The sequence below is a fragment of the Sinohyriopsis cumingii genome, chromosome 19 (genome assembly GCF_028554795.1).
Source record: "Sinohyriopsis cumingii isolate HCF-2022 chromosome 19, ASM2855479v2, whole genome shotgun sequence".
In the NCBI taxonomy this organism is placed as follows: domain Eukaryota; kingdom Metazoa; phylum Mollusca; class Bivalvia; order Unionida; family Unionidae; genus Sinohyriopsis; species Sinohyriopsis cumingii.
Genome location: NC_142979.1, coordinates 70,730,839 through 70,792,126, shown reverse-complemented (window position 1 = coordinate 70,792,126; position 61,288 = coordinate 70,730,839). Strand labels below are relative to the sequence as shown.

Below are 61,288 nucleotides of genomic sequence, written 5' to 3'. Positions count from 1 at the left end.
AGTATTAAGGCATAAGCTGAACACATATCTATCAACAAAACCACGAAGATCGCCCCGAATGGCAAAGCCACGTGTTTGCTTAGGCTATAATGCATATCTCTAATTGCACTGATTGATATTATTATGTGGATTCTTTTGTGACGACTTTAGACAGATGTCCCAGGTAGAACTCCGTTAACTACATGTACCCCGAAAGGGAGGTGGAAGGGGGTTTCACTTAAAGGTTACAAATCTCTATCATTCCCTGTTTATTTTGAACCAATCATATATATATTATAAGGTCGACGCGAATACTGTCACTATATTCTCTTATTGTAGCAATGATCATTCATTCGTCTTTCGACCGCTCAGTTGGCCGCTCTGCGGCAGGTCGTGAGTTCGAACACCGGCCGAGTCATACCAAGGACATAAAAATGGTACAAACAGTTGCAACGCTTGGCGCTCAGTATGAAGGGGTTAGTGTTATGACTGGTCGGCCTGGTGTCAGGTTAATGTGACTAGGTGGGACATGATGCTTCATGTCTGCGGCATGATGCCCCTGTATTAGACATCACTATAAACTGCCACACTGCAGACATCGTAGCGATGTGGCTGAAATTTATTTAAACTACGTTATAAAACCAAATCACAATCATTCGTCTTTCAATCTATTACATTTCTGGAGCATCACGTTGGTACACTTAAATTATGACCAGATTCGATACTATACATAATACGAAAATAAGACAAGCACACTAACAGGCAACACTATGGCAGCTGAACCATACTGTGTTTTTCAGTCCATATTATACGTTCAAAATCCGTTTTACACAACCAACCTAAACATCTGCATTCAGGAGTTAATGTTTATTTTTGCTACAAAAATCTTATCAAAGCTCAGCATGTTCCGGACCACCTTATTTCGTGTCCAAGAGCATTAATTGGGATTAGTTTGGTTCCCATTAAGTTTTTAAAATATTTGCTTTCATGCTAAATAATTCCAGTTTAATGAAAGCAGGAACAACATCAACATCGATGTATTTTTTTATTTTTAATAAAGTGATCAGAACTGTTAATCAGTAAATACACACAAAAAGAGCAAGTTTTTTTCTTTCACCATGACATACTCAAACAACAGTTGTTCGTATCGAACATTCAAGTTTCTATTCAGGGCTTCCATGCAGAGATGTCCTTCTAATATGTAATATGTGGACATGGTGACGATGTTGGTGTTCCTATTTTGCGAGGGTCATCCTAATCGAATAACCAGCCTTGCATAACGACGAAGGCGTGTCTTGAGTTTGAACTTTTCCTTGGCAAAATTGTACTTCTGACGAAGAACCCTAAGAACAGCCAAGATTGATGATTACATCTGGCGCCGCAGATCATTTTATGCTCGTACCGAACGTGTAAACAACACATAACCAACGATTTTCTTTGCACGGAACGCTGGAGGTTCTATGTTTGGATTTACATAATTTATATACTTAAGTGTTACATGTCAGCGCTGTGCGATTGTCTAATATATTAAATACAAAACAAAACGTATATTAATAAATATGAAAGAAGCGTAGGCGAAATTAAGAGGCACTAAAAATATCTTTTCCGCGCGTACATTTATGAGGGAGTCGTGACGAATTTACGTCCTTTACCTGGTACAGTTTATGACCGTCAGTTTTATCTCCCCTTTAAAATGTAAAACGTTTAAGTTGTTGCTGTTTTGTATGGAACCCTGTTAGGGCCAATCGCTTTATCGCTCGCATGATAGGTTATTAATGGCGGCCATTTATAACTAGTGGAGGAATACCCTGGGAAACACCGTTCAGGAAGCAACGATCCACGAGAAGTTACTCGCAAGCTCTCATGTCAACATTGCCCGAATCTGAGACTTGAATCCACGCTGACAGAGTTGATATAGAGTGATCAATAAAGGCTAGCGCTTTAGCCCACGGGGCAATCCCAGCCCCCTCGTAAATTGTATGCAGTATAAATAAAATATATGCATACTATTTATGCTGCATATTCGATATACCCTCGTGGTTTAATGTTTTCATTCGACAAACCTCGTTATTTTTCAACTAATAACTTCTACAACTGGTGGGTATATCAACAAACAGCGTACTATCTATGTATATATATATATATATATATATATATATATATATATATATATATATATATATATATATATATATATATATATATATATATATATATGCTAGTGTGTGTGTGTGTGTTTCCCATATTAACTGGTTAATATTTAAATGTTATTTTCGAACACTGATAATGTGAATAGGTGATTTTTGTTTGAAATTTCTAAACGCCACCCCATTTTTCCATTCAGGGAATTTGAAAACAATCGGTATATTTCTCTTGATTTTCTCCTTTACCCAGTCAAATTCTACAGTTACTTATCCTGGATAAACACAGAAGAAACATTATTATAGATGTAGTATAAATATAATAAATAACAACTTTACATCATCTGAACTTGCACCATCTCGAGTTAATAAATATTACAGAGAATGCAGCTCCTGTTTTCCATGAAAGGTCCGATACGGATATTTCGATTTAGTAAAAACGAATAATCTTTCATCTTTGAAAACCTAACATTCTTCATATAAGTCCCGTTACACAGTTTATGTACATAAGCGAATAAATGTGTTACCTACTTAAATATGTTGAATTTCGAGTAATTATTGGTACATTAAAATCGAATACATTGTACGTTAAAATTTTATGACAGTCAAGCCAGGTTTTATGTGAGGGTTACTTCTGCCTTTTCCCATGTCAATTTGTTAAATTTAATGGGAGAGGGAGAAGCCAGCATCTACGGCTATTTTAGAGTTGACCCGGGCATCACAAAGCTGTCCTGGGAAAGTAAACATTAAGATACCGACCATACCCGCTTAATGGGAACGCCATGTCGAATATCATTTAACAAAAGGAAGCTGGTATGTGTCTATTTCTCAGAGTCCACGCTGTCAACATCGGACGGAATAAATAAATATCTTGTGGAAAAATTAGGAACGGCTAATTTTGATCAGTCAGTTTAACTTCAGGCGTACACCCTAGAAGAAATGTTGAACTTAATGTAACGACTTTGGGCGAATTTCCTTCTTCCGAGATTTTCCTACTAGAAGAGCAAGACTCGTCTGCCTCCGGGGAAAAATTAAAGAGTTGTTCTGGTTTCGTTAAGACAAGTAAGGGGGACCAGGTGGCTATCTTGTAGGCAAAGACAAGTCTTTAGTGATAGGACATATATTTTCTTGGAGAGAATCGATTTAGCACCCGATAGACGGAATGGTCAAAATGGTGGGAAGCTAGGGGTCGATAACTCCAGACGTGATCAGTTCCGTGGAAAGTCCGAAGGGGTAGATAAGGGTACCTGGTAAGAAAGCTGAAGTTATATAATACGGCTGCAACAAACCTGGCCATATTCTCAAAGACCGCAGGAAATATCATCCCACGATAAATGCAGTGACACCAGGCACTGGTAGGAAATGTAAACCAGTAGAATGGTCGAATACAGCAACAGCTACGGTAAATGGAGAGAAGGTTACGGTATCGTATTAGCAAATCTGTAGTTATCCAGCTTTGGTGGCTAGAAAATTTGTCATATATGCTGATTATACAGGTGAGACAATGGAAGTCAGATTTGCAAATAGGACTAAAGATTCTCTCCCAGTTGTCGACCTTGATTCGCCGTATTTGAAAGGACGAATTTAAGAATTTAATTAGCGTGGTTGTCGCACGATGTAATTTTAGTATGTACGTATGTGTTGTCACAGTTTAATCCTATGCCTTGTACACCTGTACACGTGGAGTCAGCAGAGACGAAGGGTCTATGAAGCGAAGATCAGGGTCGAAGCCCCTGAACCCCACGACTTCGCCCGTATACAATTAGCCGCCTGGTGAGTTAAGGAGACTTCAAGAGGAAGACTCTACTCTTAAGAGGATACGTGGGTACGCAAAGGAGGGGTCCGTGCGGAACTCGCCAGACGTTGAGGTAGAGCTCGCCCTGAAACGGGGTGTCTTGTATCGATACGTCCGGAAAGGATCCAAGTGGTATAAGCACGTGATTGCACCTCTATCTAAGAGAGAAGAAGTGCTTAGGCTAGTACACGAGAGTCTACTTGGTAGCCACATGTGTGTGGCAACAACGAGAGATAGGTTAGTGAGGGAATTCCACTGGTCAGGTATATATGAGGATGTAAGGAGGTTTTGTCTGTCGTGTGATAAGTTACAGCGGGTTGCACCTAAGACCTAACATCGCCCAGTGCCATTAGGAACCACCCCTCTGATTGATGGACCTTTCTCGAGGTCGGCGATGGACTTGATGTGTCTGGTAAAGCTCGCGTCAGAAAGTGGTAATCATTACTTGTTAACGATTGTTAATTACGCTACCCGATATCCAGAGACCGTTGCGTTGAAAAACATTGATTCGGTTACGATGGCTTAAGCATTGTTAGGAGTTGAGTCCAGAGCTGGTAGTTCTGAAGAGATACTTACTAACAAAGAGACGCAGTTTGTTAGCCAGGTGATATAAGAAGTGAACCAGTTACTTTCCATTAGGATCCGATTAATACCCCGTATCACCCGTAGTGCAGTAGTCTAGTAGAGCATTGCAGTGGGATGTTGAAGCAAGCTGCGAAGAAGTTGTTCGAATGACTGCGATCGATACTTTTCGCATACCGTGAAGGACCACAGCTAGTCTATGATTTTCACCTTTCGAACTAGTTTTTGGGAGGACAGTGAGATGACCCATGGTTGTGTTGAAACAGTTATGAACGGAAGAAAAGGATCCGAGGAAGTACGAATCACTTATCCGTATGTTGTTGATCTCTGTACCAAGCTGGAGGAAATTTGCAACTTAGCCCATAAGAATCTCTATGACGCACGGGTACGTCAAGCCATGTACTACGACAAGAAGGACGAACGTTTGGAGTGGTTCACAAGGCGCTGTTATTGTTACCGCTGAAGCACAACAAACTTCAAGCGTCCTGGAGGGGACAGTTCGTTGTAACGGAAAAGAAGAGTGGACAGAGCTACCATATCAATGTAAGAGATAAAGAGAAGTTGTACCTCGTTAACTTTCTTAAACGCTATAGTAAAACGGAGACACCCACTGAGTTCGTGGTTGCTGTAGTTGTCACTAAAGAACCCGACGACAAGCAGTAGTGGCGGAAGTACTGCCTAGTTCTCCCTTAACGAGGAATGACACCTACGTCGACGTTATTCTTGACCTAATGTTAATGTCAGAACAACCTGAAAAGGTAGATGGCATACTCCAGGACCATTAAAGTGTCTTGACAGAAAGACCAGATAAGACGGACTTGGAGGAGTTCAGACTGAAGTTGCAGGATGTAACGCCTGTGAAACTGAAATCTTAGCCACTGCCTCATGCGAAGTTATAAACTGTACGCGACGAAATTAGAACTATGCTTGACTTAGGGGTCATTGAAACAGTCGAATCCGGATACAGTTCACCGGTTGTTTTCGTCCAGAAGAAAGCTGGCGATCGCCGTTTTTATGTGGACTATCAGAAATTAAACAGTATCACAGACTTTCACTCAAAATGTTACCAGATCCTGAGTCCATATTGCCGGAATAATCAACGTCAAACATATTTCTAAAACAAATTGTCAAAGGGATATTGGCAAAATTCCAGTTCTAGCGAAGTCCGTGCAAAACTTGTCTTTGCAACACCAGATGGGACGTACCAATGGGTAGTCATGCCGTTCGGGGTCCAGAATGCATCCAGCATTTTCACCCGAATGATGAGAAAACTGCTATAACCTTTTAGAGGTACCGGAGTTTCAAATTTCGTGGACAATTTGTTGTTACCAACATTTACTTAGGAAAAACACGTGGTCTTACTGACAAAAGTTCTGGAACGACTTCGACAGACAGGGATCACCGCCCGACCATCTAAATGTCACATAGGATTTTGGAGACTGGCTTATCTAGGGCACACACTCAGTGAAGATATACTAACCCCAGACAGTGCAGTGCTAAGTCGACCAACTTCGGAACGCCGCAATTCCAACTACTAAAACAGAAGTGCTATCTTTTATTGGACTTGCAGGTTTTTATCGCAAGTATGTTGCTAGTCCGTTGACCTACTTGACAAGTAAGAAGGCTCCGACAAAGGTTATTTGGACAGAAGCTTGTGAGCGAGCATTTCAGATATTAAAGGATAGGTTGACGTCAGACGCCATAGTGAGGCTACCGGACGTGACAAAGGGCTACATATATTATGTGCATCCCTTCATATTCATTTATGTTAAATGAAGCAAGGTGTTTTGAGTCCGAAGTTGACTGACATATGAGAGAAGGTATATATATATATATATATATATATATATATATATATATATATATATATATATATATATATATATATATATGGATGGGTGGATGGATGGATGGATGGGTGGGTGGATGGATGGATGGATGGATGGATGGATAGTGCAAGCAAATTAATTTCGATACGATTACATTCAAGAATACGTGTCTACTCAGAACTGTTTGCAGCGGCTCAAGGCGGTCTCAACACGATGGTGGCTATCGAGGATAAAATAATTAGCGCGGTCGAGTACGAGATTGTGTTGGCGGAAATAGAAAATCACCAGCAAATCGGAGTACGGGTAAAGAATCGCGTAGCAGATTTGCATACAATATAAGTCTAGTAAAAACAATTTGTCATAAGTGTTTCTTGCCGGTTCCTGCTGTGTCACTGTGTGACTCTAGTTGTTTGATTGGGCCACTTCACTTTCATTGACTATGGTAATAGTCTAATGGTTGCACAACTGCCTTGCTTGCTCAGAATCCAAAATAATGTCTGTCAGTCTGTCTGTCTGCATATCTATCTATCAAACGGGCTAATATGTTCATGGCCTGGGTTGTGGCGATGTGTTACCAGTCTTTTGATAGAACACAATAATATAATCCAAAATGTCCTTGACTGAAATCACCACAATCTAAAGAATGATTTAATCTAAGAATTTGAATGGGCACTTTGCAATTCCAGTGCCTAATTTGAACAAATAAAAATCATCCCAAATTAAATGCTGAACACAACAATAAGATTCATTCCAATTAGAAAATCAAATTAGATTGATTATTTATTCAAGTAAACAAGATTGATGTAAAAATAAGACATACTAACTGAGCCAGAATATAGGCCAGTCTCCTCTCCAAATATTAAAAATTGCCAAAAGGTTTAGTAATTCCAACTGGAAAACTAATGTATTAGACTCAGATTCAAATAAACATGTTTACTTCCAGTAATAATGGTCTCAATATTTAATCTGACCTAATAGAGAAATATACGCAATGCATGATGTTCTTTACAAAAAACATAACATACAATCATGCATAAAAACTAGCAAACAATACAAATTAAATATACATAACACGTATATCAACAAATCTTTTATTTTTATTTCTAAGGAAGTATTTTCTAACGTTGTTTTGAACGTTCTATTACAGGTACGTCTTGTTAGAGTAATTAAGAAGAATTTGGAATACTTTTATAGGATGTTTGGAACCGTATATATCTTTATATTTCACTTATCCAGACCATGCATACTTCCAGACAATATCAGCCACGTCGAAAATGTGTTTATATCGAAATTTATCCTCCCAATATGATTGAATGTAAGTAACATTTTCTCTCTTCTTGTCATCCGAATGGCTAACACAAATTTTTCTTGCTAAAATTCTTTTGCTTGTGCATTGCGTAGGTAGATTGTTCGGTTAGACATTGCTTCAATTCTATATAGTTTGTTTTAAGTTGTGTTCAATATGTTCTTACAATTGTTTAATCTTTGCGTGAATAATTGGACATTCGAAGCCATTATACAGATATAATAAATATTCATATTTATGTTGCTCTACAAATTAATCGTTCCCAATCAGATTTCTTTATGTTGTTGATTTTAATTGAAGACTTTATTAATTTCAGAAATATCTGAATCATTGTTCTGTTTTTAATTTGTGATAAAGAAATAATGTCGTCATTTTATGGTACTCTTTCTTTATTTGTTTTGAGGCTGTGATATCATTATATAACATATTTATAATGAAAAAAGCATTGATTTACACATCTCCGGTATAACAAAAGAAACTCTTCTATATTTTAGAAAGACTAAACGGTTGCATGCAACGTTTAGTACAGGGATGAGAAAAGTGAATTAATTCGTATACAAAGCAAACTAGCAAGAACTTTGAGATCGGTTTTTTTCTTCACATCCGACACAAATACAAATCCATAGATTCATTTATCTCTGCCTTAGTGTTATAGCTTTAAAATATATTTTAACTTTTACTAATCTTTTTATAATAATTGGACAAAACACAAATAGAGTTTACATAAACTACTAAATTTATCATTGTAACATAATCATTGATCTGTGAATTGGCTGTAACAAAATGTAACGTCAGCAAAAGCAAAACTAGTAATAATAATAATAATAATAATAATTAGGACTTTGTATAGCGCCGAATCTTTCGAAGCTCTACGCGATTTACAACATTAGACAACACCTATAACATAAAATAACGTATATAACGATATGATTACAAAAAACAAACACCATGAAATTAGAAAACCTAAGCCCATGCTGAAAATATTTAAAGTAGGACACATTTGGCCTTTAAGTTTGTTTTTGCAGTCGAAATATGTGAGTTTTAAGAACACTCTTCAGTGGGATCACTGCGTCTTTTTGTCTCAGCTCAGTGGGCAATTCATTCCCCGTTGCTGGGCCCTGTTATGCAAAAGAACGTTGTCCATATGACTTCGTCTTCATAATGGGAATAATGAGTCTCCGATTATCTATCAGAATAAGAGTGTACGTAACTTGCTGGTGTGTACACATGGGAAAGGTCGGATAGCAATGTTGGACTGGAGTCCGTCAGTGAAACGTAGCACAGAGAACAAATTTTGTGCTTGATACCGGATCGAATGGATAGCCAGTGTAGGGTACAGAGCAGCGGAAAGGTGTGCTCTGATCGTGATACTCTAAGAATGATCCGATCAGCTGTGTTTTGAACTTTTTGAAGTTTCTGGAGTAGATATTGAGATGAACCAGACAGAAATGAGTTACATTAGTCCAGTATCGAAAGCACTAATGAACACACGTATTTTAGCGGCATCACCTGACATACATTTGCGACTGGAGCTGATGCGTCTCAGCTCAAGGTATGCAGCCTTGACAATAGTATACGCACGAACAACTTTACAGTATTAAGTGAATTAAAGATACATTGTAAAATACTTAATGTTAGAGTCTTACCTTTCAATAGTTATAGTGCTAATCTTGTGTGACTGTTCAGATGTGCAAGCACTGAAACTCAATACACTATTTTGAATGGCAATCGTTTATAAACGAAATTTTATTTCAATTGCACAACAATGATAATGATAAGTACAAGTACACAGATGTTGATTCATATTTACATATGTTCATCGGATTTCTTTTCTGTGTGATTGGACCATTTTTATGATTGTAGAGAGAACTAGTTGTTTGTGTTATTCATCAGAGAGAACGTTGTTCAATCAGTGAAATATTAAATCTCATTTTGGCGGAATGATATAGGAATTTTAAAAGAAAAATACTCTAAAAAAATGACGTACTGATTGGAGAAAAGGGGATTTCTGATAGCTAGAAGTTATTAACGCTATGTTCAACCGTACATGTGAGAACAATTTATAAGAAGCAAAGAATCTTTAAGTACTAACCTAATATCCACAATTACTGCATGCCTTATTAATGTTTGTATTCACATATTATGAGAGGAGTGATTCCAAGGATCAACAGGCCTAGTGCTCTTTATATATATATATATATATATATATATATAAATTATAAAATAAACAACACCAACACGTAGAATGTGTGACCGGTTTCGCTTTAATGCTTCATCAGACTGAATTCAAACTGAATTCAATATCACTGCCTACGTCATTAAATATGTTGTTTCTAAGTGATCAATGAAATAAACAATGATATAAACAAGATGACGTCATAGCTTACATTTTTAACGTAATTATCTAATACTTTAACGAATAATTTACATGGAGATGTGCATATACAGCAAAGATTAATGATATCTTAATACATAAATATATATATATAAAACTGGATCTTAAAGATACATATATCTCTACTGAAAACTATATATACGATTTATTAACAAATAGAGATAAACAGTTTTAGTAATATTAGTATTATGTATAATACACGCTTATTAGAAGAAAAGAAAATAAATTACAAAAAAAAAAAAAAAAAAAAAAATTACAAAGATAAATGTAATCAACATATATACTAGTATAATCTTTATAGCTGTTAAAGTGGTTATCAGAACTCAATTTATTTAATAAAAATATGATAAAAATATGGTGTTCATTACGGTTACTATCAAGTATTTTATAAATAATTAATCAAGTATTTTATAAATAATTAATCATATTATATTGATAATTAATTACAAATTCAATTTCAATTTTTAAAGAATTAGTAAACTTATTTTTATGTTATTAGATTATACTTTTACCAATTAAGATTTTCTGCAAAGTAAAATAATATGAAATATTCATATCTAATTGTAAACAGGGGACATAATTCAGAAAAAAAAAAAAAAAAAAAAAAAAAAAAAAAAAAAAAAAAAAAATTAATAAAAAATTACTAAATGTCATATAGTGTTTTTGAATTTAGACCTTTTGGATATACCGTGTTAAGACGGTGAATCCAATAGGTTTCCTTTAGTAGACGTTCCATTTCAGAATCAGCTTTAACAATAGGTTGGAAGGAGAAATCTTGCAATGTATGGGAATTTTTGTTAAAATGTGCGGCAACATGAGATGAAAATGGTTGATCGATATAATTTTTTATATCTGATCTATGTTGGTTCATACGTTTAGATATTTGTTGACTGGTTTGTCCAACATATTGGATGCCACATTTTTTGCACGTTATCAAATAAATAACATTTGATGTTGCACAATTAATGTCACAACGCATATTAAAAGTTTCTTTCGTATTATTACTATTGAAAGAAGTATTTTCATTAATAAATGAACAGTGTGAACATCTAGGTCTATTACATTTAGTTGATGATCCTATTTTATATGATGGTTTTTCTAATTTGGAATTAGTTAGGAAATCTTTCAGATTTTTAGTCCTTTTATAAGCAAGTGTGGGTTTGCTTTCGTGTAGCGATTTAACACTTGCTTTACATGATAAGTTTAATAAATCCCAATATTTATTGATAATCTTACCTATATTAGGCAAACTTGGATTATATTCAATAACAAAAGGAATGATATCTTCATTTCTATTTTTGATTTTATATTGTAAAGATTCAAGCTGTGTAAGAGAAGATACCTTTTGGAAAGCAGTATTAATGATGTCAATAGGGTAATTTCTATTTAAAAAATGCTGACCTAGCTCTGTCAAGTATGATTTAAAAACAGCATCATCCGAAATAATTCTTCTGTATCTTTTTGCTTGACTATATGGTATCCCATATATTATTATTATCAATAAATATTGGGATTTATTAAACTTATCATGTAAAGCAAGTGTTAAATCGCTACACGAAAGCAAACCCACACTTGCTTATAAAAGGACTAAAAATCTGAAAGATTTCCTAACTAATTCCAAATTAGAAAAACCATCATATAAAATAGGATCATCAACTAAATGTAATAGACCTAGATGTTCACACTGTTCATTTATTAATGAAAATACTTCTTTCAATAGTAATAATACGAAAGAAACTTTTAATATGCGTTGTGACATTAATTGTGCAACATCAAATGTTATTTATTTGATAACGTGCAAAAAATGTGGCATCCAATATGTTGGACAAACCAGTCAACAAATATCTAAACGTATGAACCAACATAGATCAGATATAAAAAATTATATCGATCAACCATTTTCATCTCATGTTGCCGCACATTTTAACAAAAATTCCCATACATTGCAAGATTTCTCCTTCCAACCTATTGTTAAAGCTGATTCTGAAATGGAACGTCTACTAAAGGAAACCTATTGGATTCACCGTCTTAACACGGTATATCCAAAAGGTCTAAATTCAAAAACACTATATGACATTTAGTAATTTTTTATTAATTTTTTTTTTTTTTTTTTTTTTTTTTTTTTTTTTTTTTTTTCTGAATTATGTCCCCTGTTTACAATTAGATATGAATATTTCATATTATTTTACTTTGCAGAAAATCTTAATTGGTAAAAGTATAATCTAATAACATAAAAATAAGTTTACTAATTCTTTAAAAATTGAAATTGAATTTGTAATTAATTATCAATATAATATGATTAATTATTTATAAAATACTTGATTAATTATTTATAAAATACTTGATAGTAACCGTAATGAACACCATATTTTTATCATATTTTTATTAAATAAATTGAGTTCTGATAACCACTTTAACAGCTATAAAGATTATACTAGTATATATGTTGATTACATTTATCTTTGTAATTTTTTTTTTTTTTTTTTTTTTTTTTTTGTAATTTATTTTCTTTTCTTCTAATAAGCGTGTATTATACATAATACTAATATTACTAAAACTGTTTATCTCTATTTGTTAATAAATCGTATATATATATATATATATAGGGTCATACGAAATGAGAGGCATGGTCATGTAAAATTCTCGCTTGAACAAGAATAACGTTATAAGATATATTTTACACAATGGTGAATTAATTAATATTGTGGACTAAAATGAACTGAGTTCTATTCAGTGGCAGGTTATACTTGGAACTAGCCACACATTTCAGTATAAACGTAACTGAATTTAATATAATTACTCCTTGTTTATTCTGTCCCATGACTTAAAATGTTTTGCCTTGGTATGGAATAATTCTCCCAACTCCTGATATTGCACGCATAAATGGCTGATTAAATTGCATACAGACAGTTTGATTGAAACTGCTTCTCGGCATCCATGTACATTATATATTCAAGATTTGCTAATTAAACATAAATACAGGTACTATGACACACAAAACAAGCTCTATGACACTGAAAATTGAAATAAAGGAGAAATGAATTTAAGCACTGTTAATGGAGATAGACGGGCAGCAAATACCAGTCTATATTTCCATACATTAGCAATTACTGTGCTAGAAACGAAATGTGAATGATCGGTTTGCATAATCACTCGAACAGTAAACGAATGTTGGTAGTTAGAGTCTTGCTTCATCTACAACACAACATAAATCATTTAACCGAGCTCATTTGCACTCTCGCTGATTCAAACATTGATATATGACAATGATTGTATTCATTAGTGCTGAGGTGAGGTCAGTGTGCCACCAAGTTGATGACAAGGGGACGAGTCAGATTACAAAAGATTCATCGACATCCCGGTCGACTGTGTCTTAACTAAACCAAGACGGCACCCCTGCAGATGCTCATTAAGGACAATAGATACTTTGACTCCAGGTTGGCCAAAGGTTTGTAATACCGATGTGATTCCAGGTATTGTATATCTTAGCAGCTGTCGAACGCCTTTACCTGGCTTGCATGTCGGTAGAATAAATCACCACTAAGCTTATGAAGTTTGAATTCAGATAACTGTGGTTGCTGTGTTTGGTCACGAACATACCCAATAGCTTCAGTAGCAATAGCAGATGCAAGACTCTTGTTTATCCTTAGTGTTTTAATCCTTGTATGCAAGGTCTTATGGACAGGGTCTGAGCTGGTTTATTTTGTATTACCAGAGGGATGTTTAGGAATAAAGGTTTTCAATTTTAATACCACCAACTTCGAGCTGAATGCAAGTGGATAAGAGACACATTAGATACTTCATAAATGTGAATATATTATTTTTAAATGTCGCCCTTTCTCATGCTCCATGACATTTTTTTGTAACTTGTTTCATGTAAGGGTCTGATCTTTCTGTATGATTTATAAAGTAGCGTTAGAACATGCAGGTATAAGTGTGCTGAAATTCTTGAGTTGCAATTGTCTTTCATCTAAATTGTATCATTTAGCCAGTTTTGATTCGATTACATAATGCATAACACTTTGATGGGAATGACGTGGATACATTGCCCAAGCAAATACAACAAAGTAAGCAAAAAAGCAATGAAATTTCTACTACATTTTATCAGTTTTATTTGCCCGGTCATTTTTGAGAAGAATGTGATAATATGAATATGTCATAAGCACACTTGATTGTAACACCATTTGAGATAAATTTCGCTCGGCCAGTTGATCCTAATAAGTTATTTGATTCTGAAGCGCGAGACGTCCTTTATATCCTTTTTTATAGGAACCAATCTTTCTTCCCAAACCTGATTGGTCAGGAGTCAGTATCTGAGTGGCTGATACCTCTAAAATGTGACAAAGAAAAAGAAAGGTAATTATAAATAATGCAAAATACTAACATACCAGATCATTTGATACACAACTGTTATAATATAGATCAAAAATATAAAGGGTTAACATTTCCAGTCATTTAACTATTATGAATTCTTCAATATGAATGCAATTACTGTCAAGGTTCAAGCGTTTCTTAACCACGCCATGTGCTAAATCCTTTTCATGTCCAAAAGGCATCAGCCCAAGTTATTAACTTGTCTGAGAACGAAATATAAATCTCACTGCTTTTCCAGATTGTATCGTGTAATTTATGAAAGCACTGATATAGTGATCATGTTGATGAACAGAAAGCATTTGTCATGAGAATCAAGTTTCCATGACAAAAATACAAGGACTTCTGACCAGTTGACACAATCCACATCCAAATTAGTTATGAACCAACTACGAGTACTCTAAATACAGCTATGGAATAAATAATGGAATACAAAGACAGTCTTGCAAAAGGGTTTTGATTTGATTTTTTTTATATTAAAACGTCAGTGATTATGTACGTGTATTTATCAAGAACTTCTTAATGGTCTCTATTCAAGCACAAGTACTTCTTCCTGAGTATCCATATAATGATAGAAATGAGGATTTGTCTGGAAATCTCTGTTGTCCCTGCAGTGATAAATCAGAGACACATGCGTAACGTGAAAATATGTTTTATTGGTCCCATACGTCATGATATGCTCCTTCTTGAGCAAACAAAGAACAATTAAAATGCAATATAATCAGCTTCCTTGGATGGTAGCAGCCGTAAAATAATCTCATTTTTCTGATTACATATAATAATAAATTCAAATCAGTCCACTCTTACTAAAATCATAAAGACTAACAAAGTTAATTAGGTGTTTTTGTTTTCTTGGTATTTTTTATCGGGTGTCAGAAACATTAGATAACGTCACTGTCATTTAATTCTTTCAAGGAATCAAAGTCAGATGACGATGCACATTGAAATACGCTACACAAATTTAAGTGCATCTTGAAGGATCCAATAGGAGCTGTTGGTCATTAACAGTCCTTGAAGACTCATTATGTTGTCTACATTCCTGAATGGGGATCACCGATAACTCTGTCTGTCGCTAGATGGGGTACGTATACAGTTGTATATCTGGATTGGTTCTGCTTCAGATGGCTTGTACAGCAGCATATATTTTAGACCAGTAAACCTTGAGGTTAATGAAACATACGCCATCCGGAAATGCAACACATTGGTATGCTTCATATGTTTACGGACCGTACTGTTACCCACGTCTTGGATTGTGCAAATGTCAACATCTTGGAGACCGTGAGTTCTCCGTTCAAGAACACATTTCCACAGGACAAAATCTATACCACATTTTGTAAACAATACCTTTCATTTCGCTCTCTATGTCAGCAAATACAATGGTACTTCAAACGTTTGTCAGTAAAACAATATCTACCCTAAAGATGAATTGGTTTAGGTGTTTCATCAATAGCTACAATTTTGATTTAAATAATATGGAGTCTTACACAATCTGTGACTATGATAACACATAATCCATTGGCTTCCCTTTGAATATTTTGATGTTACTAAAAACACAACAACAAACCATTCTAAACTTCAACGCAGGTTACTAGTTTCCATCGCAGATATAGCAACATTTACAAGGAATTGTTTTGTACAATGAAGCTAAGTTGTCGTCACTTCTTCCTCGTTACAACCAAGTAGTACGAGGTAATCCTATATCGATTACAATACAAACACAATCTCTAAGCTTTCAATAAAATTTTCTCCGCTTATTCGGAATACATATGCCTGCATATATTATAATAATCTTGAATACATTTCTGTAAAAAGCTTAAAAATGTACAATTGTCTTTATATATGAATATCGATGTCTTCCATAGGCTTACTTGCAGAATGTTGCAATAATAATCAGTATTGAATCCCTTCACTGTGAACGTCCCTACTAAATGTGTACACTATCTTGTATCGTATAAAGGAATTACTGAGCTAAGTAATGGTGCTATAATTCAACGTGGTGTTGGTTTGTTCCCTGAAGGCAAGTGGAAAACTGTCGAGGCCGTAGGCTGCCACAGCTAATGTACAACTCATCGATATAAGAATCAGCACAGCAAGAACGTTCACAACGATGCCTATTTTCAACTGAAAACAATATATAAATAAATAAATATATATATATATATATATATATATATATATATATATATATATATATATATATATATATATATTAAAATACTTGTAAAAGGTTAGGTTACGGGGAAAGATTTTATCATAAGATTAAATCTAGTCATCTTATTTCATCTGGTAATGGAGTTATGCATATTTTCTTACATACAACAGTCTGATTGATATATCTAAACCTTATTTTTCATCTCATTTTATTCAACCACGCGTATGCTATCAAAAATGTAAACTTAAGACGTCAGAGACTAAATATATCTAATATCAATGATAGCACTGGAAAAGGGATACTAAATATTTACATATTTTCTGCTTTCTTTGGACATAACATAATTATAGGACGCAGATGAAAATGGGTCCATGTACATATGAATGTCCGCTGAACTTCTCATATTCGTTTTCAAGATTGTATAGGCTTTATTATACATTTTAGGTAATTTTGGCTATCTTCCTGCGTTAAGGATGCTAAACTAGGTCCGAATAATGACATATTCACTAGAATATTGCAGTATAATGTCTGTAGGACTTACCATGTCTTTCATTTCGAGATATCCGCTGGAGAAAACTATGGCGTTAGGAGGAGTCCCTACCGGAAGTACGTATGCAAACGAGGCTGAGACAGCAACAGGTATCATTAGATAAATTGGATTTATCTCAAGACGAAGAGCCTGAAAATAGAAATTCAAAGTTATGTATATGGTAAAATGTGTTAGTGTCTTCGTATCAGTCTATGTTTGTATATGTTTATGCGTGTGTGTGTGTGTGTGTGTGTGTGTGAGAGAGAGAGAGAGAGAGAGAATTTTGGAGCTAAGATTTTAAATCTCATATCTTTGATTTATCACCCCAGTGTGTATAATACGTGTGATAGCGTGGTATTTCTTCATCCCCAAAACAGTCACTATTTTATGAAATAAAACTGCCATAGAAACATAAGGATGTCGAATGTCTGAAAAAGAAATGGATAAGTGTGTATTGTGCTTTTGCTAAAAGCTGTACAAACCAGATCAGCAGCGATTGGCATGAATACAGTTGCTGTTGCAGAATTGCTGGTAATATTTGTGACAGCGGCGACTACAAAAGCTAGAATAAGAGAGATAACCCAAGGAGACAGTGTTCCCAATACTTCAAGTTTGGTACCGATCCAATCGGATAACCCGGATTTCTAAAAATATAAAGCAGTTGAATTTGATGTTATACACAAGCGTTTGATCTCTCCTAGGTCACATTCATCACGGTCTTGATACAAATGCTTAGGAAAAGGAGTCAGTGGATGTAAGTTACAACTGTAGTCTTTACGAGTTATTGTATAGTTCTCGATCTCCTTAAATTAACGAGTTGAAGGCTTGAAATCTGATAGCTTTGTACATCCTCAAACTGAAAATATATAATATGACTATATCAAACTAGATGTACCGTAATTGTATTATCATAACTGTTCAGTAGTTTTGCTATGTGATTTTCATACATTCCTGACAGTATAAAATTGATCACCTCTCCGGTTAAAAAGTAAAATATATCATCAACAGGCACTAACAACTCACAGAGGAGTTAATCTGCCATACCATACTGTATATGGTGTCCTTGAGTATTTTTAATAAACAGGTGTTCTATTCTTGACATTGGCAATGATAATCCCATTAATTGTGCTCTCTCTTTATATATATAAATATATATATATATATATATATATATATATATATATATATATATATATATATATATATATGTATGTATGTATGTATGTATGTATGTATGTATGTACGTACACTGCATCCATCCGCCAAAGCGAATCCGCCTCCCATTAACAGCACAACATCCCAAGCTATCGCCTCGTTTACGATTTTCCAAGTTAACAGTGGTGTGTAACCTTTCTCATTAAACAGATTCGTCTCCGATTTAGCTACTGAAAAATTGTTGGTTTTTGTTATTGATGGAAACAGATGACATGTTGTCAGTAACGAACACGAGAAAAATTATTTTCATGACCATAATACACTTGAGAGTTATTAATTAAGGGAAACAATTTTCATATTACAACCGTAGACAATAGTAACAATGCTGTGGCGATGCATGACTATTTCCAAACTAATTGAAGCCAAATTGTTAAGAAATATTACTTTCGTAAGTGTGGGTTCTGTTGAAGCAGTTGCTTGACGTTAATTTTTTGTCATTTTTTATTGATATACTAAATGTAGAATCATACAATTTGTTTCATTTATATACCAACAAATTGTACATTAGACATATTAATATTGCACATGTTTTGATTCCATACCAATACTACATCGATCGAAAATAGCCTTAATAAACATTTGTGTGCAGGCTCTTGGCATGTGTGATTTAGTTTGTCTGAATCTGATTATATTGTGTAATCATATACGTTTGTTGCCTTTGCTTTGTTTTTCTTTCTTCGTTTCTGTTTTCAAATTATAATATGTCAGTTATTTAGTATGGGTAAAATGTACCATTAGGTTTAGCCTCTCGATCATATTTCCCAAAGCAGCAGTGAAACCATCGTGGAGGGTATGCAGGAAGTACAAACATGATGACGGATACTAAAATGGCTGGAGTGGAATCCTTCACAAAACTATCGCGAAGAAACAACATACTTGAATTTCGAAAGGAAGTCAATCCCAGAGAGAGAGAGAGAGAGAGAGAGAGAGAGAGATTGAAAACTATATTGTTTATGGCCTGCCATCTTCAGACCTAATAATCCTGATTTAATTTAAGCTGGAAAAATGAAACAATTAAATATATCCGAGAAATGGCTACAAAAAGTTAATTATAACCTTTGCTATATTTTATCGTGCTATATGAATCACATGAAACTTTATTTAATTTAGGTCAAGATACCAACTTAAAAATGTTGACTTAAGGTCAAGGTACATAGCATTTTGTATACGTAATTTCAAGTGACAATCATGATATCATGAATATCAAGGACAACACACATTTGTAATCACTTCGTCAATGAAAACTGGCATTACGTCTGAATGTTCCAGAAATATGCATCCATCTGATCAAGCATTATGCTTCCAAGGAAATGACAGAAAACAGGCCATCGATAAATAGTTATTATTACTACACATACTAAATTATTACTACTCTTACTATATATGCTAAATAAGACCATAAACTTGAAGAAGCTGGTGAAGGAAGAATAAGAAGAAAATAATAATTATGATGTACCCGTTTGGAAATAAAGATCCCCATCCATCGAAGAATTGTGGGTCTCTTGTTATCCAAAGAACAGCAAGTAGAATGAAACATACGGCAACGACAACTTCTGCAAATCTTAACAGTAGATATAATAGTAATAATAATAATAATAATAATAATAATAATAATTTTGGGATCAGACAATACTATTTTTTCTCAACCTAAAGAATCACGATCATAAGATGACGGTGGTGGAACTAAAATCACGTAACGACACACCCGTAGCCGCCACACAAAATAGTTCATCGGAAAGATTTCGAATATAAATTATGTCAGATATAACTAAAATGTTATCAGATTATTAAACTGAAAGTAATTTTTCATGTTGGAGACACTAACACCGAGGTCTAATATAAATGTATTCCTCGAATAATTTACATCTACAGAAGGGACGTGATTAATAGCGGTCAACCGGTTTATTAATCTGTATGGTTTGTATGAAACAAGCACAGTATTTTTCCTTCAAATGTTTTTTTTCTTTTATGGATATCGATCTCTTAATTTAGAAGATTGCATTTTTTTTTTGTTATCAACCAGATATTGCAGTAAATTAAATATAGCATCAAAGTAAATACGCAGAAATGGCAATAATGGGGGGACTCAAGAGAGACAGAACCGGAACTACTAAAATGGAACTGTGGATCCGGTACGCACATGGGAATGTTTAGTGCTTGCTATTTCGCCCCTTTTATCTGACCATATCAGTCGTTAGCGTGTTTGAAAATGAATGAGTTAGTGGATAATGGTTGACTTGCCCAAGTCTTGTATCACAGAGGCAACATTACGTAGCGAAACAGAGTTTAACGTTGAAAGCAATGCTTACCTAGGACTGTTGCAAGGAATGCAGTAAAATGACTTGCTCTAATTATAATCACATTCAATACATATAAATGTCAGCTATTTCATTTTATCCGCACTTTGTGTCAATATTTAAAAGTTAGCGTGCATTTCGACCATTTCATTCCCATCGCATAAACTGTTAAATTAGTGGTCGAGTTTATGAGTATGCTTCTGCCGACGGTGCCTGTAAAAACAAAAGAACAGCTACGTTATTTTCAGTAGATTTACGGCAATCCTAGTGTAGGTATTAAACAAAGAAACAAAATTACGTCATGCTCCCTAAACTGGTATATTCCATCCTTAAATGTTTCTTCACTGCGTCCCACGAACGATTGTCTTTTATGCAGCATAAACATCTAGTAGGAAGAAAAAAAATTGTGCAGTTTTTAAACTGTTTAAAACATAAACAACTAAACCGATAGTTATGCCAGACTTGAAAGGAATAGTATATGCTTCTTTATAAGACATATAATGTATAGTTCTATATATCTTGCATTACTCAATTCAAACCATTGTACATGTTTTAACCAGTCAGCAATGAATTAATGATGGCACAAATATGAAAATCTGAACTACTACAATTCAACGGGACCGACAATTGAAGAATTTAAATATAATATATTAAGAAGTGTCATTGTGGACAAGTTAAACTCACGGGGTGTTCTTTCCAAACTGAAATATCCGATTTGCCAAAATGTAAAAAGTTTAATGTATACAGTTGCCTGCATTTTACAGCAAGTTACCATTTCTTTTTGATTCTGTAATTTTGACTTGGATAGCAAAACAACATACAAAAGAATATATTATGTTTATGTGTTGTGTTTGTTGACACTTGTTTGGGAATTCCAGTGAAAAATGTGTCCGCACATCTAAAAAGTGGCTTTGTCCAATTTCTCTGATTTACTATACAGTGCTTTGTTATGTGTGTCATTATATATATATATATATATATATATATATATATATATATATATATATATATATATATATATAACCAGCATTATCATTTCGGTTAGAGACTTTTAACTCATCCTCTATGAAGATTCGGACCTGGGTAAACTGCACCCATCGCACACATCACCAGAAGATAGTGTTGCAGAGTCGGTGTTATAGATATCCATGCATAGCAGACTCTGTAATATCATCTTTTGATGATGTGTCTATGGTCATGATGGTATAGGCATGTGTGCTTGCATGCAAGGTGATGGGTGCACGGGTTCGAATCCTGAATACAGTACAAATTAAAATCCTTTAATCTGCATGACAATATTATTTATTCGTATTTATAAACTTTCTGTTTGCATTAGCGAGCATTATTTTGTATATATCAGGGTTTTCGATATGTATTGGCACCAAAACCAAAGATCGATATATCCATCTATACAGGTGGATTCACAAACAAGTATGTTTATTTTCCTTCCTATTTGCATTTTTGTCTCCTTGGGAAAAGAGCGACGTACCGTTTCCTGAGGTACCAAAATTGCAGCCAAAGCCAAGTCATCAGGAACACGAGGAAAGAGGTAGGTATTCCGAAGATCAGCCAGCTGGCAAACGTTAAACCAGGGTCTATATTATAGGGTCTGTAAAATCTATTCGAAAATAAATTCTTAGAGATGAGTAGTCATAAATAATTGAGAATGAAATAAAAGATGAAACCAAGAAAGAACCATGTTATTATTGTGAAATATACCAACGTTTGGAAAAGGGCAATTCCTACTTGCCTAAATGACCATCGATAATAGTTTAAACCAAAGACAATAATAGTTCATGACATCCACGATGATAATAATTTGTAGTTATCGCAATGATGTTATAGTTTTTACTTTACAAAATATGCCAGTCACTCATTTCTTCCTATCTGCCGCGCTTTATGCTCTGGCACATCTGGGTGCCTTACAGTTTAGGAGCCTTCCAGCAGGTAAACATAACACAAACCCGATTTATACGGAATTACATACCTTAATTTCTCCTCCAGTTCGTTTGTATCAGTAGCACTAAAATCGAAAATTTATTTTAATTATAATGTGCAATGATTCAAAACTTTGCATGGCTATGTGACGCTCTCGTTACATTGTCATGTAGACTCAGCTTTATTTGTCATAGTACAATTTCGTTTTCCATGCATTTTGATTGGTTTTTAAAACGTAAAGGAAGGTCAAATTTACATTTTGCCTGCTTACTTATCAATATGTCCTTTTAAAATGATATTAGGAGGAGTACCAGTCAGTGTGGCTACACCACCAGCATTAGCTGCATACGCTATACCCAGCGCGAAGATCTTAGCTAACTCGTGAAAATCCCTTTCTTTCTCAGTTCTGCTTCTCGGTGTATATTTGGTATTTTCCTCCTCCTGATTCTGTGAAATGCTCCTGAAACATAATAAATGAAATTCTTAATATAGGTACATTGTTAAAAACATTTGAACTTCGGAACACTGAACTAAATTGCATGTATGAAAGGGAACGACATACATCTATGAAGAAACTGCGCAGTTTTGAACCATGTCTTTTGTTTGATATCGTTGTAAATATGTTCATATAGCTGTCCAAACCTCACTGTGGTGGTGCAGTCAATGAAAATGAGCCAATAATCAATATATTATATCACATTGCATGTACCTGCAAATAATGTTAAAGTTTACTAATGGGAGTGATTTCGATACCATGAAGCAGGAGGGTAGTACTTCAGATTTACATTCAAGTTAATGCCGAGAGCGGAAAGATAGTCAATAAAGTGACTTTCATGCCAGGAGCGCGAGGGAGGTAATGTTAGTGATTTAAATGCCAGAAGATGGAAGGTACTATTGCGATTTTCATTAAAGTAATAGCCAGAAGCTGGACGAAGGTGAATATAATGCCAAGAATTGGAGCATAACAATGAGAGTGACCTTAATGTAAGAGCATGCTACGTTTACTGCGATTTCATTTAAAAGTATTCATTTTCGTGATTGTTGTTGTAGTTACAATTTACAAAGTTATAAACGCAACTATAGTCGCAACTAACAGGAATCCATCTGTGAGGTTTAAAGAACTCTTGTAATATCAGAGGCATTCCAGACTGCCATTTTCTTCAAAATTGCGAAATCAAATTCACACGAAAATGCTATTGCTAGATTGATCTCTACAGTAGAAATGTATGTCCAAAATCCTTGCTCATGTTATGTATTCACACATACTAGATGGATGGGAGAGTTGTTTAATTCTAAGCAAGATTAATTCCATGCACATCGAAACCTTCAGAACAGGGCAGCTTAATATAAGATATATAAAACAGCTGATTATGCATTTTTGCCACGTTATTGAAGGGTGTATCTAATTGACGAAAATTATTTGAGACCATTATTTAGCAAACATACAGACATACCTAACTGATAAGTAAAATATATAAATTCTCCTTCTCAAATATGGCTGCTTAATAAAGGCTGATTTCAATAATATTTTGATCCACTAGAAATTGACTAGAAGGTGACTGCATAATGGCTTATCTTTATATGAATCACGAAAAGGAGACTGCACCATTCCAGTACTGTTCGTACAGTAAAATGATGTAAGGAACCTCCAAAACGTGATTGTTGAAGTCAGGTGATTGCGTAATAGATGTTACCACTAAAGAAAGCTTGTGTGTCAACTCATTTCTAAACTTTATATCCACTTACCTCAGTGGTATTCTTTCCACTGATATCCCATTGAGCTCTATCGTCATTTCCGCTTCATTGTCATCTTCGTTTCCGTCTTCACCGGAATGGTGTGCTTCCTCTATGTCTATCGGATACACAAGAATGTAATATGCATATTCAGATTCTTGACTGACCAAAGACCTTTATCGGAACTCTTTAATCATATAGGTTCAACTGTGAAAGGTGAATGAATGATGACATAACAAACAATATAAGTTTTACGACTGAATCTGGGGAAGAGAATTTCAAATATATATATATATATATATATATATATATATATATATATATACACACACACGTGGTTAGATATTACTGGATTAATGTTCTTTAGATGATATTTGTTTAGACATGACTGCGTTAATATAAGTAATATGAATATTAATTTTCACATACATTTTTTATTAATATTATATTAATATTTAATGGTTAATATTTCCTAAGCTAACCATTATGTGATAGATACATCGAACTAATGCAAAGTCTAATGCAAAGTCTAAATGTAAGTAATGGATGCCTAAGAATTATCAACTACTTCATTTATTACAATTGCAAGGTATTGTACCAGGTAGTATTGTTTAATACTGAAACCTACTGAAATACTGAAACCTATCGGATGCAAAGTCAACAGAAATGTAACGAAGGAAATTAAAGCGAAAGTGCTATTGTTTATGATTTTACTGGTGTAATTGTACTTTTACTTTTAGTAATTTAATAATGGCCATCAGATTAAAAGAAATAGGGAATGGTGCTTATTATCCTGGTTCCAGGACTCAGTTTAAAGCTATATTGAAACCAACACTTTGCAACTATTTCAAGATGAAACTCTACCACACTGAACACTATTATTTCACATACAAGTCATTAAATATCTTTGATAACTTACTATTCAAGATCTGACAGCGGTTACCATCTCATAAGACAAAACATAAAATTGACCCTGCATGATAAGCAGTATAAAAGCAAATCCTTATTTGTTTATCACTGATTAAAACGAGAAAATGAAAATGATAAAGGTTCAGACAGACAAATTAATTTAAATCATTTCACATGCGTTTCGTTTAACTGTTATATATATATATATATATATATATATATATATATATATATATATATATATATATATATATATATATATATAATCTTTATCTACTATATTATATACATTGTATGTCATTTTATAATCAAAATTACAGGATAGTGTACTTACTGTTTTATTCATTCTAATCGGTTTCTTCTCCAATTTTTGTTTGTGCAGGAAATGTTAAAATGTATCGGATTTAGATATTTATTGGCACTTTACAGACACTTTTGTACTGAGGTACCATACCCCCCTCCCTCTCTCTCTCTCTCTCTCTCTCTCTCTCTCTCTCTCTCTCTATATATATATATATATATATATATATATATATATATATATATATATATATATATACATCATATATGAGCTGCCTTTTGGAAAGATAACCAAACAGATACAAAATAATTTCTTGTCAGGGAAGAAAGTAATATTATTCGTGTTATGTGATATATGAGAATGTTGAATAATTCGACAAATTAATATAATGGTGAGGAAAACTTGAAAAGAGTTGGAACAAAGGCAATAACCGACGCACACATCACTGGAATAGATATTTTGACTCTTCTGTACAGTGCGGCATTAATTCTACTGAAATTAGCATAGGCAAAAATACAATTAAACAAATGAAATCGTTTAAATGATATTGCACTTAGAATTGTATAATGTCTGTCTCCGGTATTTTGCGATTAATGTCAACGAACTAATAATATTTACTGTAACTAATTTCTTTGTTTTACGCTCATAACCCAGGATTTAATACCTGATATGACAGCTAATGCAACTTCAACAAATGGCAAACTTGATTCAGCAGGAATGAATTTAAAAGAACACTCGATACTGTTTACGAAAGACATATAATCTGAAACATTGATATATAAGATCATATTTTTTTCTCACGTGGAACTAGGCGAATTATTCTTTAAACACTATATATGTTTTATTGACAAAAATCATACACGTAACTCATTAATGCAAATAATTACAGATCAAGATAACACCTGGCTTGAGTTATGAAGTAAACATTATAATTAAGTTCTTTGTACTGGTAAATTAGCAAACATTCAACGATGTATACCACTTCAGATCATAATAAAAGAAAATGCACAATTTTTGGTTCAGAAATAGCCTGGTCAACATTCAAAACAAGCACATTAAATCTACACTGTTTTCCTGGTTTCCATTCAGCTGAATGGATGATAAATTACATTGCAAGATTTTCAGATTATAGTGTTTTAGTGAGCGCGACAGATATAACAAATGGTGTAAATAATTAAACAATCTGACGGAAAACGAAATATGCATCTGAAACAAATATAACATCACAAGTCAACAACACACTGAAACTTTTACCAGAACACTAAAGCATAGTTTCTAATAGGCCACTGTACCATCTTGGTGGATACAAAATGCAAAAGAGGAAGCCAGCTAACACAATTGAGTTACAGTTCAGTGGGAGACTACTAAAGAATAGCTTTGTGGGTGTTAATGCGTAAGTGGACTTGTGCCATAAAATACCTGCATGGGAATGTCATGTTTGTAATGGTCTTTTATTCAAAAGATACTTAGCCGATGGAATATATATATTCGAGGAAAACGGCGAGCTACCGGTCATGAGAATGTACGAATGAACGTAGTTTGATGCTCTATCAATTTTCTTTTTAACTTTCGGGTTTTTGGAGGAAAGAAAAAAAAACAGTTCGACTCATTCTTTATGCGTTCACATGGCATTGTTCCGTTCATTAATGTATTAGACTGAAATAAGTTTAATATAGTGTAACGGGTGCAATATCGTATTACATCATTCAGTTCTAATTTTAAGGGTTTAACACCTATGTGAATCTAATTAGCATTGGTGTAGTAACTGAACAACCAGAATATTTTCGAAACTTTTTCAACATCAACCGTTCTCAAGCAGTAAAATATTTGGGTGCCCTTGGCCTATGACTAAAATGTCACGTGACGTTTTTGTCCTGTTGAATTTTTTTTGTTGTCCTTTGTATGAACGGGTTATCTCTCTTGAAATTGTTTTGACATTGTAAGGTCAATGCATGGTCACCGTTTATTTCATTTATTGCATTAAAGCTGTAGGCTACATGAATGGTCCTAGTTAACCATTGCCGATATCTTTATCTTGAGAAATTTTTAACTGTGTAAGATAATCAGAATGCATAAAATGTGCAGAAATGTTCTCTCTCCCTACTAATTATACATATTATTTGAACTACCCCTTAACCGGACCATAAACCATCTACACCAGAAGATTTGGATCAGTGTGTTTATACGTATATCTATCATCAGATAATACGACACTACCTGGCAATGTAACATCTTTGATTTGTTTAAGGATGGCGTTTAGAATAGGCATCATCATGGAGGCTGTGGCAGTATTACTCATCCACATGGATAGGAACCAACATGGTGACATGATTCCAAGTAACAACCTGAAATGATACATGACAATACAATACTGACATGATATGACACAATACTAAAATGATGTCACAAAACTGAAATGATATGGCACACTACAATACTGAAATGATATATCACAATAATGTAATTATTCAGAACATTTATATGTAGGCACAATATATTTATCACAAGCGAGGTAGGTTGATACTTTTGGCTAACATTACCGCGAAATTCGTTTGAATATCTTTTATGGGGTACCAAATTTATTGGGTTCATGATTGGTGTAAACTCACGTGGACAAATCCTTCTGCTGAAACATCAGGGCTCCGTCCTCAATCTACGGGCACCAGGGCCCTAAATACATTATGCGTTTCACGACACTAACAAAACTGATACTCATGAAATTCAACGAATGCGCGCAGTTCACACTCAAACAGTAGCGGAGAATGTGTTGATTCTTAAGCAGTTACGTGAGTAAATATCAGACATATGATAGCAAAATAAATGAATATACCCATGGGATGTTAAAGCGTGAAATTACAGTCACGCGTGAAAATAAATGAATTTACCGAACGTGGACACAATGACGTAAAAATATAAGATCTACGTTCCAAGTGATTTCGAATGAATTATAATTGTATTCGGAGCGATCCCATTCGATCGCATGGCAGGGATCCGCAATATACAAATGCAATTTGTTTTATTTCGAGATAGTCAATAGTCCTATCGATACTGGTGTTTGTATCTATGTGAATATGTATAGTAACTAGAGTAGAACTCTAAATTGAATGTAATGTGCATTAACTAAACATTTGTTTCATACCGTGTTTAAGGGTAGCATATCTATAAAATGCCATCATTTCTTTCCTCTCATTTGATGTTATCAAACGTCTTCCCCGATCGAATAGATCCAGCCGGACTAAAGCAGTATTCCAAGCGTAATTTAGTGTGAAATTTCTTGCCGAAAAAATCTAGTGCAGCTAAACTGCATAGCAAGAAATGTCCGGCGTGAATTAAATTCTAGGTGGAAACCAGCTGAAATGTAGCAGGAATACAACATGAAACCAAGGTTGATTATGCATTTATTTCCAGCACGAATATGTAGAAAATATCCCTGCTAAGAAAATTTAAAGTGCCATAAATAATTAGGAGGAATGTCATGCCTGACAAGAAAATTTCAGCTGTAATTCAGCTGAAATGTAACATTCAGCTGAAATGTAACATTCAGCTGAAATGTAACATTTAGCTGAAATATGCAAGAGAACACAGACATTTATGAGCAAAATCAACATGTGGATTTTGTGTTTGTTTTGCATTGTGCTCTCCAATTCAAAATATGACTTCTTAACTGCCTACAAAAATCATCAATAGCCTGACACTGGGTAATTCATGTACTGAAAAGAAAACATATATGTGTTCACATCATAAATGCAAAGTTTAAATCAGCATTATTCTGGCAGATGCAAACATGAACAAATTTTAACGAAAAGCAGTATGTCTTTCAGAATCAAGTAAAAACACATTATATAGAAAAACAAATAGTACCACACAGTGACCTTTAAAAATACAATGTAATGTGTACGAATTCATGCAAGAAGAAATAGTAGTACCTATTAATTTTTCATATAACATACTCTTAATATCATAAAAACAAACATTTCTGCATTAGAATATATTACAACACAGCACATGCGTCCGTTTCAGGTATTCTGCGCCTTTTAGTGTAAGACTATTGCTGTTACACAGAATGACCCAATAGTCTGCACATAATGACATAACAGTTCATAGGCTGGTGTGATTGTAAAATGGGACACAGTTCATAGGCTGGTTTGATTATGACATTTAAAGCAGACTAAATAGTTTATTGTCAACTATTGTGCTATAAGTTCAAGAAATTATAAATAATAATTTATATTACATAGTCAATGAAATTAACAGAACGATTTAAATGTTTTCATTAGACAATGAAAAATCTATACCTCCTTCACTAATCAATGGGTACATCACCAAATCCCTTCACTTGCCAATGGGTGCATGTCCAAATCCCTGCACTTTTAAATGGGTACATCTCCAAATTACTTTACTAGCCAACGAGTACATCTCCAAATCAGCTAAAATAAAATATGGGCAAATCTCCAAATCCATGCACTATTCAAATGATACATCTCCAAAATCAATCACTAGCCAATCCTTTCACTAGCCAATGATTATATCTCAAAAGCCCTTCACTTGCCAATGAGTACATCTCCAAATCAGCTACACTAGAATATGGGCAAATCTCCAAAGACCTTCACTAGCCAATGAGTACGTCTCCAAATCAGCTACACCTGAATATGGGCAAATCTCCAAAGCCCTTCACCATTCAATGGATTCATCTCCAAATTCCTTCACTAGCCAATGAGTACATCTCCAAATCCCTTCACTAGCCAATGAGTACATCTCCCAGTCCCTTCACTAAACAATGGTATCCATCTCCCAATCCCTTCACTAGCAAATGGATACATCTCCAAATCCCTTAACCTTTCAATAGATAAATCTCCAAATCCCTTCACTAGCAAATGGATACATCTCCAAATCCCTTAACCTTTCACTAGATAAATCTCCAAATCCCTTCAATATTCCATGGGTGCATCTCCAAATATTCAACCTTTCTGTTAGATAATAATGTTCAGTTCAATACCGATACCTAACATCATTTCGTTTTACTTGTTTGTAAATTGACAACCGTAGACATCAAGTATGCACTAGTCTAACTTTGGCGGTAGTTTATGTTTTGATTGCTTGTTTTTGTTCTGTGGACTTAATTGGTACCTTGAACGTATTATTTACTATATAAAGCCGCCGAAATGAGAGCTAAGTGCCTTTCTAAAAGGACATACTTAAGCTACCTTTTAAATAAGAGCTATAAGGCGATACTGCGGATCCGGGCGGCATTCAGAGCAGACTAAATGTCAGTAATCTGTACTTGTGTAATGCCGACATATGATAAGAATAACTGTAGTATACATAACACATATTAGAGCTTCATAATTTTCCCGCGCTGGAAAACATGTCGTTTTACGTCATGTGTGAGACTTCTCCTATTAAAGATTGGATCTCTGTTGAACACCTAATAATATTCACCAAGTAACAGTCTCTCAGTAATGATTCACCTGATAACAGTCTCTCAATATTGATTCACCAATTAACATTGTCTCGCACCAACGATTCATTTTGTATTTTGTAAGAAGGAAATTAAATACAGGATTTTAAAAATGGCAAATAATGTATTGTCAACTTTAGTGAATATATTGAAATTTATTAAATCTGTGACGATAAAAAAAATTGATTTATTAGATTGTCTGTGGATGAACTAAACAAGCTCTCGTGCCCATTTGAAAGTATAGATAATAAATTTGACGATGTGGAGGTGTCAAATGAGTCACAAAATAATCTTTCAGCCATGCAAAGGAATGAATGTGATATCAACAATGTCCACAACATACGTCAGAGAAGTCTCATGTCACAAGTAAGTCAAAAGAATACATTCGATACAAAAGCAACTGAAGAAGCATCTGCAATTTCCTGAAAATATACTTTATTGTTTATTTTTGCTAATCAGAGTTACACGTGTCCAAAACTTAATACACAGCGCGAAATTGTTCTGCAGTTGAGATAACGTTTCCAACATAAATCCAGTCAGATTCAAAATAAGCATAATTTAGTTGAATCGACACAAAAACTAAGTCACTCCATTCCATGCCAAATGGAATAATTATTTCAGGATGCATTCATACACGATATGACGTATTTTCAGTAGATTAAACCATGATTTAGGTTTGAAATAAACGAATGAGCGCGGGAAACGCCTAAGAAGTTCAGAGGTCACTGGGAGGTACTATTCGCGCATTAATAATGTTACCGTGTATTGTTGAAACAACAGTTGCGTAATAAATTCAATTGCTACTTCAGATAGCATGTTCTTTTTCTTATTTAGCCTGAGTCAGAAAAGCAAAGTATGTTATTTATAACGGTTACTACATTTGTATGGGGAAAATGAAAACTTTATTTTCTCTTAGTAATACTGTATTCCTAAGGTAGAGGTCAGAAACAAATATTGTTCATATTTACCATACAAATGCGATAATATATAAATATTTATTGATGACCAATAAATCGATCATAATTACTGATACTCAAACACATTGATCATATATGAATCGAGACATTCCATATAGCAATCATATGTGTTGATAAATCCATGTATCCATGTATCCATTATATATATATATATATATATATATATATATATATATATATATATATATATATATATATATATATATATATATATATATATATATATTCATTGATAATGACCGATGATAGGCAATATTATATACTGAAAGTCTCTCTACTGGGAAACAATACCATTATGTTATACCGTTATTGAAGGTATGAGTAGGGTAGAGTTTAATGTTGTTATAATTTAGCTTAGGAGAGGTGGGTGTAAATATATGGTTCGTTTTTCATTCATTTGCTTTTACAATAATAATCATATTCAAGAACTTGTGCTTTATGTCTTCGCTAAATCCATTCCAACCTATTTTCATTCCATTACAAGTATACTGCAAGACATACAAGAAATAATAATGCAAGGTTGCTCAACCTTTGATGCATTAATCCATCAATGTAGTTAGATTACAAACGTTTAAGAAAAGGTTTAATAGGGACATGTGGGTAGAAATGTGACACGATCAAAGACAATCAGTTGTTATATACACAATACATTTATTTCAGACTGGAGCATATAACTTTACCATTTGGTTCAATCAAACTTACCATCTGGGCTCCGGTCCTACGATTGTTAAAGCTCTAAGCGCTATCCTTCTGTGAAGATTGCATCTCTCAACCGCAACAGCAACGATTAGACTTCCCAAGAACAGCATTATGGTGTCCTGTAGAAACAGAAAAAGATTTTATTTTGCAGAAAACCAACGTTGTCTTCTATCTAAAAACCTCTTGTCACAGAAATTTGTCCTGAATTAATTGAAGGTAGCTTTTTCAAAAAGACAGTGTATTTGCTATCAGCAACATTGTTTTATTACATATAAAGAGAATGAAAATTTTTTTATGTTCATTATCGCATAATTAATACTATAGTTTCATATGAAAACGTACTTTTAATAATAATTACCCATTGATAATGTGCTGACTCCTTATCAAATACAATTTTGGACTAAAGGTAATCTAAATGTTTTGACATGTAAGAAACGCGATGCATATATGCTAACTAAACAGTCAACCGTATCATGTTTATACCTATCTCAAGGTTTAAAAAATGAAAATTATTTACAGCGTTAAAATTCTTGAAGAGATGCCTACCTCAGCATAGTTGAAACACACTTCCCTAGCTGGCATGATTTCAAGAAGCGGAAACAAGAAGATGGGAATCAGTGAGGTCACAGCGATTGGCATGACCTCTAGAACCCAAAATGTCCCCATTAGGAGGACTACATATGCCCCTTTGGATACCTAAAATAAAGGTAATAATAAGTAGATTATTATGTTGGATCTTGCTGAAGAACGGAAAGTGCTTTTAAAGAACGCCATTGATGGCTACATTAGCACACCTTTACTGACAATTTTACTTTGCATGAATTTCTGGATTGTAATTACTACAGTATTCGCACAATCCAATGAAATAATTTTTTTTTTTTATAAAATAGGTGTCATTGATATAAAAATGCACCAAACCTACTCATTGCATTGGCCAGTTTATAATTTCCAGCCATTTTATTTAGTAACACGGTACCCATATTTGCATGGGTGAGTCTATGTTTTCAAGCAACAGACGTGACGTTTCATCGTTAATCTCAACACGTAATTTCGTAATTTTTGGAATTGTATTTCTTCAAGAAATGTGGACAGGAGCTCTTCCTTTTTATTTGTTCATTTTTGTTTTCGTAGAGTTATTAAAACTAGACACTCTAAATATTGGACGCAGACGCCTCAGTTTTGACTACACTTGACTCTTCTGGAATCCAGGAAATGACAGTGAGTAGTCTACATAATTGTATAATGATCGAATGCTTTGGTTTGCTTTGAAACGCCAAGAAGCTGACAGTGTTCTGGACCCCCTGATGACAATGAAGTTTTAGACCTTTTTTTATCCCAGGTGTTTTTCATTTTAAAATCAGTAAGGGGTACAAACAAATAAGAACGGGTGCGAATACAATGACACAAGATTTTGACAAAAAATAAACTTAAAGGTGTACATTTTTTTACGAGCCTCATCTCTGAGAATTTCGCAGTGTTTGATAAAGATAGGAACCTATTTATAATAAACAGGACGGGATCACTAAACACATTTCGTTCAATATAAAATTAGGTATTTCCGTATTATTATGCATACTTAATGCTGCAAAACGGAATTGTACCTATTTGTTATTGGAAGCATTTATTCATTATATTTCTCGTGAACAGTTCTTTGGCTACCTTTTCAGGAGCATGCAGTTGATATAGAAACATTTAAACCACGTATTGTGTGGATTTTACTTTGTTAAGTCCCTATTTTCGTTTTGCATGAGTTTTATCTCTTGTCATGTGATATGCATTTATTATTTTATTTATTTTCAAATTTGTGTCAGAAGGGTTTAGCTTCTTCGCGAGTATTACAAGGTTTGTGATTTTTCTATTTCTTGTTACCTAGAATTGCCTCGGAACTATACAGAAAAGACAAAATTAAAAGTGCAGCGACCTCCCATTGATTGGAGTTTGAGAATCCGTCCATCGTGCCTCAGACAATAAATCATTAGAGAAGGATAGTTTACTATCAGGTCATCAATTGTGTTCGTCTGTCGCTAATAATAGTATCATACTAAAATGTAAGAAACAAAACTACAAAATTCCATTTAATTGCTGCAATGAAAGTACTGTTTTGAATATTGTTTATCACCGCATCTTTAATAGTTGGCTGTATTATGCTTTGAAAATATTAGCTGGACCTGGCTTTGTCGGGTATCAAAACCATGACACTTGAATTACGAGCCCCAGTCTAGCAAATGAGCTACCGCGACTCAGCGAAAGAGAGAATTAGCACTATTATCTTGTATGACTAGTACACTATAGTAGTTATTCTCTCGTACATTACTTGTAATATACTGTTGAAAGTGAAAGTAAGTGTTATGTATATTTTATTTAAGTATATCTGATTTAATATATATATATATATATATATATATATATATATATATATATATATATATATATATATATATATATATATATATATATATATATTTCAATTTAATTGTTTGCAAGTTTTAAAATATGTTGTTGGTCTAAATTTCATTATATGCCAAAATAATGAAGTTATGTTTGTTGAGAACTTAATACATTTTTTAGAAAATAGTTTGACTTTGACTGTTCACTTTAGTAAACACCAGGTGTTGACCTAGATCCTGACCTTGATTCAAAAATTAGTAGCAACCACGCAAATAAGTTCTAATTTTATTTTAAGATGATTGGTGGTTGTCGAGGTCATCATGGGACTGTATGATTTAATATGTAAACAAGTTTTTTTTCCTTAGAGTAAAATGATTTGTTTTCGTCAGGGTCATGTTAAGCGTACGTGGTATAAACACGATTACGTGACACAACCATTTCGATTTCGCAACTTTGGGATTTTCTAAACTGCGTTTTAGAATACGTTATAACCTATGTTTTGGAGATATAGTCTCAGTTGGGCTTTTTCTTTACACTGGAATGTCTTGTGTCGATTGGAGTTATTTCAAATTACTTGGACTCAAAAAGATTAATTCTTTTCTTCCTGGAAAATACGTGTGCTCATGTGAGATTCTTGAGCAAAGACAGCTCTTATAAAACAAAATTATTCAGATTTCCAAAACCGGAGTGATCTTTCTTGATTCTTCAAGGAACTGTAGACTTTAACACTACAGGTTACAGCATATGTCATCGTCTTCCAACTAGGATTCTTCGATGGGACTCAAACTGGAAATCATTAGAACATTTTATTATTAGGACTTCTAAAATTTTATTTGTGGATTTTTCTTGGATTATTTGTGGCTTTGATTCTTAAAACCGTTAGTTCATATTTTTTCATTATTACATAATTTTTTCCAGGGAAATAAATTATTATATTTTTCAAAGCATGTTGTTTTCAATCTTTCTTATGTTACTGTTTATTTGAGCCTAAACACGTAACATAAGAGAAAGTCGGACATATATTGTTTTCAAGGTGTATTTTGTCTCACTGTACTTCGGACGCGTCAGGACTTTTTCAGCATGGTAGAGTTACATTAGATGCACGTGAATATCGTGGACAGCGTAATAGCTTAACTGGGTAAAGGCGCAATTTCGACACAAGGTGATAAACTCTTTACTATGGATTATAAGGTGATATACAACGCGCTACTATTTCTGTTACACAGTGTTAGGGCTGTTGTTGAAGACGGTTGTAGCAAAGCAATGATTACCTGATGTGAATGACATATCTAGTTTCTCACCCATGCGACAGAGAAATCTAGCTGTTTTGCTAGCCGTACTTTTCTTATCTTCGTCTAGTCATCTCAGACCAATCGTCTAAGTCAGTGTGTCTACGCGCTCTTAACTACTTTTAGAAAAGAAACCCTTGTTGTCGTCTGCTGTGCCTGACGTAGTTGTACTAAAATCAAACAACAACAACATCAACAACAACAAATATATAACAAAAACATATTAACTTAAGGTAACTCCATCTTTGAGAACACCACATAAAAACACATTTCGAGAGAGACAAAGACACAAACGCATACGACATCGAGCTTTTTGGTATTATGCTAGTTCGTTCCACACAGACTGGTCAATTTTATCCTATATGCAGGCCTATATCAGTACATTTTCGAGCCAGCGTCATTAAAGTGGTATATAAAACATGCTTTATTCTAGTTTTGTTAAGTATCTCCATTGTGCCCCGATTTAATCAACAATGTGCCTACAATTTTTAATGGCAAATAATGCACTTACCAGCCAGAAGGAATCATTTATCCGTCAACACATTAATCCATAAGCAAATTTTACTGTAGCACTTGCCATATTTCCAGGAAAGAAAAAACATGTTCAAAGAATCCGTGAACTTGAAACTTTAGCACATGGTTATTCGCTACAGTCCGTTTATAGAGGGGTCTATTATACACGGGGCAAATTTTACAATCAATATTAAAGACAACACAAGTATGTCACAAACAGTTTCACCTCCTCCAAAGAGACGTGGTATAAAGCGCTCTCCGTTACGGATCATTGCCATCTCACCTCTGTCAGCGTGGGTTCGAATCTCGGATTCGGCCAGTGTGGGTATGTGAGAAAGCTTGCCAGTAGCTTCTCGTGTGGTCGGTGGTTCTTTCCAGGTTTTCCCGGGTTCTTCCTCCACCATTAATACTGGCCGTCATGTATGGCCTATCGTGTGATGAAAATGGCGTTAAACCACACAACACCAACACCAACAAATCCTCCAAAGAAAAGAATAGTTGTATACGATAGTGACACAGATCTCTAATTACCCATGAATAATCTAAACCAGATGTTACTCTTCGTTACATCTTGTGCTAAGTATAACTACAGTAGAGCTGAGGAGCCAATATAGACTTATTATTTACAATATAACTTTCCAAAATTGGAACTGATGAAAATAAAACAGTTTCTTGTAATAAATATTAATATTTATTGTCAATTTCATATAACATCCATATATTAAATGTGATAATACCTCATTACTATGCGACGTTTTATGTTGTTATATTTCTTTGCTCACGCGTATAAACTGTGTACTTCGGACGCAACTGTCACAATACAGCCCTAATTAACATATTTATATTCATGCGCCGCTTGTAAACATTGGACGTGAACACTAGTGAAGAATTCTTTTTACTTTAAAGGAAAATATTGGGTGAGAAAAATAATATACGTTGCGGTTTGGACCGAGACAAGGAAATCCCAGTCGCGGGGTTACATTTTATGTCTCCCCACTCGGGCAAGCCTCGAGGGGAGAAAAATAACATAACCCCATGACTGGGATTTCCTTGTCTCGGTCCAAACCCCAACAGAGATTCTATATTTCTCACCCATGCAACAGGGAAATATAGCTGTTTTGCTAACCTTACTTTTCTTATCTCAGTCTAGTCATCTCAGACCAGTTGTCTCAGTCAAGTTATCCACGCGCTCAGAACTACTTTAAAAAAAATAAACCCTTGTTGTCTTCTGATGTGCCTGACGTAGTTGTTTTAAAATCAAATAATAACAACACAATATATATATATATATATATATAACAAAAACAGGATGGTCAGTTGTATCCAATATGCAGGCCTAGCTCAATACATTTTCAGGTCAGCTTATTTTAATCTAGCTAAAGCTACCTAACTAGTTTTAAATACTTCGTGTGAAGCAAATTATATACTGGTAGCTACATTTAATGACCCTGACCTGAAAAATGACTGCTACAGATAGGATAAAATTCTCAATGCTTTGTGAAATTAACTATGGCAGAAAACACGTATCCATGTACATAGACTATATAGCTATACATTTCATAGCCTCCCAACCCTCGTAACAACAACAGAAAACTTAGTAACAACCAGAAATGTGTTATGTCAAACATGCTTTATTCTAATTTTATTAAGCATATCCATTGTGCCCATGTTGAATCAAAAATATACCTACAATATTTAATGACAAATAATGTACTTACCAGCAAGAAGGAATCATTTATCAGTCAACACATGAATTCATAAGCAAATTTCACGGTAGCACTTGCCATATTTCCAAGACAGAAAAATAAATTTTCAAAGAATCCGTGAACTTGAAAGTTTAGCACAAGGCTATCCGCCAGGGTCCGTATTTGGAGGGTCTTTTATACACGGGGGTAATTTGACAATCAAAATTAAGGACAACACAAGTATGTCATAGTTTCACCTCCTCCAAAGAAAAGGAGTTATATACGATAGTGACACAGATCACTAATTACCCGTAAATAACCCAAGCACGGACACTCATGCTACATGTCAATTTTCGTTATAATAATAGCCTATACACCACAACATAGGTGTGGGCCCAGTATCGTTTCATTATTTACAATATAATTTTCTAAGTCCTCCTAGACATATTTGTATTAATGCACCTCATGTAAACATTTGCGCGTGAAATATATTGCAAAAGTGACGAGTTCGTTTTTACTTTAAAGGAAATTATTGGGTGAGAAAAAGAAGCTATATTGGGTTTTGGACCGAGACAAGGAAATTCCAGTCGCGGGTTAAATCACATGTCTCTCCCTCGGCAAGCCTCGTAGGGAGACAAATAATGTAACCCATTGACTGGGATTTCCTTCTCGGTCCAAACCCAAACATAGATTCTATATTTCAAGCTGTAGTCACTTTCATTAGAAAATTTCACAACTTACCTAATGTGATCTTATGCTATGTTTATCTCTCTCTCTCTCTCTCTCTCTCTCTCTCTCTCTCTCTATATATATATATATATATATATATATATATATATATATATATATATATATATAGAGAGAGAGAGAGAGAGAGAGAGAGAGAGAGAGAGAGAGGGGGGGGGGGAAGAGAGATTCCGTGTACGCAGTTGTGTACATAAAGGATCTAATTTACTGCTTCACTATCGAAACATAATATGTGCTTTTTGGGTAGTGTTGACTGGGCTTGTCGTATTCAAATTTCATAGACTCTTATGCATCGAGTACTTCGTCGAATAAATATGCACGGATTATAGCCGACATTTAACTAAAGGTTGGGGATAGATTTCCTTCCGAACTGGGATATTTTCTTCCTCACATTGAGGCGAGTATTTTCCATCTAATCGTTTGGATATGATTAGTTCTTTTCTACTGCACGATTTCATTTTGGAACTATCTGTGGGGCCAGATTTGTGTTATATATGAACAACAGCCCCCCCCCCCCCGAAAACTATAAATGTATGACACAAAAAAATGAACGTATGTTTATACATAGCCTTAATACTATTTACTGGCTAAAAGAAAATACCATGAGATACTAACCTTTGATTTAAGAACAAGTGGTAATGGTAGAAGAAGAAGAGGCAGGAGAATCACTATGAGAGGGTCTTTCCAGCTCCTTAGGGATCTACAACAACCTTGGATGCTCACGGTCATTCTTGTACTGTGTTGCATGAATACAGAACAAACACTGAATGCTTCAAATTACCTTGCGTCACCATATATATCAGGAATATGCATGATTGTATCATGTGATATAGTCTAACCCTTTACAGGTATTTATTTATTCTAAATTGTTTGAATGACTGCTTCTGTCGGTCAATTTTCATATGAAAGACAATATACCTGTAAATAGGTACTATACTATATTATTATAATAGATCATGATATTCATTTGTTTGTTGGTTTTTTTTTTTTTTTTTTTTTTTTTTGGGGGTGTGTGTTGCAAATTGTATGAAAACACGATGTAACATATTGCATCAAGTAGCAGTAGCCTGTTGAATCGAACATGGATGTTGCGAGAGAGAGAAAGTGATGTACGCATGATTGTGTGTATGTTTTTAAACGATTTACTGCTTCAGATGATATAGGCATGTGATAAATCTAAACGCTTATTTCTGTGTAAATATGAACCGCGGTTGGAATTATAAAGAAGCAAAGTCTGTAATATAGTCAAATATATATGCATTCTTCGCATACGGTTCAGTACACATAGGTTTGTCACACGTGTAGCCATTTTTAGACGAACAAGGTTTACAACCGTTTGATAAAACCTGACAGCAACAACAAATGATACACGCCGTATATACACAGAGAATCATCGTAGTCATCACCCGTCTGATTTTTAAGGCATAAATCAAACTTTTAGAATGAATTTTTTCCTCTGTTGAACCTGTATATTGATGTGAAAATCTGATTTTTATAAACATCTCTTAGAACTCGTTACACGGGCGATCAAGTTTGAGCAAATTAGTGATATTCTGATTGATGAATTAATTCCATATGTATATGCATACATGCTGTGTGTGTGTGTGTGTGTGAGAGAGAGAGAGAGAGAGAGAGTATTCACAAGTTGATTTTTTACAGCAGAGTTATATTGTTTTCATGAGTCGGACACCTTTAAACATGTACACCTAATACTCTTAAATTAGAAGCTACATGCAAAAATCTTCACTTCTGACTACTGGGAAAAATTTCGATTTAAATGTTTAAGGCTAGTTATGGTAGTTAAATGTTGGTTTCGAAATAATAGGGAAATATTATTATTAAAACAGAGTATAGATTGATATTTATTGAAAGTTTAATCAGTCAATACCACTAACTAGGTTACACTAATAAAACAGACTTCATGTGATGTGTGTTCTTGTACATATAGTAGAGGGGTGCAAGTTATTGTCAGAAAGAAAGTGAATGAAAACACAGGGTCTTGTCTTATTAACTTGTTTGATGAGATTGTAAAATTAGATGTGCATACACCAGTCTACTCTTTCCGACAGAGTCGAGAGGAAGATAAGAGAGTGAAAAGACAGAAATCCATAGGTCAGTCTTGCAAATATTACAAAGTCAAAGTATATGGGTAACATACTTAAAACAAAGACAAATGTTGTGTTTGATGCTGGCCACTTTCGTGACTTTGTATTGAACATAAATGATATTAGTGAACCAAACATTTGCTATGTATTTACAGCATAACCTAACGTGCTAACAAAATGAACTATGAGACAGCGTATAATACAGAAATTTGTTGAGGCTGCAATCGCAGTAAACATGATTGTTTTATACTGAGCAGACTCAAACTAAACTGAGTATTTACATCAATATAACTTTGAACAAAATATATCAAGTAACGACGCTAACAAATGAAGCACTGAGACGAGCGACATTATAAAAAAACGAGGCTGCAGAAGTCGTATAGCCTTGTAAGAGATTATTTGCGGATGTAACAGTCTAAAAACCGAACAAATGGAGAGAATAAAACAATAAACAACAATAAACAAACATATCATTAACAACACGATAGCATATAACAATTATATACAGGGAGGTATTATGGGGTGGAGGTGGGAAAAAATTCTACCATAAAAGAAAACACGTCCACACCCAAGAAGGAAATTGGCTCAGCTGATGCCAAAGTCCCTAGCAGAGAGAATCTCTCCGCGCACAGCCGGTGCGAAAGCATTGCGATTGGTTGGGCAGAACACGTGATTAAAAACTTTAAATATATTGGCCCTTGACAGCGCGTTACACGACAAATCTGGCGGAAAGTTGTAGACCCAATCATACCTCCCATAAATGTCCTTACGCTACGCGAGAGGAAATCGTTTTACGCAGATTTGGGTTTAGTGACGTTGGAATATTTCCGGAGAACTAAAATTGCACCAAGTTTATTCCAATAATAGGGCTACAGAGTCTTATATCCTAGTCTAGAACAGTGCATTACTAAATTCAAATAAATAATCTCTATATAAATATAACAACAGCAAAAAAACGGCTGCGGCCTCGAAGATTAGTGCAAATGTTTGTGTAATCATTAATGCAGCGCACCCTTGACAAAACTGAGAATGTCTTCTTATAATGTGAGAATTGAAACTGGCCGATATGGAATCAATATAATCGACAGAAATAGATCATAGCTAAAGCTTTGTGAAAATCATATTGAGCATGCGGATATCATTTCAGTGTAGTGCCTACAACATATACTAACGTACGTGTAAACCTTACTTAAGACTCCTTCTGAATAACGGGCGCTAGTATGAATGCATTCACCTGTTAACTTCTGGTAATAAGAAACTTTTGAATTGGGAAGGGAAAAAATCTATATCCATACCAGCATACTGAAGTTACATATTGCCACGATATTACGTCGGCAACATTTATACTTCATAAAACATGATCAACGGTACAGTCCTGCCTGTAAAACCTACACATAACTATTAAGACCACTTGGATAATGTGAATATACGTTTCCATTTGCTTTTTTATTCACATCAATTAGTTTCTTTCAAATACTATGCATTTAGATTCCAGGCCTCTGTTGTGAGATCAACTCGCTTAGCTTTAATAGGTAAATATGTATTTCATTAGTTGTCACCTGAATTTTACATTTTCAACGTTTACTAATAATGGACTTTCAGTTATTCCAATTTTGATTGTTATCCTGGACATTGCCTGGATAGATTAGTCCCTGGAAAAACTGTACCATGTCCCTCAACTTTCTTACCTTGTAACGCTTGCAATGACCACACCCGTTGTTCACATTATTAGTGACTGGCAAAATTTAAAATCAATTGTGACAAAGAGTTCAAACAAGTGGGTACTAATCGTTTGACTTTTCTTGGACTAACTGAGTTACGGAAGCCATGCAATTGATCATTTCTTACAATAATGAACATTTCTTGATCACAGGTAATAAAGTCATCCGAGAATAAAATGGGTTATCTTGCTATCGATATTAAAATCGGTTAGCTTGCTATCGATACTCTCTCTCTCTCTCTCTCTCTCTCTCTCTCTCTCTATATATATATATATATATACACTAACATACCTGATCATCTGTGTCCAGCAGCTGTTGCGTTGTATCAAGTCCTTTTTAGTATCCTACTGCTTTATATATGCCTTTGTTGGGTTTTAAGCAGAGACAACAGTTGATTCACTATGAGGCTAAAATGCACCATTTTAGTTTTCCATCCCTACTGCTTTATATTACAATTGATCACTGCTAAATGAGATTAAAAAAATAAAAATGACAAGATCTCATCTTTCCAGTAAATCCTGTACTGATATCTGTATTGAATATTTATTTATGCCCAACAATTTGACAGTACCCTTGAAATCGTAAAATCAATACAACTTGGAAGCCAGATAAATGAATACCAGTCCCTAACAGCATGTCAGCCTTTAAAGTCATGTTGAAATTAGCATCATTACATATGTAGACATGTTCTTCTGTGGCATAGTTCGTTTTATAGATAACAACTTATTTTTGTTGCAGTATCCTAAGCAAGCTTAACTCATGGTTTACGAAATAGAGAATGTTTGTCAATTTAGTGACTTAAACATTATATAAAATGGATTAATCATTTAGAAACTTAGTAGTCTTTATTAAGTCAAATGACATTGACTACTAGTTCTTTGTTACTATATTGGTTTGCCATACTATATTGTCAAACTCTCCCTTGAGCACTTTCTTTTTATATGAAAACTTATTATGAATGAGAAAATATTATTTCCCGTTGTTTTGATGCAGACACGAAAATTTAAATCCGAGTACCAAACTGATATTGTTTTCCAAAATACGGGTACAAATAGTTTACCCCTTGATTTTTCAATGTCTATATATGTCCCAAACATAAATGATACATTATTCTTTCGGCCAACCAACTCATATGTTTTCACAATTTAAACGTATGTGATTTTTTGTCAGAAAAACTTTCTAACATTTAGACAAATATCATAACTTAGGGAAAATAAAATTGTTCCAAGAGAGAATGATTAATAAAACATTTTAACATGATATACTTTCACCCCAACACAATCAACAAATATTCAAAATGAATGCAGCAAAACTAATGAAGTATTTTAATAAGGAAATTAAATTTGCCATATAGTAAACATAATTTTGTCATAGCTGTTTAGCTCGGATTTTGTAACTATTTGAAACGATACCAATATATCTTGTGAACATTCTTTGCGAACATAGAATGAGCCAATGTTCCTTTTACAAAATGTAAATGTTTATCTCAGTGATGATTTGTTTTGAATACTTTCACTAAAAATAAATGTTCTCCTAAATGGTCTTTTGGGCTGAATACGTTTAAAACAAATAACTGTTTACCACAGTGGTCTTTTGGGATGAATAAACCGGATACGTAAGAGAACGGTAAATATTTGTGCTATACTATCACCACTATTTCCTATGTCAATGTCTTATTTTGATAGGAACCATTCGCAATATTAAAAAGGCATAATTCACAGTAATTTTCCTAAAGTAAAATAATTCCTATTATCAGGGTAAATGGGAATTCAGTCAGAAAGACAGAAGTAAATATTTTACTGAATGAATAAACCGACACAAATTCATCCACAAGCAGAAATGTCAATGAACGCCAACATATGACCGACCCAAAATAATCAAATACTATAATTATTCATACGGATAAGTCGAATTTAATGAAGACTAAACCATTATAAAGACAGATCATACCTATAATTATTTATTAGTCTTTAAAAATGTTTAGTCTTGACGTACATCGACTTATCCTTATGAATAAGAATAACTATAATAGTTGATAATTTTGGGTCGGGGATATACTGGTGTTCATTGATTCATACTTATTAAATGAAGAGTGTAGGCAGTCAGAGAGTAACAGTCAAAAGTGTACAGATTTCGCATAAGGCAGTTAATATAAGAAGTCGTGTAGAGTTTAATTTTTTTCTCTCCTCAATTTGTATTTTGGTTGCTCTCGAATATTTTCAAACATAAATAGGATATCGGCACCTTTTAAACTAAGCACAAACAACTCATTCTTAAAATCTAATAGCAGTTTGATTGTAACTGGATTTCATGATCTTTAAAATACCAGATGTAATATGCCAATTGGTTTGTACCCTTAATATCTGTAGAAAAAATTGCAAAGGCAAAGAATCAAATGCTCTTAATTGTGCATCTATAATATAGAAAACTATTCTTTTGGAAATCAATTCAGAATCACCCACCTCGTAAATTCAATTAAACCAGATATGCGACTGACATTATATTTCAAACGAGATGCGCAGATTTCTGAGATTAGCATAGGGGTTACTTATCGTACAGAATTTAGCACTGCATTTACGTTTGTGGATATATAAGTTCCGTACCAAGACTATGTACACATGTATCGTGTTATATAAAGGAAACAAAACTGTAATTTGTTGTCATGTAATTAAGCCACGTCTAGGATATACGACCATTTATTGTCCTTGTCAGATTAGATCTGAAGATTTGTTCACGAAAGGCAAGTCACGTTTCACGAGATTGATGGTCACTGTGATAGTGAGATAAAACGGCATAAATTGTCGGCAACATTCTGTGACTCAGAGAGACCTGTGTGTATTGTTGATACATACTGTCGTTTGTTCATTTGATTCAGTTCAGATGCACAGTCAGTTTAGAGAACGTGGCGAAGATCTTGTACCCTCACAAAGAATTTGATTTGTTGTACCCCTAGAATAACGCCAGAAAATAAAACGCCTGATATTACCAGGAGTATGGGTTATGTAGAAATTGCAAAACCAAAGGCAAACTTGATCAAGATAATATCAGTAACACCGCTACATGATTTAATTTACCTGAAGAAGAGATAACTGTTTTCGTATGACGCATAATGAATTCATTTTCTATTTGGTTTGGGTCTAGAAGGAACGAAACAAAGTTTGGGGTAAGGCGCCCATATCCCCACTAACACCTCTCCAAAAAGACGCGAACATTGCTTAGATAAGAAGGCGGGGTTAACACGATTGTTGGAAAATATTCCTTACAAAACATAAGATTGCCATTATTTTACAATTTATTACAAGTTAGATAAGAAAGGGACTATCATTTTGAAGTGTATTAAGCATAAACAATTGTTACTTTATGACTCGCCCAACCGTATCACTGTCAAGCTCTTAAATACTACTACTACTACTAATAATAATAATAATAACAATAATAATAATAATAACAATAATGATGAGGACTTTGTACAGAGCCTAATCATTAGAAGCTCTAAGCAATTTACAACATTAGACAACACCTATAACATAAAAACATACATAATTATATGATTACAAAAAACTAACACCATGAAATTAGAAAACATAAAAGAAACATGCTGAAAATATTTAAGGTAGGAAACATTATAAGGTCTTTAAGTTTGTTCTTGCAGTCGAAATAACTGAGGTTTAAGAGCACTCTTGAATGGGATCACTGAGTCTTTGTGTCAAAGTTCAGTGGGCAATTCGTTCCACGTTGCTGGGCCCTGGTATGCAAAAGAGCGCTGTCCATATGACTTCGTTTTCATAGTGGAAATAATGAGTATACGATTGTCAGAAGAGGAGCGTAAGTATCTTGCTGGTGTGTACACATGGGTGAGGTCGGATAGTTATGTTGGACTGGAGTCCGTCATTGAAACGTAGCACAGAGAACACATTTTGTGTTCGATTCTGGATCGAATGGATAGCCAGTGTAGGGTACAGAGCAGCGCGGGGGGGTGGGTGGGGTGGGGGTGGGGGGAGTGTGTGTGTGCTTTGATCGTGGTACTCTAAGTATGATCCAAGCAGCTGTGTTTTGAACTTTTAGAAGTTTCTGGAGTACATATTGAGATGAACCAGACAGAATTGAGTTACAATAGTAGTCTTGAAAGTATTAATGAACACACAAGTGTTTTAGTGACATCAACTGAAATATATTTGAGAATGGAACTGATGCGTCTCAGCTCAAGATATGCAGCCTTGCATATGTTCATGACATGTTGGTGCAATGTAAGAGTACTGCCCAGAGTAACACATAGGTTTCGTACTGACTGTGTGACTTTAATGTTGGTGTTGCTGATATTTATTGTTTGAGGTAAAGGATGTGAATGAAAAAATCTTTGTGTTGTGATCAGAATGGCCTCAGTTTTATCATCATTCATCTGCAGCTTGTTACATGTCAGCCATGATTCCACATCAGAAATGCACAACTCTACACCTTGGATGGTAGCATCAACTTCAATTGGGTGGCTAGATTTGTAAATTTGGTGTCGTCAGCATACAGTTGGTGAGACACTGGATGATGATCTATGACACTTGAGAGCGGCTGAGTGTATAGAATGAAGAGAACAGATCCAACAGACCCATATGAATCACCACAACATAGATTAACTGGCCTGGAGTGTATTCCATTTGCAGACTCAATTTTCGTCCTGTAGACCAGGTAGGACTGGAACCACAGCAAGGCCGTATCATGAATGCCAAATACATGCTGGAGACGGTGACGTAATATATCATGGTCCATTGTGTCAAATGCTGCAGACAAATCAAGGAGGGTGAGGACTGTAATCTTTCCGCTATCCAACGCAGAGAGAATGTCATTAACTACTTTTAGAAGAGTAGTTTCAGTACTGTGGCAAGGGCGATATGCAGATTGTACATTGCTAAAAAGACTGAATTCAGATGAGATACAAGCTGGGATAGAACAAACTTTTCTATGATTTTTTTTATATGAATGGGAGATTAGAATCTGGGCGGTAGTTCTTTAAATCGTCATGGTCTAGTGTTGGTTTCTTCAGCAGAGCTTTACAATGGCAGTTTTGAAAAATGATGAGAATTCCCCGGATGAGAGAGAGGTATTAATATAATCAGTTATTGAAGGAAATACTGGATCTAAGCACTCAAACAGTATTGCTGTTGGAATTGGATCAAGTTCACATGACTTTGGTGTACTCTTCATCAGGATTGTACGTACGAAATCCATAGAGACAGGTTCAAATGCTGGTAATGGTTGCCGCTGAAATTCTGTATGGTGACGACGAGTCAATTGAAATTGTATTGTCAAGCTTATCTCTAATGGTTTGTACTTTGTCACGGAAGAAATTTGCAAATAGGCCCGGAAGGTCGACTGGAGAGAAGGTAGTTGGAAGTGGTGTACATTTGTTCCTTGACATTAGCTTGTTATTAATCTCGAAGAGCTCTTTACAGCTGAAACTTTCCATGATCTTAGTACTGTAGTGGGCTGATTTCGCTGCATGGACTATATTTGTGACATTCTTCTTAGCGGTGTCAGATTTGCTTATGAATAGTGAGTCTGATGGAAAGTCAAAGTCTCTCAGCATTACGTGATGACGGTTTGTTGAACAACAAAGAAAGTTGTGGCAGTGGAGCAAAACAGCTGAGAAAAAGTCTAATTGTTCTCGTTTCCAAAAGAAGGAGATGAAGGAACACATACGAACTGAACAGCCAATACATGATGAACACAATAACGTAGACGAAGAGAGGCAACAAGCACATATATCATGAAAACGGCACAAAAAAACGGAACAGCTGCTTCAAGCCGGTTAAGCGATAGCGGTCATCTCAATGTAAATATATACTGTCAATATTATATATATATATATATATATATATATATATATATATATATATACAAAGTTTAATTTGACAGGAAGTCAATTACTTCAAAGCATCAACCACGTGCACCATACAACCAAACGCTTATTTGGCAAACCTAAGCAGTGTTGTCACAGCAGGCAGTTCGAAGAATCGATTCTCAGTGAAAAACAGTTTTGAAATCTGGTGGAAGTGGTTCTTTAGGAGGTACTATTTTTCGATCCCTCTTAAAATGGGATTAGGATGCCAAAGCTTAAACAAACGTAAAAACCAAATCGGCCAAAGTCAAAAGGACACGAGTCGTGGTATCAGTTTATGTACTGACAAGAAGAAGAAAAAAAAACCAAGAAGAAAAGCTATAAGCTCTTTTTTTTTGATAATGATAATTAAAATTCCAAAACGAAATCCAGTATCGTAGAATGTTTTCAAAGAACTTTGAAAGAATTTATATGGAAATACATCATCACACTCTCAAATACAGCGACGTGTTACAAAGTCTCGTAGAAGCATGCCATCAATAGCACCTTTATATTATTGGACGTATACCCGAAAAAGTAATCTCATAAAACTAAGTAATGGTGTTTGATGGATTGTTTTAAACATTACCTACTGCACCAAAGAAACATGGGATGTTAAAGACGGGATAATGGGTTCGCATTGGGCAAACCAAAGCACCTCTGACAATGGATATTTACCTAACAGGAAAATCGAAGTGTTTCATGTCATTGACAAGTACGTGGAAGTGATACTCCTACCTATAATTTATAAAATATGAACGGGATGTGTTCAAATGAACCTAACACTTGCCTGACTTTCAAAGCGTGAAAAAAAAGTGGCTTAACACATCTACTTGAAAATAACACCAAAAAAAAAAAAAAAAAAATTACAAAAAAAACATCGAAGTGTTAAGAATAGTCCCTGAAGCACATTTGATGACTTAATTGGCCTTCAGCTTGTAGACTTAATTAAATATCACACTTCAGTTAACTAGTCCGCATCACGAGCGAAAGCAACGTAAGTTCCATTAAGTAGTAGCAGTAACCTGGTCATTTGAAATGGGTGGAGGCGTGAAGTGGAATTTACATGCTGCACTAACCATTAGAAAAGAAGAAAAAGAGAGCATGACCATATGCACGTGACAGCATGGTGCCTATAGCCGACCAACTCATTCAGCGAAGTAATGACGAGAGGTCTATGTCATTGTATGAAAGAAAATAAAAAGAAAATAAAAAGAAAGAGCACCTGGCTATTCAGAACAGACTAATGTATTAGCGAGGATTCCGCCAGACAGGATAAGGGAGCCAACAGCCGCCAGGTCACTTTGGAAGGGAACCCAGCTGACGTTATAATTTCCCTGAGTAGGTGTTGCATTGAAGAAAAGCGAGGAAACCTAATTTATGATGGAAGGCGCCATTCCTAGCTGAAGAGGCAACCACCATAAAACGAAGAAAAACCAGACATTATTGAAATGCAACTATACACCGCCGGAAAAATATATCGGTGCCTGAAAAGCTGCAATCAGTGAACTCGATGTGGAAGATGCCGGGTCAGAACCAATATTGCCTGACTCTTTGTGGTTTTCTTTTCGGTTATTAAAAACGTCTCTCCATAATTCTCTACTATTGTATTTCTTACTTTGACCTTTTGCTTGCCACCGTCTAAATTATAATGACGTTAATGCTATATACTGCGTGATACTAAAATAACCATGAGTCTTTAAGGGTCAAACGATTGTGTTAAGTTTTAAAAATTGATGTATACTTTGTGCACAGATTTAAACTTGAAGGAATAAAGAAGACAGTTTCTAACTCTAATTGATTGGCGTAATTTCAGAGGTTGCTTAAATATAATTTGCAGTAGGGACCGCCCATTAAGAGTTCCAATTTTATAATAATATTTCAACCGCTTTTATATTAATATTCAAGCATATACACTACAGTCCACCAAACGCTTTGTTATTGTTATCCAAACACACACCGCTGCATTCCTTCGAACAGGGTTAGAGTGTTTATACACACATTACAAACTTGCATATATACAAACATAGTATCACCCATGGATGCGATAGGACGTCAGAGAAGGGGCTGACATCTACACACACACACGCACACACACACACACTCTCTCTCTCACACACATACATGCTAAAATACTATCTCACGTAAGGGTAAGAACCATTTGTAGACACACTACTATAGCCTCTAAAACATACAAACACAAGAGAACGTGTTTTAATCTTTAGTTTACATGTCAATCCGTTCTGTCAAAAGTTCATGGTAACTGGCAGGTAATCGAGCATAATTGTACACTGATGGGTACAATGAACACATAATAGTGTATTTGATTCGTTCTCTTTCATAATCAACCATAATATACCGTAATCGTATTGAATATGTTCGTCCTCCAAACAAACTGCCTATGGATCCAACGTTTCAAGATCTACCACGTCATACTCTTCGGAATTGGGTCTGATTCCACGATCGATTTTGAAATTTCAGATTTGGTGGTACTTGTAAATATTCAAAAACTTGTAAATATTCAAAAACTCCAAAACTTGTTAATTCTGTAAATACAGAAACAGGTGATAAAATAATATTTCGATCAATGAATGCAACTGGAAAATACTCTGATATTTCAATTCATTCGGTAAAATATGTTGCATATAATATTATCAGAAAATAACTTTTCATTATTGTTAAAGGGCAATAACTCTGTCAAGCAAAGCTATATCCGGTCGAGTAATTAAGTGGTTATCTCGCTTGCTACTGCGTAATTGACCGCATTTGTTTTCATCGTAACTAATTATATACTAATATTCAGTAATTTAACCATCTGTGTGATAATTAGTATCAGTGAAGTAATATAATTTTGTAATAGTTCAAATTAGTGAAACGATATTTACATTTTAGTTTCGTCTCCCTTTGCAAAGACAAGGTAGAAAATCAATCGGGGACTGTAGAAGTGGCCCCTGAGTCACAGCTCGAGGTTATATAAGGCTTGACAATTCGGATTATTCGCTTATTTGTATTTAAAAACATATTTAATCGAATCTAATCTTGTTCTATTTTATGATCACAATTGTATGGTGATTAATAAAAAAAGGTGTGATTAAGAATGGGGGAGTTGATATAAAGCTTATCTTTTACACTTTATTGTCACTAAGGAAGTGCCACTGTAATAATATTTAGTTTGACATGGATCAATATCCAACAGATCGAGCACCAGTAAAGACAACAGTGCGTTGAAAAGCGTTATGAAACTGTCTTTCCATATATCATATCCAGTGTACATATGATTGTAGGCTGGAGGTCTCAATAGTTTCATAACAGTAACCAAGGGCTAAGTCCACAGAGGTAGCAACCATATTTTTAGACAATATAAATTACATTAAAATACACTGGTTCTATTCATACACGTGGACTTAGACACCTTATATTAAGATTTTATTTGGAGATAAGGCGGTTGTACATTCTAGTTTGAAATGTTGTTTTTAATAAATCTTAACATTTTTATTCCCTATATGAATAACTGGATGATCATTCACTCAGGATAAAAACAACAAAATGAACGGTACAGTGTAGATAAACAGAAATGAATACGTAACCATGAAATGTATGAACTACGAAGATCAGTTCCAAAACCTACCGAGATTATAACGAAGATAAAATAATTTGCATTTAGCTATCCATTGTCTGATTGAAAAATGTATTTGTGGAAGATATGTATACAAAGCAAACAAAATATTTTGCATTTTGTTGATTTACGCCCTCCATAATAAATAATGTTATGATTTAATAATAATAATAATAATAATACTAATACTAATACTAATAATAATTTTTAGAATACTTTGTACAAACGCAAAAGGGAATGCTGTTATTTTTGGCAATCATAAATTATGAGCCATTGCGTAAGAAAACATTGTGTTGACAATCCATGTCTATTAAAGCTTAAATCCAGACAAGACAATGTATTTTTTCTTCCAATTTAAAAAAGTCTTCATACAAGTTTTGATTATGTTTTAGCATTTACAAATCATCAATGCTGATTTTGTTTTGTTTATTTGATAGACTTACAGGGAAATCGGAAGTATCAATCATAAGGAAAGTAGCGAAACTTAAATTTATTTTAGTTGCTTTTCATTTCCTCGTTTCATAAATATAATGCTGACACTTATTTCTTCAGCAATAATCCGTACAGCCAATAATACATAGCAATGTTTGCGCTTGTATTAAAACGTGTCAGTATTAATTTCTCCTAAAATTGTAAAATATTTTGCACATGACATTATATTTATTCGTTATCACATATTGGTTCGTTTTGAACATTCATTAACAACACCAGAAAGTACTAAAGTCAGTCTAGTGTTTGCGAGCATCTGGACAACCGAAAGGATAAATTCTAGTGAAAGTCGTTCTTACCATTTGCAGCTATGTGCATCCAGAAAATGACATTTATAGACAAACGAACTAACGTAGCCAATCTCATCATTTTCCCTTTATCGGTTTCCCTCTGCTTATCTTTGGAGTTCATTTTCAAGCCTGAATGAAAAACAAAAGTGAAACAAAAACTGATAGTTTGTTAAAACATTAATAGATAATGATGTGTACAGGAGTGATATTTTCTGACACTGATAGAGTGATAAGCTACATATATTTGCACAGGTGAGGTCAATTTATGATAAGCTACATATATTTGCACAGGTGAGGTCAATTTATGAGAATATTTACTACCTTTACTTCTCTTAACTTCACCCTCTCACCTGCTGATAATTATGTCATGAGCAAAAGGTCCAATGACTGCGATAATAGTCAACTGTTCTCTGTGGAACAACTGAAAATGTAGGTTGAATTAGTTATGCACGTTCACTGCATCAGCGGAAGTAGTTAAGTGGGATACCCTACGTACAATGGGAATTAGCATTACAGGGACCCCTGGGACACTCTACGTACAATGGAAATTTAACATGGCGAAAAATCGTGGGACACTCTACGTACAAGGGGAATTTAACATGGCGAAAAATCGTGGGTCACTCTACGTACAAGGGGAATTTAACATGGGGGGAATAGAGTTCGGGTTTGTTTAGGGACAAGGGGAATTGAACATGGGATTTTTTTTTTTTTTTTTTTAAAAATTTTTAAATTTAAATTTAAATTTAGGCAATTGAAAGGCTATCTCTTTTCGAGAAATATGGTTGGCCCTGAAAAGGGCCTTTGGGTTTATGTTAATGTATTCATTAACATAAAGGGTACCGCATTGGTCTTCTTCTTGTTCTTAGGCTGCGTCTCACTGTTGGTCCGTAAATCAGCACTCTTTTCAGGCATCCTTGTCTTTCAACGTAGATCCTACGTATCCACAGGCTGGTGTTTGTCCTGTGGACAACGGTCCACTTGGATCGGACATACATGGGTATGTCCGTCCGATACATCATGGAAGACACAAGCGTAGAAGATTGCACATCGGTCCACATCTTGAAGCGACGAGAACAAGTGAATCAATGCACTGAACTGCGCTTATTTATAGGTAGAGGTAGGATTGAAACGGATTGAGTTCATTCACCAATCCGAACACGCGTTACAAAATTCAGTCAGCCCGCATCCAATCCGAAGAGAGCAGTCTGTGACGTCAGTTGGTCTATATAGATTCGCTAGCGCTTGTGTGCAGTCAATCTATGCGACAGTGATTCAACATGACGGAAACTCAGAAAACGATCCATTGGGGTGCACCAGCAGGGGAGACTGCCCAAGGGAACCCGGACTTACTTTCAGAAGAGGTACATTGGGATTTTGTGGATTTTCTTACCTCGCAAGAATTTGTTCCGGAACCTTCGTTACCTTCTTCATTACCGCAAGTGGAGAATTTTAGACAGAGACAGAAAGAAGAATTGGAGAAATTTATGCAACGACAAAAGGAAGCGGAACAAGCTTTTCTCCTACAGCAACAGCAACAGCAACAAGAAGAGGTAAGAAAAAAACAACAGCAACAACAGCAAGAAGAAGTAGCAGCAAAGAAACAAGAGGGCGAAAATCAAACGGCTACGGTACTGTTGGACATTTTAGCGGAGTTAAGAAGTCTGAAACAAATGTATCAGACTTCTTTGTCACGACCGAAGAGAATACGACCTTCCCGAGCTAAACACGCTAACCCTGTGACTAAGCCTGTCGTACCACCCTTAGTGATTTCAACCCAATCATCAGAAGTAGGCCTTGGCCGTGGCAAAGGCTTAAGGCAGTTAAAGTTGATTGGTTAAACTCACCCCTACACCAAAATAAAAAGGCCCTTTTCAGGGCCACCCACATTTCTCGAAAAGAAATACAATTTCAATTTGCCAATAACTCAAAAATAAACCCCACCCATTTTACCCTTATAGTACGTGTCTGTGTATGAGTGCGTGAGTGTAGCTTCTTATTTTAAAATCAAAACTCAAAGACACTTACCTTATATCATTCATGTATTCTTTTATCCATTTTTTTACAATCCAATTCACAATTCACCACAGAACACTTTAATTAAAAGTTCATTGACTTCTTCTTTCTCCTTGTTTAGTCTCTCTGTTTTTTGAATTTCTTCACCGTTTTTTCCTCATTTTCTTCCCTTCTTCTTTTCTTCTCCTGTTTCTTTGCTTCTTTTAAATAGAATTGTCTTCTTTCTTCCTCTTCTTCCTCTGAAGAATCCCTCTCTTCTTTCGAAGAATCCCTCTCTTCTTCCGAAGAATCCCTCTCTTCTTCTGAAGAATCCTTCTTTTCTTCTGACTCCTCTTGTTTCTTTTTTGGGCAATCTGGAGGCCAATGTCCTTTTTCTTTACAATAATAACAGGTATCTTGACTTTTGTCTTTTTTAGCCCCTGTTTTTTTTTTCTTTTTTGACGGTCTGGACACTCTGAAGACCAATGCCCTTTCTTCTGACAGATATAGCAAGTATCCTGACTCTTATCTCGAAAGGAAGGAGAGTAGTCCGTCGGCTGGTCTGAAGAGAATTTTCTAATGACCCCTCGCAAAGCTCTGACGAAACGTTCCATCTGGGTAGTCTCTTCCATCGTTCTCCTCGGTTTGAGAGTGAAATGAATAGTGAAAGGACAAGACACACCCTTTTTATATACGCTGGTTTGCCATGACTATAAATTAGTCTATGGTGTTTGAACTTGAGTCATTTGACGTTTTGCACTCAAGATGAAACGATCCTATTCATTCGAGAAGAAAGAAGAAGAAGAAGAAAGTAAGAGGCAGAAACGTGATCTATCGCCTCGTACCAGGGCTGAAATCTTGGCACAAATTCATGCCAGTGATTTTGAAGAGGACATGAGTGAACCAGAATCCGAACCCTCTAAACCAAGTTCGTCACCCTTAGTCAACCCTGAAAAATACTATTCCATTCGAGAGACGGAAAAGCGCTCCTCTAGAAAATTTAGAACCACGGCTTACACCTACACGGTGAAGTTTAAAGATTTCAAGGCCGACGTACCCTTGGAGAAAGCAGAAGGGTTTATCACCGAGATGTGGGATTCTTTGCTCACTGCACTCAAGCGACAATGTCAACCCAAAGAAGACGATCGCTTGACACTATCCATAGATCACGACGGTTTGAAATCCCCTGTTTGGATCGAGTTTAGCAGACTCGCAGAACTGACCCCTTCCAAAGTCATGGACAAGATTCAACACGTACAACAATCTAATGACCAGTTTGACATCACCGATGGTAAAGCCACACTGAAAATGGCTCACGTCTCTCTTCCTCAAGGGACAGGACGCAAACAGATGTTATTGGTGGACGACCTTCGCAACACCAAAACAAGTCTCGTCCGAATTAACAACCCTCAAGACCAGATGTGTTTAGCTCGAGCCATCGTGGTGGGACGAACCTATGCCAACAAGAATGACACGGTAGAATGGAAAAGAACCTGGAACACTATTCAACGTTCCTATCGAGCCAAACAACGAAACGAAGCAGAACTCCTGTTACAACAAGCCGGACTGTCCAAAGACACACGCTGTGGCATTCCTGAGATGCAAAAATTGCAAGATGCCCTAGCTCCACGCTACACCTTGAAAGTGCACCCTCAAGAAATGCGCGGGCCTCTGTTGTTTCGAGGCCAAGATTTTAAGGACGGAAAATACATTCATGTCTATCATCACGATGACCATTTCGATACCATTACCAGTATCACTGGATTCCTGGGATACGGTTATTATTGTGAGAAATGTGATTATGGTTATAACAATCGAGAGCAACACAAGCATTGTGGATTGAAATGCCCAGGATGTTTGACCTCTCCACTCTGTCTGAGCGAAGAACCAGTGCCTTGTTCGACTTGTCTGCGTACGTTTGTCAGCCCTGCCTGTTACCAGCAACATCTGAAGACGCAAGGTTCACAGCAGAAGTGTGCTTGTCAACTCTTGAGATTGTGCCCTACCTGTGGACAAGGCATACTTACCAACAATGCCAAGGCACACGTATGTCGAGGAAAGAAAAAATGTCACATTTGTCACTTGGAACACGAATGCTACGTGCAAAAATACCAACCCCCACCAGAGAAAGAGGACGGTCACAAGAAGAAAGGCAATTTCATCTTTTTCGATTTCGAATGCATGCAAGAGACCGGCATTCACATTCCTAATTTCTGCGTGGCTCATCGAGCGTGCGAGAAGTGCATTCAAGAACCTATCTTCAGTCATTGCCCTCACTGCAGCAAGATTCCCGGAGGGCGTGAAAAAATCTTTCGGGGACCAAACACGTTAGCCGATTTTGCCCAATGGGTCTTAGACCCCATCGACAAGACGTGGAGCCAAGAGGACATCGAACGTTACGGAGATTGTCATCGTCATGCCACGGTGATGGCTCACAATTTCTCCGGATACGATGGACAGTTTCTTTTGAGGTACTATACGGAACATGGCACCGAACGTCCTAAAGTGATTTTGAACGGAGCCAAAATCATTTTCATGCAAGTGGGACAAGTACAGTTTAAAGATTCGATGAGTTACTTGGCCATGCCTTTGAGTCGAATGCCTAAAACGTTTGGAATGACAGAAATGGCTAAAGGGTACTTTCCACACTTTTTCAATACGGAAGCCAATCAACATGCTGTTCTACCCCATTTGCCTGAGGCTCACTATTACGACCCCGACAACATGCGTACCGAACAACGAGAAGCTTTCTACGCTTGGTACCAAGCTCACGCCTCGGACCCTTTCGACTTTCAGGAAGAAATGTTAAAGTATTGTCGTTCCGACGTGGACATTTTACGGCGTTGCTGTGGAAAATTTCGAGAACTGTTCATGGAACACGGAGGGGTTGATCCTTTAAAAGAAGCTTGCACCATTGCCAAAGCGTGTTCCTTAGTGTACCGCCAACGATTCATGCCTGAAAACACCGTGGCTGTCATCAGTCCTCAAACGACCCAGTATGTCAAGCGTCAATACTCGGTCAAAGCCCTACGTTGGTTACATTACTTGTGCGACAAGGAAGACAAATGGATTCAGCATGCCCGCAACGGAGGAGGCGAAAAGACCATCGGAACGTATTCGGTCGATGGCTGGGACTTACAAAACCCCAAGATCGTGTACGAGTTTAACGGTTGCTTATTTCACGGATGTCCCGTCTGCTACCCTGACCGTGACACTAAAAATCAGTTTTTACAACGGACCATGGAAGACCTGTACCAGGACACTTGTCAGCGACGCCTAAAGCTAGAACAGCAAGGATACCAAGTGGTGGAAATGTGGGAACACGAATACGATCACCATTTGAAAACCGATCCTGAGTTTAAACGCCTCGTGGAAAGTTACCAGTTCATGGACCCGCTGAACCCGAGGGATAGTTTGTACGGAGGAAGGACCAATGCCACCTGTTTGCTGTAACAAGCCGACGAAGAGAAAGGAGAAGAAATCAAATACTTGGACGTGTGTTCGCTGTATCCCTACGTGTGCAAATATTGTCGCTTTCCTGTAGGGCACCCGCAATTGCTGACGGAACACATCGACCTGAAAAACATTCGACAATACGAAGGCTTGATCGGGTGTAAAGTTTTGCCTCCCACGAACCTATACCATCCCGTCTTACCTCACCATTGTCAAGGCAAACTGATGTTTCCCTTGTGCCGTACTTGTGCCGAAACGTGCAACCAGGACCAACCTTGCCATCACAGCCAGGAAGAAGGGGCCTTGACGGGAACCTGGGTCAGCGTGGAATTGTTCAAAGCTCTGGACATGGGATACCAACTGTTAGAAGTGTACGAAATTTGCCACTTTCCCAAGACACAACAGTACCACAAGGGTGACCCTACTCAGAAAGGCATTTTCGCCGACTACGTGGATGCCTTTTTGAAACTGAAACAAGAAGCCAGCGGCTATCCTTCCTGGTGTCACACTCCCGAAGACCAAATACAATTCAAAGAGAAATACTACGAACAAGAAGGCATCTCTTTAGACCACATCGAAAAAAACGAAGGCAGGCGATCGTTTGCCAAAGTGATGTTAAATTGCTTGTGGGGTAAAATGGCACAACGACCGTGTTTACCCAAGACGGAATATTTGACAGAACCTTCCCGCTACTTCCAGATGATTCACGACAAAACCAAATACATGAAACACGTGGACGTCGTTCGAGAGGATTTGATCTTGGTCAATTACGAAGAAGATCTGGACTTTGTACAAGACGACCCTTTTGGAAATGTCATCATTGCGGCTTACGTGACAGCTCATGCTCGCTTAAAATTGTACGAAGCTTTAGAACTGTTAGGGGAACGCGTCCTGTACTTTGACACGGACAGTTGCATTTACATCCATCACCCGAGTCAACAGTACCCTGACATCGAAGGAGACCGTTTAGGAACCTGGACAGACGAGCATCCCGACGACAAGATTCTAAGTTTCGTCAGTGGTGGTCCCAAAAATTACGGCTACGAATACCGGGACAAACAAGGAGAAGTGCACACGACGTGCAAAGTGAAAGGACTGACTCTGAATCATCGTACCAGTCGAGTGGTCAACTTTGGGGTATTGAAAGAAGCCTTGCAATCGGGAGAGGATGGAAACTTTAAAGTGACCACCTATCAACCGAACAAGATTGTACGTTTACCCACTCACCACATCGTCAGTCGACCCTTGGAAAAAGTTTATCAAATTGTATACCAGAAGCGAGTGCGACTTCCCAATCACTTCACCTTACCGTACGGTCACGTCGGTATTGGTCTGTATATGAAAAGGAACCCTAGGCAAGATCGATAGTTCATTGTTCATTGAAGTAACTTACCATGTCGTTGACGAAGAAGAAACCAGATTGGTTAGGAGTCAAATGTTGGACATCACCGAGACCAGGGTTTTGAGGCTTGGACACAAGAGGTGGCCTAGTATGCACGAGAGTTATTCAAGGAAAAAAGTTACTTTTCAATCTGTGTTAGTGACGGTGCCAGAAGAACCCGTCACCCAGGACAGGACTGTCGTGGACAGGCCTGAAAGACCCTTTCGGGAGGACACTTGTGTGACCTTACCCCTACTATAGAACTGGTTAGAACTTTACCCAAAACATGTTGTACAGACACTTGTGTTTATTCCACGTTCATGGTTATCATGTGCCTTTTATTCTTGTACTTAAGCCTTTGGCTTTTATGTATTTTTTGTCTTTCGTATTCATGTTTGAAAAAAACATTCAATAAACGTGTTCTGAAAAAGTATATAAACTCTTGTCTTGTTTGTTTTTCGTGTCACAAGTGACATTTCTCACACCATGGCTACCTCTGCTGTCTCTGCTCCCTCTTCCTCTACTGTCAAAGTCATCGACGAACACTTAGATCGTGCCAGTTGGGAGGCTTTGTATCTTCGCCATCCCTTTAACATGCTCATTGCTGGACCTAGCGGTTCAGGCAAAACCGAATTCGTCAAACGTTTGATCGAACATAAACATCATTTGATCGATCGACCCCCTCAACGAATCGTGTGGTGTTACAAAGAGTGGCAATCGGCGTACAGCCTCTTGCGAGAAAGTCAAGGCGATTCCATCGTGTTTGTGGAAGGCATTCCTAAAGAAGACGATGGCATCGTCTCTGACTCCCGTCTAACCCATTTGGTCATTTTCGACGACATGTTAGGAGAAGACGAAGAAGAAATTAAACTGTGGTTCACGCGCAAAGGGCATCACCGTAATGCCAGTGTCGTTTACATCACCCAAAATTTGTTTCAACAAAGTAAAGCCCATCGCACCATCAGTCTCAATGCGCATTACGTGGTCTTGTTTAAAAGCCCTCGAGATAAATCGCAAGTGCAAGTCTTAGCCAAACAGTTAGGAACGCCTTGGTTGACTCAGGCGTACGACGATGCCACTCAAACTCCACACGCCTATTTACTCGTCGATTTGAAACCTACGACTCCCGAGGATTTGCGATTT

At 35.6% G+C, this 61,288-nt stretch overlaps 1 protein-coding gene and 1 long non-coding RNA gene across 3 annotated transcripts; one reads left to right on the top strand and one right to left on the bottom strand.

Annotated features, from left to right (window-relative positions):
- Positions 1 to 7,540: 7,540 nt before the first annotated feature.
- Positions 7,541 to 14,763, top strand: LOC149775925 (uncharacterized). The gene is made up of 3 exons (XR_016416442.1): positions 7,541 to 7,641; positions 13,311 to 13,475; positions 14,297 to 14,763. It is a non-coding gene; the product is annotated as an uncharacterized LOC149775925 (long non-coding RNA).
- A 271-nt stretch (positions 14,764 to 15,034) lies between these two features.
- On the bottom strand, positions 15,035 to 40,022 carry LOC149775924 (Na(+)/citrate cotransporter-like). Of its 2 annotated transcripts, none has more exons than XM_089942982.1 (14): positions 39,845 to 40,022; positions 33,154 to 33,303; positions 32,611 to 32,726; positions 27,691 to 27,818; positions 24,276 to 24,381; positions 22,801 to 22,989; positions 22,081 to 22,209; positions 20,890 to 20,976; positions 19,751 to 19,855; positions 19,027 to 19,148; positions 18,328 to 18,464; positions 17,562 to 17,723; positions 17,092 to 17,229; positions 15,035 to 16,519 (listed from the first exon to the last, which is right to left on the bottom strand). In XM_089942982.1, exons 1-14 carry the CDS (start codon positions 39,974 to 39,976, stop codon positions 16,367 to 16,369), a joined length of 1,854 nt encoding a protein of 617 aa, XP_089799108.1. In that variant the 5' UTR covers positions 39,977 to 40,022; the 3' UTR covers positions 15,035 to 16,366. The 2 variants fall into 2 exon arrangements, with proteins under 2 accessions (XP_089799108.1, XP_089799110.1); XM_089942984.1 differs by having other exon boundaries at positions 18,328 to 18,461; positions 39,845 to 40,021.
- Between the last annotated feature and the right edge of the window lie 21,266 nt (positions 40,023 to 61,288).

Bases quoted from the DNA above. Each gene is read 5' to 3' on its own strand.
- LOC149775924 (XM_089942982.1), bottom strand. From the start codon at position 39,976: ATGCAACACAGTACAAGAATGACCGTGAGCATCCAAGGTTGTTGTAGA. The intron at 20,977-22,080 runs GTACGTCGCTCT...TCTTCCTACTAG, and splicing joins TTTTGGTACCTCAGGAAACG to ATGTTTATGCTGCATAAAAG. The intron at 17,724-18,327 runs GTACGTACATAC...TTATATTTTTAG, and splicing joins CTTTGGCGGATGGATGCAGT to AAATCCGGGTTATCCGATTG.